Below are 72,089 nucleotides of genomic sequence, written 5' to 3'. Positions count from 1 at the left end.
AAGTAGAATTATACATCTAGTACCAAGAGTTATACATACTGAGTACTAAAGTTATTCAAAATGTAGTAAGAGTTATACAACGACTGACTGCAGATAAATAAAAGTCAAAACTTTTAACCTGGGTATCAAGTCCCTTGTCAATACTTTCTACAACATCCATTTGTAGATGACAAACAATTTGGATTAAAATTATGCATATATTTAATTAAAGTTATACATCATTCTATAAGGGTTATACAAAAAAGACAATATTTTTTACCTTTGATTCGGATTTCTTGGAAGTTTTCTTGGCAAAAACCATTATTAATTATCAAATGAACTCGTATTTGATCTGTAAAACCATAATTAGCAATTGAACAAATCAACAGCAGGAAACCCATAATTGAAAATTGAAAAATCAAATGAACTCGTTTTATGATAGTTTAACAAAAGACAATAATTAACAAAAAACAAAGTACAAATCACTAAATAAGGAATGGAAAAAATACCTTATAAAAAAATGGAGATAGTCGAGTTTGCAGCTGAGTTGGAATTAATTGGTAGAGATGAAAATGGTGAGTGAAGTTATCAGGAATGTGAAGAAAGAAAAAGGAAGATTAAATGACAGGAAATAGAGGCAAAAAAAACCGCAAGTTATTTTGAATTCTATTGGAAATGAGGAGGGAAATGATGACAGACTGATGGACATAACAGTAGCATGCATGGGTTAGTGGGTAAGAGGAGACAGGTAAATATGAAATATAAGTTGAGTGGGGTTTACTGCGCTTTTTTTGTGCAATCTTGGGCATTGGTTTGCTTGATCCAACAGCCCACATTAAGACTTATGGACTTAATATGATACAAGGGACTTAGTTGATCTCTTCTCTCTCTCTCTCTCTCTCTCTCTATATATATATATATATATATATATATATATATATATATATATATATATATATATATATATATATATATATATGTTACATGAGCACTCTTTATGACTGGGCTCAACCACTCTTAGTGCTTGTTTGGTTGCCCCTTAAAAATCATGGGAGTTGAAAAATACCATGAATTAAAAAATAGAGACTTGTTTGGTTGCCCATTATTTGGCAAAATGTAGGAATTTTATTTTCCAAGGAGTATCCAACTCCTCCATAATGAAGGAGTTGAATTACCTAGCTCCCCTAGGTAATTGCAAACTCCTATGGAATTAAATTCCTGTGTAGGCAACCAAATGGGTTTACTAAAATCACATGAATTTCATGTGGGAACTTAATTCCCATGAATTCGGTATTCCGGTGGAGTCAGATTCCAACGGGCAACCAAAGGAGCCCTTAATACTCAACCTACCATTCACATATCATATTGAACCGCCACGACACGTACTAGTGTTACCGACTCATCACGTGGTGTGTACTTACTACTATTATTTACCTTGCCACAACTATTACGGAGTGTCTACGGATTTTCATGCACTTTATGCCATCATATAAACATTTGTAGGTTAACTATGTTTGTAGACCACCCAAGTAAGTGACAAGGTCAAGATTAAACACTTCAAAAAGGTCTATCGTGTGGGGTTTTCTATGGTCAATCGACTCTTAGTAGGTCGACATAGTCCAAAATCAAGGTCAAATGCGTCGTAGATGGTCCAAAACTCCTAGGAAGGGTCAAATTCCACCATACTCGGTCGAATCCAGCAGTTACTCAGCCGATTCAAGGTCACTTGGTCGAGTGGTCTCGCCACTCGGTCGAGTGGGGGTCTTTACAGGAGGTTCTCAGGTCTGTTTTTCGGCCTACTCGATCGAGTGGAGCTGTCACTCGGTCGAGTGGACCACCACTAGGTCGAGTAAGAAGGGTACTCGGCCGAGTGTTACTGGGTAGTTCAAATTTTTGGCCACTAATGGCCTCCAAGTTCCCCTATGATCGAGCATACATGCAATGGAGTCCAAATGGTGTTTGTTACACCATTCAAACACACAAGGTCTACTAGTATTGGCCTTATGGCCGACTTACAACACGAGAATTAAAGTGTTCAAACTTCTAAACGATAACGAAAGTCCTAAAGAGTCCGAATCATAAAACCATCACTACGCGGAGGTCATCCTCTTCTTGCCAATGCTTGACAACCATCTTGCCCACCCGGAATGACTCTTCCTCGTCTTGCTCCCTTCTTGAGCTTGCCCCTCCTCCTTGTCCTCTTCTTCTTCTTCATTCACCTCCTCATCCCCTGGTGCCCTCCGAGCCGCCTCCTCCCATACTTCATCAAGGTCCATGGCCTCGGCTGCCATAGATGTTCCCGCCTCACTTCCACTCCCTTGGTAAACATTGTTAGGATAGATCCCGGCATCACCCATGCATGGGTCATGCAAGTGTCCCACGCTGAAAGGAAAGTTGATCTCCCAATCCGATGGTTGGATACCATAGGCCTTAAAGACTCCGGAGGTGTCTCCGGTCCGGACCAGAAGCTAGGGCGGTGGGCGGGTCGTACTCCTTGATTATAGGCCGCCTCGTGCATATCTCTCAACACAAGGTCGGTGTTCGATTGGTGTATGAGGTACGACATGGGATAGTTGGAGTCAAAGGTGGGTGAGGCTTGGCCAAAGTTCCCGGCATAAGGTGGGGGCATCGTGGTTGTAGGCATGGAGTAGGGAAAAGATGTGGGAGCTTGCTTGACGGGAGCACGAGGTGAGGGAGATAATGAAGGTGCGTCCCGCTGCTCGGTAGCATCATCTAGGTCAAAAGTGAGTCTACTAGGGATGGTATACGTTTGGGCCTCGGGGCGGGGTGATCTCGCTCTCTCTAAAGGGAAAGTTGGGGGTAGGTCCTCACAGGTGGGGAGTTTGATGTAACACTCATCATCAAACATCCAAGAATAAGTGTCGTCCTCCTCTCCATCTACCACCCAAGACTTAGCTCTCAACCAATCAAGATCAAAATAAACCACTTTCTTGGACATGGGTGCATCCACTTTCCCTGGTTCGTAAGCTAATAAGTTCTTGGCCAATCGAGTCACCAAGGCCCCACAATCTAAGGAGCATTGATCCAACTCAACCATCCTCACAAGGGCAAGACACACCAAAGACACGGAATTGAAGTGGAGACGGCTTTCATGGCGGTGGTTAAGGTAGGAGCTCAAGATCAATACCTCCGTGGAGTTGGGCTTGCTCGGGTCCTTCCTCCCATAGAGGAAGTTGGTCAAGGAGTGCAAGAAAATCTTCAGGACAGGGTACTCAATGTCACTAGTTTTCATGTTACTTACACTAACCTTTTCCGTGCTTGTGTAAAGATGATAATACTTTGAAGCTTTCATGTCCTTCTCAATCTTATCATGGTGGCCCGCAACTCGCTTACCCACCCCTAGATGGTCGGCAAAAGCATCACTACCTAGGTTGAAAGGGGTATTCTTGAGCCTAAATCTCACCTTATGGGTCCCCTTGTCATAGGTGAACGAGCTCAAAAACTCAAGGGTGAGGTTGTGGTAACTTATCTCCTCCAAGGTGTACAAACCCTTAAATCCAAGAACCGTGAAGATGTTATGCACCTCCTTCTCAATCCCTAGGGCCTCCAAGGTACTTACCGACATGCACTTGGTCGGGGCCATTCTCCTAGTGGCTAGGACCTCGAACTTGTCCCGATGCTCCTCACTCTCAAAAGCTATAGGCGGGTAGTCCGGGAGGGTGATAGCGGGCGGTGCCTCTTGTTGAGGCTGGCGAGCATTCCTTCCATGACCGGTTCTAGTGTTCCTTGCCATGCTACAAGAGAATTACACACAAGATATGGAATGAGAAAGGTAAGAATTGGAAGCAAATGTTGGATGTGAATGAGGATTTTCTCAACTTTTGAAATCTATGAATATCAAATGAGGAGAATTTCTAAAATAGTTTCTTTGCAAATTTTAACCAACTTCTCAAGTTCACATGTTACAAGTTTTTTTTCCGGAAATTAAAGACTCGTGTGATATGATATGGTTTTTAAACATGTCGTTAACTATATGTATTATCCATAGCCATCCTTCAACTTGTCAATTCAATCATGACACATTACACCTTAAAATTTTACTTAAACAATTTCGTGTTATTATTGTTGTTGACCAAATTTTGTCAAAGTTGGTGGAAGTAATAATTTAACTTGTCTAAATTTAAAAGGAATACGGGTGGGTGAAATGCTTCTTTGTCATGAGAAAATCTTTAAGTTGAACAAATAAGTAGTAGCATAAGTAGTGAGTACAAATTAAAAGTTGATATGGTTAGTGTCGAATTTTCAAGAGTTTGAGATAAAATTTCCTTTAATCCCTCCTATAGGGTGGTAGTAACCACAAACTTTTTAATATTACAACATAGGAAAATCATCATTAAGGCACAAAAGGCATTATTCATGGGATTTTTAGAAGAAGTGAGAAGAATTTTCACCCAAGTTTTAAGACAAGATTTGATTCCATTTTGGCTTACCTACTACATCATTAATCAAGATAATAGTCTTATAAAGTAATTGATACTAAGCCTTGTTCATGAAAAATTCAAAATTTGAGCATGACTTATCTAAAATTCAAAAATTTAAGACAGAGTTTTAAGACGAAATTTTACACATATTATACAAGATTCATTCATGACAACAAAAGTTAGGCCTTTGTTGTCCAACTAAACACAACAACAATCACCAAAACCCAATCATTGACTCAAGAACACCAATTTTTGAGTTCTAAAATGGTGCACGAAAGTTTTCTGCAAAAATTTGATTTTTATCAACAACAATGGTATTAAAAGCTTACTAGTATCATGAATTAAGCAAAATGAACAACTAATTAAAAAAACTCAAAGGTTTGAGAGTAGATCTAAAGAAAAATCGAATTGGGGAAAAAGATGGGAGAAGATGAATATGCTTACCTTGACTAATTAGTGGGATTAGATGAGAAAAGTGAAGAAATAGGATGAATTCCAAGCAAAATAGAGCAACAATGGAGGTTTTTGGGGATTTTTGGTGAATAAAGATATGAATATATGAAGATAAGAATGAGGATTTAGGGGAAATATGAGCTCTTAGCCGAACGGTCCAGCCCGTGTGAACCCACTCGGCCGAGTGCCGAGTGTACTCGGTCGAGTGACGGTTTTTGCCAGAATGAATTACCTCTTGGAACTGGGTCCACTCGGTCGAGTGTTTGCTTACTCGGCCGAGTTGGCACTCGCACTTGGTCAAGTGATTCTGTTGGGGTCTAAATTTTCAATAAGAGCTTATTGACGGATTTCCTGCAAGACAACACAAGGTTCGAGAGTCCACCATCTATCGGCGACTCATCCCAAGTTAGCTCATACATTGCTCTACTCATCATTCATGGTGCACTACCGTAATACTAGTGGCTACTCCACTAACATACAATACTACTCATAGATGATCAAGGGCACTACTAGGCATTCAATTAACACACAATGCGATGCAAAGATTGAAATTACTAACCATACACCAATACACGTTGATCATTTCCAAAACACGCTATTCACACTAACCTAACAATTCAACTTCCACACATGCTAAATTCATAGCATGCAAGAGTTTAATCACAACCACGTCATTCATTCAAGCACACACCATTGTCTATATCATTCACCCTTACTTGTAACCACCCACGCACTAACCAAACGAGGCAATAGGCACTAGTTTTGACATGAGAGTGTCCACTCATCCAAAACCGATCTCCTATTGTACTCGCATCGGGTTCATTTTATTAGACACACCTAGATTCATTTTGGTTCATTGGTTTAGGTTCCAAAATCGAGGCTCTGATACCACTTTGTAACACCCCCTTCTTACCCGACCAAGGTAATGGGGATATGTTACCTTCTCGGTTTCCCGAGGTGGTGAAATCAGAGTCGCAATTGAGAAACGATTAACATAAATAAGTGTTTAGTCGATTACATAGACATAAGTGAAATAAATGAAATGAATAATACAACTCATGACTAATAAACAAATCTAATCAACTATGCTCGACTCGAATGTCATCACGGCTCGTCCCATCTCCCGCAAGCAACTAAAGCTAACCTGTAACAACTTCTCTCCATATGATCGGAAATATCATCTGGATCGACACAGGCCACCCCGGAAATAGATGACATTTACACAGACACAACAAACGTCAGTTTCAATACATAAACATAAGACATGACTCAATAAGGGTAGACTCGACATAATCATGTGAATGGGACTCGACTTTGCAATCACCATACCGGTACCGGGACACGCCCAGACGTACCCACAACCACCGGTGCCAAGGACACGCCCACGACACCACATCTCACACAAAGGTACCGGAACACGCCCAGACGTACCGGGTCCGGAAGCCAACCGGATCCCCTGCCAGACGTTGTGCCTCAACCACACGAGTCCCTCCGTGACTCAAGTCATTAATGTGCACATCTCCCTTGGAGTGGGAAGCTCCAAGGAGCGACCCGAGCGCAAGACGGTTTCCCAACCGTCTTATGTCTCCTCAATAATCAAGTACCACCACCAAAAACCTCCAACACAACACAAACACAACCATACATGACAAATGAAAGAACAACACTTAACATATGACCACATTCATGACTTCAATCTCACATACATACTAACCGACTCATGAATGCAATAGTGAGGAAAGACACCCAATTATGCATACACAATATTAGGATAACCTACCTTTTTGCATAATCCTCAAGCTAATCGAAATCACCAAGTATGTATCTCATAAAACCGTCTCATCCTACATAAATCATGTAATAACTATCACAAACCACTCTATACTATAATACAACATAAAATCTATCATTATTAGTTACTAACTATTCATTTTATATAACTAAATACTAATTAATCTCTCTTAATAAACCCTAATCCGAGATTAACATAAAACAAGGAGGACAAAGGGTTGGATGTCGACTTATAAAGGTAGATCGGGGATTAGGGGGTGTTCCACCATTAATCCAAGCTTGAATGTCAAAGAGAAGGTTTAAGGAGCCATTAGAGAGAGGGGACAATATTTTAGAGCGAGGAAGAAGGAGAAGAAGAATGAGAGGGTTGGTGTTGGGATAAGATGAAATCCCGAAATATCATTTCTCGGGTACAGCTCAACTAACTCGACCGAGTGGCTCTCACTCGGTCTAGTGTACCCTCACTCGACCGAGTGCCGTCTCACTTGGTCAACTTGGGATTCTACTCTGTCCACTAGAAGTGTACTAGGTCTAGTTTAGGTCTTACTTGATCTCGTCCGAGTATATGTGAGTTCTCTCACGTGTCCCTAAGTCTAACTACAAGTCCCACAAATGCCGGGTATTACATTAGGTTTTCTGTTACTTTCAGGTACAAGCCTACAGGAGAGTGTGGCTCCACGGGCCTCGAGTCCACGGAGGAAGGGACCGAGTCAAGCTCGGAGCTACTTAGAACTTATTCATTGTAATTTAGTCCCGATTGTATTTGTATTTACCTTAAGTACATTTACGTCCAGGAACAATAAGTTTTTAATTTTCAATAATTTATTATAGTGCAATAAGGAGTCGTTTAGTATCATGTAGGAATTAGAAAATGATGTGTTTGATCCACTGAATAAAAAATTGTAATTCATGTAGTTATTCTCACTTAACGATGAAGGAGGGCAAGATAAACAACTTTCACCATTATGGAGGAATAGAAATTCTTGTCAAGTTCTAATTCATGCATGTGAATTTGAGTAATCAAATAAGTTACCCATTTTGCAATTCACATTAAGGGTGTTGACGAGCCTAGCCGAGCCTAAGCTTGGCCTCGCCCAGCTTGTTCTCATAAATTAAAACTCGAGCTTGAGTCGATCTCGAGCTTACTCGAGCTTGAAAAATTGGGCTTGTTATCGTGACTATATATAATTGTTGATTTTTCTTTCTTTTTTTTTCTCTCGATATTTTCAATAACAAACCTCGAAGGTTTTATATACAGATATTGAAAAATCAATAAGACATTTATGATGTGTGTGATACAAATATATAATCATGACAAATTTTTTTTATAAAATATGAGTAATATCTTATCTAATTACACAAGTTCGAGCCGCTCACGAGATTTTCGAGGCGAGCCAACATTAGCTCGGCTTCCTCGTTAAGCTCTCGAGGAGCCGAGTCCGAGCCGAGCTTACATGAGCCGAGTTTTGACCGAGCCGAGCTCGAGTTGCTCGCGAGTTGTCTCCTTTCATTAACACCCCTAATTCACGTAAACTGAAATTGGTGGTTTTTTTAGTGGGTATTATTGTATTAAGTTTAAGAGATTAGACTAGTTAAATAAAAAAATATTTTTTTAATATAAATATGAAAAGGATATATTTTTTGGTTGTATAGTACATACTCCCTCCTATTTCAAGCAAACCTCCTCATTTCTTTTTCGGATAATTCACGCGGTATCCCTAAGGTTTGCCATTTTGCACCAAATACCCAAATTTTTTATCCGGAAATCTTAAAGAGGTCATAACTTGTGTTTACGAGTTCCAAAAGTGACGAATTTTTTTTCCAAATCGCTCATCTTTTCGAGAACTACTATTTGAAAAAAAAAATTGTCGCATTTGGATTCTGCTACTAGGAGTTATTGTGCATCAAAGTATTTTCGACCGAACAAACTTTGAGTGAGCATATCTCCTAGTCACGAGTTCCAAACTCGTCAAACTTGTTTTTCAAATCGTAGTATTTGGAAACATTGTGTAGTCCAAATTTAATTATGAGTTCGTAAACACGAGTTATGGCCTCTTTAAGTTCGTAAACACGAGTTATGGCCTCTTTAAGTTTTGCGGATAAAAAATTTGGGTATTTTGTGCAAAGTGGTCAACTTCAGGGGTACCGCGTGAATTATCCGTTTCCTTTTTTTGGCAAATTCAGGTTATCTTCCTTATTTTCCTATTTGGTAAGTATTGTATAGTCCAAATTTAATTATGTGGAGCAAGCAAATGTGTTTATGTGGTCAATATTCACTTAATCCTTGTGTCAATATGAATGGGGAGATTTACTAAAAATAGAAAGGAGTAAATGAAAGGAATAAAGACATTGCGAATTAGGTCATACCTCGTGGACCGTGCAAGAGATGATAATATAGGACAATAAATTTTTCTTCACTAACTTTAACATGTTCATTCACATCCAACTAAAAAGGTCTTTGTTAAACCTTCAAAAAAAAAAGGTCTTTGTTAAGGTGACGAGTGTCATACCAACTCGACTAAGTACAAAATAATGTTAATCCATTCTATAAATGAGCTTGCGATTCAAGAGAACGCGGAAGGAAAACGAAATCGGAAATGTGGTTTCAGCCACAAGTATTAAGTGATTAGTTGAGTTGTTCAATTATTGATTGATTTAATAACTTGTGAGTTAAGGGAAATAAGGTAATTTTAATGGCTGAGAGGAAATGGATTAAGGTCGAAGTTTACTATATTAGGAAATTGGATGGACATGAAATAAAAATGGAAATTAGTTCGGTAGCACACCTTTGTTTTAGTATGAGAAGTTCAAAAAAGAGGAAAGATATGGCACAAATTTAAGATTGTGCATATGTGATGCCAATATGCCATGTGTTTAGTTTTCACCGGCTAAACTTGAATGGTTTACGAACCGGGAATTCTGGGGGCTGATTTATATCGACGACGTTTTAGTAAATATCGACGACGTTTTAAAAAAAAAAAGACGATAACTGCCCTTCCACTCATCCAATACTTTCTCTCTAAAAAATTTCCTCTCAAATTCAACTAAAAATCAACTAAATTAAAAAAAAAAAATCAGCAATAACAATTAACAAGATTAATTAACATGACGGATCCAGAATCACCGGTACTTAAACAACTTAATCGCTTCATTATTTGCTTAATTTTCATTTTTTTGCGCATCGTTAATTATATTCGATAGTTAATTTACGTCACGTATTAACTTAGTTGGAAACCAACGTTTACCATGGTCCAAACGTTGGAAACCAACGTTTACCATGGTCCAAACGCTGGATTTCCACGTTTGGCCATGGTGAACAATTTCTTTTTTTTAAAAAAAAAAAAAGTTAAAACCCCTACGTTCACCATGGTAGAAACGTAGGAAATGGACGTTTCTCCATGGATGAAACGTTGAGATCCCACATTTCACCATGGTTGAACGTTGGTTTCCTACATTTCACCATGGTTGAACATTGGTTTCTTTCGTTTCTCCATGGATTCCCCCTTTCCCAATTTTTTCGACTCAAATTCGACACAAACAACAACATTAATCGACATATAATTCAACCTATTTTGCAAACAACAATACAATTACAACTAATTAGCAACAAATTAACACAAAACAACTAACCAACTCAATAATAATTCAACTAATTGGATACATTCTAAAACATAAACTAATTTCACCTAATTCAATTATTAGTACCAAATCCAATCAATTTAATCGATTAGAAATAACAATAAGGGAAAGAAACAATTATAAACTATTTAATTTCATAGTTTAACTCAATTAAATTCAATTTCTAAACTAAATTAATAAAAACAAAAAAGAAAGGAAAAGTCACTTACCTTGTATGTGTTGGACGACGGTTGTGTCAGTGGTGGTGGCGGCGTGGTGGCAGCAGCGGCAGCGGTGTCGTAGTGGTGGTGACCGAGATGATTAAGTGTTGGTGGAAGTTGATGGGTTAATTTTTGAGTTTTTTGAATTAGAGAGGACTGTGTTTGCATAGTGAGATACTAGGGGCAATTTTCGTCTTTTTTTTGAAAAACGTCGTCGATGTTTACTAAAGCGTCGTCAATATTTACGAACCGGGAATTCTTTGCAAGAAAAAAAGTGTTGCCCTTGTTCTAAACACAAATTCTCACTTGTGACGGACACTATCAGTCACAAGTGAGTGACGGGTCACTTCCCTCTCACACAAATGCAAGTGGGAGAGCAAGTGGGGCGAAAATGGAGCGCCCCACTTGCCTCCCACTTGCATTTGTGTGAGAGGGAAGTGACCCATCACTCATTTGTGACGGATAGTGTCCGTCACAAGTGAGACTAGCTGTGTTCTAAATTGGTTATTGCTTTTTACTCTTTTTCTCCCCATTTGCCTACTTTCACCCTGATTTGCGATCATATTTGGGAATTTTGCATTTTTAATCAAACTTTTGGTTGCGATAAACGGTAAAAACAACTCCACTCATCCGTTCAGTTTATCCGACATTTCAACAACTAATTAATAATTATCATAGTCCTTTATATGAAAATAATCGATTCACCACAATAAATTTTTACTATAAGTATATCTTATACTCCCTCTATTTCAGTGAATATTTTACATTTACTTTATTTTGTCAGGTTGAAATAAAGTAAATGTAAACTATTGACTAGGATGCAGTATAACATACTTTTACTACAAGTATATCTTTTTTTTGCCAAAAGGAACGATAAATTAATTAAAGACTATCAAGTTCGATGAGTACATTAGGGGGAGGGTTAATAAGGGATAAAGCTACAGTAGCTGAATCAAATCAATCAATTTTACAAAGAGAATCAACAAGGTTCGGTGCATTATGCCAAGAAAAGTTTCCATCACAAGAGGACCGATCCTGGAGCGAGAAATAAACGAGAGAATCAATGACCAAGTTGGTTAATATTCCTTTGAATAAGATCGTCAAATATGGAGAGACTCTTAATTAGGCTCTTCAAATATGGGGGCACCCTTCCCGTCGCCTGTAAACATCCCCGACCATCAGTCGTGTTCATTGTTGTTCTAGGGTTGCGGTGTTCCGAGTTTTTCGTTTGCGGTTCCCTTTTACTGCTTGTCTGCCGTCTGTTTACAGCCTGCCGCATTCGTGTTGCCATGCACCTTTCACGTTGGTCTGCCTGCCTTATCGTCGCCGGTGACACTTCGGTTCATGCTTGTTTGGTGCTGCTTGTGTTTTTCTGGTTTCTGTTTCTATGTTTTCGTTGTTGTTTGAGGTACCACTGCCGTTGCCGCCTGTCCACGACTGGTATTTGCGGATCCCCTGCCCTCTGCAATTTTCGCTTAGTTGTGGCTGTGTTTGTGCCTGTGCTCGGGCAAAGGTTTCTGCGTGATCTCTCATGCACGCAGGCTCTAGGTTGTGTTTTTTACGTACTCGGTTGGAATGTATTGTTTTCTTCGCGCCACCTCTTTGTCAGGCCTAGAGTTGTCCGGTTCCACTGTTCTTTTGTGGGTCTTTACGGGTGTCGGGATGGTAGTGGTAATGGTCTCACTAAATCTTCGATGATCACACACCTTCGTGATCGGCTTTGTAACGGGGATGTGTGGACATGGGCCACCCGCACCGTGCGCACCCGCGCGTTGGTTTCGAGGCAGCAGAACTTCTCCCACGGAACCTTGGTTTGCCAAAGCACGTCATGGGCCGTTACCGATTGGTGAGGCATTGAAATCGGTGAAAGGTTGAATAAGCCTGCATTTGTGGAGTCGCCACCAATTTATTGTGGAAACATTGGAAACCGTTCGAATACCTCAGGCCATGTCAAGACACAAAGTAATGACATGAACACTAAGAAATTCGTTACCCTTAGCATTCTATGTCTAGAATGACTCTCGAAGATGCCAATGGACACGGATGTCCAGAGATAATTGGAGTAAAGAGTGAGGGTACGTATTAGGAAGCTCTTTAATTCGAACACATAATCCCGCCCGCCTCGATAGCGGCCTCTACTAATGATTAAGGAAATTGTTCATATTTGATATGTCGTCGATGTAATGCATGCATTGCAACAGACATAGATTAATCCTATCATGTGAAATTAGACTATGTCTGTTAACAAACAATTTAGTAAGCGATTTGGGTCGAAGTTGGAAGTTAGATTAAATTACATGTGAATGCCATACAATTAAATCATACATAAAAATAATTACGATAAATGAATTACAATAATTAAAATTACAAACTTTACAAGGTTTATTTGATCTACGTCAAAAGCACGTTGAATTTCCTCTATCCCTTAAAAAATCCAAACATATCCCCATTTACATTGAGGTAATAACTAGCGATGGTAACACATTGCATTATCCATGTTCTGAATTGGCCTGGAAAATTAAGAGTCACCAACATTAGGTCAAGCTAAGGAAGTCCCACTCAATAGTGTAAGTTTTCTTTAAATCCATCTTGGGGAAACAACATGCTTGTCATATAATCGAATGATATATTCTCCATAATGCTCTCTCTTGAATAAAACTACCCTGATTTTGAGAAACCAGATGGAGAACACACGTGCCATCGTATTGCATATAGTAGGCCTTTATTGCAAGATAGTAGTTGGCCTTTCCACCTTAGGAATGAGGGTAACGAGAGTAGAATTAATCTATTTAAGCATTTATCCTGGGTTAAAAAAGTCAAAAATAGCATTGCTTATATCCTCCCCTACAATATACCAAGTAACTTTAAAAAATTTGATAAAGTAACTATTAGGCCCAAGAGCTTTATCACTAGGAATATGAAACATAATTAACCTGCTTGATTTCATCATGTGAGATAGGAGCCACCATCTGTTGGACATGTTGTTAAGTGCGGATATTCTCTCCATTTTGAACAATAGGTATCTTGACCTTACTTGTAGTCTTTTTGGATCCCAGAAGCATATGATAACACTCCAAAAAGGCAATTTGAATCCCCTCTTCCCTAGTGTGCAACTGATCCTTGTGATCCCTAATTTGCTGAATATGATTTTTATTTCTCCTTGCCTTTATCACACCATGAAAATAAGATGTGTTGGCATCTCCCTCATGCATCATCCAATTTTAGCCTTTTGTTTTAAGAATTCCATTTTTGCCGAGTGAAGATGCATGAAATGTTTATTAGCTTCATACTTCTATCTAACCAACTCACAATCATGGAACCCTGGGACATTGCTCCAAATATTGAAGTACTTGAAAGGTCTATTCTTAATCTGGCCTTTTTGTGCCCTACTCACCACACAAGGATCCCAGGTATATTAACCTGCAGTTTTTGAATCTGGTACAGTTCAGTTTGAGCGTAGTCTGCGTTATGTTCCACGTCAGAAAAATAAGTCCTATTTATCTTATTAAGAGCTGGCTATAACATCTTTAATTTTTTGACTACTCCATAAATTTGAGTCCCATTTATTGTCCGTTGGAAAATATTTTGATTTAAGAATTTGTTTATGAGTTTTAGTATTCGACGAATTATTCAATATGGTTTAATCAGCCTCTAATCCAATTTTAATTTAGGGGTTATGAGAAAGATTATGGTATTGATCAATATTACTCCATATTGACTTTTACGATTTAATTGGCTTATGGCTATATTATTAACGACTCTTTGATTTTGTGGTTTTTACCACTTGTGAATTGTCATCATGTTTGACATTTATTTGGTGTAATTGTATAACGTATAAACTTTGATATTATAGTCTTATTAAATGCTCTTTAATATGGATGAGGATGGTTTGTATAAATTGGAGCACGACTACCTTTTCGTGGTGACTTTTTTTTTTTTTTGTGTAAAACGGGGTGTCCACCGTCGACAACAGTGTATAATCCCCTCGCCGCGGGTGCTCTCACGAAGAGGTAAACGGCTGGTCAAAGAGTTTGCTCCATTCTCATGGGCAGGGATCGAACCCCTGACCTCATGGTTAAGGGATGAAGTGAGCAACCACTACACCAAACCCATTTGGTTTTTTCGTGAGGAAAATTCTTTAATCTCAATTTCATATTACAGTAGCTATATAAAATTATGTTGTCGTATTTGTACAAAGACTTGTATATGTTATTGTTATTTTCCAATATTAAAACTATTATTGAGCATCGGGTGGTCGTCGGTTCGAGGGCTCCTCTTGCTGCGATCGAAGAAGTCCTAAAAGTTGCCGTATCTTGGGAGAGGAACCCACTATGTGGTAATCACTGCACCAGAGACGTTATCTCTCTTAGGAAAGCGCCTAGCACGATTCGACCCAGGCTACATCTTTCTACTCTACTCTCTTTTATATTATTCTTATTTTATTTACGCCTTTATATTATTATATTTATGTTGTAATATTATTTACGGTAATATATTGCTCCACTTTTTGTAACATTGTCCGATTCCAAAGAGTGTTAACTTACCCTCTGGAAGGAAATTGGCATAGTAATCTGGAAAAATAATAGACAATTCTTGATTCACATTCTGTCAAGTTTGCTGTATACTCTTGTCTCATGGGGTTGTTTATTATTCCAAGTATAGAACGCCCTAATAGCTTTCATATCACTAAGGTTACAATCATCTATACATTGTTGAAAAGGGTACTGATTCAGAGTCTGTAACAATGCACCATAATAATCTCTCATGAGCTAAAGTAACACTGTTGAAATCACACTCAACTGACCAAGCTCCATGGATCTGACTAGAAATCCTCTTGAGATTGGACCACAATTCCCCCCTCTCTCTCTCTCTCTCTCTCTCTCTCTCTTAAAAGTATAGACCATTAGACAGTGCCCCATAAGTGCAGGGTGATCTAGCTCTTTTTAGGTTGCCTGAACGAGTTGCGCTACTAGCAGTATGAATGAAATAAAGTTAATACAATGATTTATACGTGGAAAAATCCTTGAAATGGAAAAAAATCACGGGCATCAAGACAGGAGGGGATTTTACTATATTTTGGCATTGTTTGCAATTGATTTATGTATACTATTGATGGATAAGTAATGATAGAGTATGGATAAAGAGTGTAATGTTTCCTTGTTGTTAGTTTTTCTCCTTTTTTTATAGCCTTCATTCCTCTTCAACGGGCTCTTTCTTGGTTTATGCTAGCCGTTCCTAGAATATAGGCAACGTGCATGGATTGTTGCCGACTTAATCTACAACTTTGTATCTAATCTTCCAAGGCTATTATTCATGCTCCGTCTTTTGCAGCTAGTTGTGGACCAAGCCTTCCGCGCCGCGCGCACCTGCGTGTTGGAATATTTGAGGCGGCGACACTTCTCCCACGGAACCTTGGTGAACCAAAGCATGTCATGTGTCGTTACCGATTTGAAAGGCATTGAAACTCCGTGAATGGTTTGAACTAGCCTGCATTTGTGGAGTGGCCACCAAGTTTTGTGGATAACTGGAAACCATTCGAATACTTCATGCTTATGTCGACATGAATCCCGACATAGGCACTAAATATACTCGTTTACCCTTAGCATTCTATGTCTAGAATGACTCTCGCGGTACAAATGAACAAGGATGTCCAAAGAGACCTTGAGTAAGGGTGAGGGTATGTATTAGGAAGCACTTTAGTCGAACACTTAATTCTGCTCGCCTCGATAGCGGCCTCTACTAATGATAAGGGAAATCATTTATATTCGATGTGTTGTTGATATAATGCATGCAATGTAACATCCAATAGATTAAACCTAGCATGTGAATATAGACTAAGTCAGTTTGAAATACAATTTAAAATTAATGGGTCCAATTAGAAATTAGATTCATTACATGTGAAGAGCATACAAGAATAAAATATAATTTACAACTGATTATGACAAACGTACATCATACAAATGCCAAAGACGGGATTAGGAAAGAAATAAAATAAAAGGAATAAAAGAAATAAGGTAAATTTGAAAATATGGAAATTGGGAAATAAGGAAATAAAAGAAAGGAAATAAAATAAATAGAAAATAAAGAAAAGGAAATTTAAAAAATAGGAAATAACTTTAAGGATTAAAAATAGGGCTACATAGGTGATAATACGAATAATTATCGATTAATATATACTCTACGTCAAAACAGGAAAGAGATCAGAGGCAGAAACCGACTAGGAGTAGGCGAGCAGAAGGTGCGTCCTTGTAGATACCCAGTATCTGCTGAGACTCCAACAAACACTCGATGATTATCTGACTATAACATGCTTTGGAATCGTGGTGTTTGATCGACAATTTGTGTACAACTTTACGTTGGAAAACTTAAAACGATTTCGAAAATAAAATATTTCAAAACATTTCAAAAATACCTGGAGTGTTTAATGCACAACGACGGGGTCGCAATGACACTAACTAGAGTCAAAACCGACACGGGCCAAAAACCGACTCAAACATTCAAATTCCAACTCCAACAACGAATCAAACCGAGTCAACCACAAAAAACAAACCATTTCAAACCTTCTATGCTAAGATTTCCCGGATTTATGAATGGTCAAGTACCAAACATATGACTACAAATCCTAGGATAGAACAAATCATGATTGCTCTTGTGTGAAAGCGACAAGACAACTCGAAGACCCGCGACGTGGCTCGCGTCTCTTTGAGCAGCGCAGGTGGCCACGTCGCTCAAAACTCAAACAACCACTCATTTTCCTATAAATACCCCTCAAATGCCCCCATTTGAGAACTTAAGCGAGTGTCCGGCCCCTCTTTTCTCCCTTAAAATTCTCGACTCGACTTCTTAAGTCATAATCCGACGCGTATTTACGACCTACCGATCGTAAATACAAGCCTTACACATTGTTTGGTACCGTTATCGTGCATTAAATCACTTGACCGACCATTTCGACCACTACATCGTCACTAATCTTAAAACACTCTTTTTTACTTACCAAAACGTTTTTAAACCGAGATTTTTCCGACCAAACGAGTTGTTATACTTACGTCGGTCACTCGGCATAACCAAGCATGTAAGTATGAGGGTGCAAAAACTCTTCTTTTATCATGTTTATATTTGTTTCATGACTATAACATGCTAAAACATGCATAACATGAACCAAAACATGGAATAAACGAGCCAAAACTGATTTTTGGCCTGAGACAGAAGCCCCTTGGTTCGCCGGCTTACCCGCGCCTCAATGAGGTGTCCAGGTCAGAACTCAACCGTATTTGTTCTCGTCATTTCCCTTTAATTCATTTTCATATTTGTAATCGGTTTTTACCATTTCAAATATTTTCAAACCTTTTTCATTTTATTTCATTTGTTTTAACCATAAAACATTTTTCACCCTTGGTTCCTCATACCATGACGGTCAAGTCCGTGTTTCGGTGATAATATTTGGTTAATAACATTTAAAAGGTATTTTAAAGCCTTTTATTTCATTTTTGGGAGGTATTTTAAAGTCTTTCATTATTTCTTTACATTTTCAAAACAAGAATATTAGTCACCAACACAAAGTCATCATTGGTTCTACATACCATGCCGGATTTTATTGATACGTGCATATTGTATAGTCTTTTTAGCCTATTTTAGCACGTATTTCCATGCATTTTTGTACTGTTTATATAGTATTATGCCCCGAATTGGCTACTTTGGTTCGTTTTGTCCGTTTTGTAGAAATGAACACGAAAGTAGTGGAATCGTACCATTTTTCGTCCTTTTTGCATGCATTTTGAGGAGACGGGATTTTCCAGAGTGAGATACTGCATTGAAATGCGTAAAGGCACGGTTTACGAAGCAGTCGGGTACGAGATTGGGCTTATTTGAAGGAAGAAGACTCGATCGAGTTGTTTTATTACTCGATCGAATGGTTTTTATAGCCTGGGTTGATCGATCGAGTAGTTGTTTACTCGATCAAGAAGTGCTGAAAAGAGAGGTTACTCGATCGAGTAACTATTCTACTCGATCGAGTAGATTTTCTGGAGTTTTGCTCGATCGAGTGGATTTATTCTACTCGATCGAGTGGTTTTGGCTTTCGTGGGCTTTAATTAGCCCGTGAACGTGTTTTAGTTGTTGGACTTAGTTTATTTTCTATTTAAACTTGTGTTAACTAGGTCATTAGGAATCTTTTATCTTAGGATCTATCATTTTAGCTTTCACAGTAAACACATTACGTTTCTTTTCCCTTTTCTCTGTAACTTTGTCTTCGGGATTATTTCGCTCGGATTTTGTCGTTCTTTACGCCGGATTCTCACGATTGTAATCTCTTTCTCTTTTCTTAATAATAATCTTTATTTCATTTGCTTTAGTTCCTTGTTCTGCTTTATTTACTTTCTGCCCTAATTCTCTCTTATGCACTTTGTTTATTATTTCATTATGTCTATTGTTAGTTCATTATTTGTTGTTAGTTTTGATAATATTAATAGCGACATGAGTAGCTAAATCTAATTCATGTTGGGATTAGGGGATCTACGGTAGAAATGTGACGATGTAGTGAATATTTTAGATGAATTAATTGTGAGATTCTGTCACCATAGCAATTTAACTGTATTTTACCGACTTAGTTGAGTGCACGCTTCTGAGTCACCCTTTAATCTGGCTAAATTTAATCCTGGATCGGAAGATTGGACTAAATAGGCCTGCTATGAACAGTAGACTACCCTGACGAGGACGGAAGTTAAGTTAGTGGAAGTTTAGGGTAGAAAGTGGACCGGAAGGACCTTTCCATATCCGTCTCGCATTAATTTGTCTAAGTTGTTTACAGTTGAGTCATTGGACTACCGTAGTGAACCGAAATCCTAACATGACCCTTCTCTATTTGATAGTTTAATTCTATTTTCCTGCCTTTACTGCTCTTGTCTCTGCTTCTCTTTCCTTTAACCCTTTTAGTTTCGAAAACCAATTTAAACAACCCCCCATTTGTGACCAAATAGACGGACTTCTACAGATATCTCGCCTCCCTGAGGAGATCGACCTGACTTCCATAGCCATATAGTTAGTTTAGTTAGTTTATTTTTGATAGGTATACGACAGCCCTGTCAAATTTTGGCGCCGTTGCCGGGGAGGCAATTGCTCTATCTTTCTTTGTTTCGTTTATTTTATCCGTCTCAGGGAATTTTTATTCCTTGAGGCAGTTCTTATTATTCTTTTTCAGTGTTGTGTATGCCCAGGTCAGACAGGTTTGAGTTAGTTGCAGCTGATTCTTAGCCAGAGAGACTGTTCAGGCATAGACTCCGTCTGCAAAGAGAATCACGAAAGGAAGACTTGAGTACTTTCGAGCCAGAGCTACATCATTTTCTTTTCGCAGAAGACCAGTCTTTAGAAGAAGACATTCCTATTTCTGCCGATCAACCAGTAAAGATGCCGAACATTGCTAGTCACTCGGAGCCTAAAGCATCGTATATTCCTAAAGGTTTCAATCTCCAGACTGAGGATGGGAATACATTTGACATCCGTCCTTCCTATATCAATCTAGTAGAGAGAAATCTCTATAGAGGTGTGGCAGGTGAAGACCCGAGGAAGCATATGGAGGTCTTTACGGACTACTGTTCTACTATCCCCGCCACAAAGGGGGTAACTCAAGACAAGATTAAGGAAGTTCTGTTTCCTTTTTCTTTGACTGATGCAGCCAGGGAGTGGTTGACTAATTTGGACCATACGACCGCATGGGTTACAAACTGAGAGATCCTTGCTCTTGCTTTTTATAAGAGATATTTCCCTCCACAGCGCACCAATCAGCTGAGGGCAAAGATTCCGATTTCAAGCAGGCACCTGATGAGACTCTCTATGAAGCATGGTCCCGTTTCAAGAAGTTGGTGAGGTCTCTTCCTCACCACGGTTTTGACCCGTGGTTTCTGTCTAACCAGTTCTACAATGGGCTGTATGATGATCACAAAGCCATACTTGATGCGTCATCTAATGGGAGATTCCAAGAGAATACCGACGATGATAAGGGATGGGCCCTTATTGAAGAGACGGCGAACCACAGTGCTGAATATGGAAACCCGAGGGATGGTATTAGAACAGTTCATGCAGTCCATAAGCAAGTTGTGGCTCAGCTGGAAGCCATGAATGATAGATTTGATAAGTTGGAGTTATATTCTGCTGAGGAGCCTCAGACGGTCCATATGCTTACTAGAGGGGAGACCGTTACATGTGAGAGGTGTGGTAGCAACGACGGTCACACTGCTATTGGCTGTCTTACAGAGAAGGAACAGGTCCTTGCCTTTCAACAATACATGCAAGGAGGGGGTTCCTATTATAATAACCAAGGGGCAGTCCATCCCAATTTGAGGTGGACAAGTCAAAATGTGCTCAATTATACCCCTCCTCCGCACCAGCAGCAGTCATATCTCCCTCCACATAAGACTCAACAAGGCTTTCAGAAGCCTCCTTCCTTTCCTAAACCTAATCAAGGTGCGTCGTCTTCTGCTGGGGTAAGTGAGATAGGTGAGTTGAAGACGATGTTGCAGTCTTTGACAAAGCAGTGGAAGTTAAGCGACCAACAAAAAGATGCTTCTATCAAGGCACTTGAAACTCAAGTTGCCCAGTTAGCCGTGAACCAGTCCACAAGGAAACCGGGTCATTTACCGTCACAAGCTGACAAAAATCCACATGAGAAGGTAAATTTAATTAATTTGAGAAGCGGTCGTTCATATGAGGGACCGGAAGTGTTGAAATCAGACCCGAGGAAGGAAAATAATAGCTGATGAACAGTGTTCTGTCAAAGGAAATGAGCTGACGGCTAAGAAAGTACTCGATCGACTAGTTTCTGGAGGTCGATCGAGTAAAAATGTTGAAGAAAGTACTCGATCGAGTGGAATTTCTACTCGATCGAGTGAACAGGAAAAAGAAGCTGTTCGATCGAGTGAAATTTCTGCTCGATCGAGTGACTATGTTGAAGAAACTACTCGATCGAATGGGATTTTTGGTCGATCGAGTAGTATGGATAAAGGACAGCTTGATCGAGAGTCTGCTAGTGCTCGATCGAGTGAGAAATCACCTGAAAGACCTCGTTCGAGAGGAAAGAAGCGTCCAAAGGATACAGAGCTTGATCCGGCTGACACGTTGGAAGAGAGAAACAAGGGACTCGAGATACCCATCACGGTTCCCTTCCCGAGGCGTCTGCAGAGTACTAAACCTAATCAACAATTCGGCAAATTTGCCGAAATCTTGAGAAGCTTGCAGGTCACTGTGCCATTCGCCGAACTGCTGACACAGGTACCCTCTTACCTTAAATTTTATGAAAGAAATTTTAACACGTAAGAGGCACATTAATGATCATGAGACGATAGCTTTGACCGAGGTAGGGACGGCCCTAGTTCAAAATAAGTTACCTCCAAAACTGTCAGACCCGGGTAGTTTCTCAATTCCGTGTCATATTGGTACCCATTTGATTGATAACGCGTTATGCGATCTTGGCGCTAGCGTGAGTGTCTTACCATTGTCTCTGGCTAAGAGACTTGGTTTGACAAAGTTTAATTGCACCAACATGACTGTTCAGATGGCCGACCGTAGCATATCATGGCCACTAGGTGTAATAGAAGACATACCTGTTAAGATCGGGAGGTTCTTTATTCCCGTTGACTTTGTTGTACTTGACATCCCCGAAGATGCCCATACCCCTATTATTTTAGGGAGACCATTCTTGTTTACTGCCCGTGCAGTAATAGACGTCGGGGGTAAGACATTGACTTTTCAGGTTGGGGACGAGGAGCTGATATTCCATCAGTCTAGGTTCCGGAGGGCTCCCATGCAAGCTCAGCCTTGCAATGCTCTATCTTCTATTGACCCTATTATTGGCACTCCAAATGAAAATTTGAAGCATTGTGCTGTTATTGTTTCCCCTCCGCCTCAGGTTGAGAGCAAAAAGGAGGAAAGTTCGTCTGTTTTCCCTGCTGCAGGTACAGATGAAAACAATGAAGGAGCTGTCAAAGGGCATTGTGCAATTAATGTCAGTCAAAGTGGGAGTGACAGTGTTAAAGCCGGTGAGAAAGGAGCAAGGATGAGAAAAGTTCGCGCATATGTGGATGTGAACTATTCTCCTCCGAATGATTCAAGTTCAAGCTCATGGAAGCTGAAGAGGACGATCAATGTTGCTGAGGTGACGTCCTCCAGTCAGGAGCCCTCCGAGGGGCTACTAAATTGCTTTGGGAAGTGAGCGGGGAAATGCCCCGTGTACCATCTTGTATAAACAATTTTTAATTTTCCGTTGAATTTCTTTTATTGCTTTTAATTAGGACAATTAGAATTTAGACAATTTTTTAGCGTAGATAGAGACTATAGACTGTTCCTTTGCGTATTTGGTATTTTGGGATACTTTTGCGAGTGTTTCTATGCAGGTTTGGGGAATTTTACGCAAATTCAAAGGAAGAATGACGAATTCAAGAGCTAACACGAGGAAAAGAGCTCGATCGAGTACTTTTTGTAATCCATCGAGTGAAATGTGGTCGATCGAGTGATTCCATTCTAGTCGATCGAGTAAAGCAGAAATGGGGAGTTCTCGATCGAGTAAATTTCTACTCGATCGAGTAGATGGATCGATAAAATCCTCGATCGAGCAATTCTAAACCACTCGATCGAGTGAAATCGCAAGAGACACGCAGGGAGTTTTCCTTAACTTCCTTCTTTTTGGTTCTCATTTCATTCTACCCCTAATATTTCGACCTCCTTTATTATTTGCGATCAAAAACATCCCAAATCCCCCATATTTCTTGCCCATTTGCCAAATTCGTCACCTACATTGTGCTTATTGTTGATTAATCGTCATTTGCCCTATGTTTTCCCTTTGATTTACGCCCATTTACACGGTCTATTGAGGGAATTAGGGTTCAGCAGTTTTCGATCAAAAAAATCGCCTAATTTGCCTATTTCTTGTCAATTAATTGTTTTTTGTAGGATCTCTAGCATCAAGTAAGTAATTCCTACACCTCATTACATTTTAATTTCATTAACTATGCCTTTTATGAAGTGTATTAGGAATTAGGGTTTCGATTTCAGTTTTGGGTCGAAATTTTCGACTAAAATTTCGTTTCCATGTTTAATTTACACTACTTGATGCTTAATTCCCATGCCTCATTGATTCCTACATGTTTAAATTCGATTTTAGCGAGACATTTGCGATACGGGTTCAGTACAGTCGAAATTTTCGACTGTAAAATTGGCTTTTGCTGCTGTCACATGCTTAATTGCTTCGATTGTTACTTAATTTCATGCCATTGATGCCTGCTACCCCGCCCCTATCGCTGTTTACATGCCTTTATTCGATTTTTTTGAGGAAAGTTGGGAATTTATGTGCTGAAAGTTAAAATTTTCGAATGGTTAGAGGAATTTTCATGCCGAATTCATGCTGTTTCACGCTGTTTCATGTCTTTTTCTTATCAATTCCCCTGCCCTATTTATTCAGGATGGATTCTAGCTCGATGCCTTCATCGAGCTCTTCTGCCAGTCCGTCTTTGTCTCTCTCTGAGACGGTAGTCCCTACTGTTACTACCGTCTCCGCACCGGCCAAAGACTGTGTTCTTTGTTTCACCACGCATCTTGTTTTTACGCCAGCTAGCACTGCTACTAGCTATGTTTCAGCTGCTACCCTAGTCACAACCACCACTGCTAGCACTGCTGCTAGTCTTTCTTCTTCAGTGGTGGTCACAGCAGCCACAACTTCTACTTCCACCACGACGGACTCACCTGCAGTTGCAGCTGCTTTACGAGCGACCCTAGTTCCTCGCACCGTCACTAGATGGGCTTCTACTTCGGGTTCTAGAGGCCGAGGCCGAGGTCGTGGACGTTCCCGTTCTACGCCAGCTCCTAGCACTTCTACTTCTGCCAAAATTTGATACCGTCGTTTCAGTACCAAAAATAAATACCTAAGTACAACTAACAGAAGTCAGCGGTAAGTAGGGTCGATCTCCACAGGGAGGCGGTCACTATCTACTTGTCAATTTAGTCCGTCTGAGGTAACAAGATGGGGTTTTTAATTGATTTAATTAAACTACTGAAATAAAGGCAAGATGAAATAAAAAGAGAGATTAATAATAAGAAAAGGGGACTAGGATGTCGGGTCATCAATGATTATCAGTCAATTGCAGCTAAGGTCACAGATCAGTCAGTTTTATCGGTCTAAGGGGCAACGAATATCTACTTCCTGTCTCAATTGTCCTAAAACACTAATAGCTTAGCTTCCGCCCTCACTAAAGTGCCCTAATGCTCACCGCAGTCTCACCCCTTCCAACCTTCCTGGTCTAGGTCAAGGCTTACCAATATTAAATAAGCTAATTGTGTCGACTCAACTAGCAGGATACAATTAAAGCAGCGATAAACAACAGAGACATAATAACAACAACAGATCTGCAAACTAATTAACAATTAACGACAATCATCGACTCCCCTAATCCTAGCAGAGAGAATTAGCTAAACATAATAAAGGGAGGAACAGAAATGAAAAGAGAAATAAACAAAAACATAAATAAAGGAGAAAAGGGAAAGAGAGAAAGTTACAGTGAAAAGAATCCGGGAAAAGAGCAAATGAAAAGAATGTTTTCTGAGAAAGAGTAAGGAGTGGCGTCCTAAGAAGAGTTTAACCCCCCATTAACCTAATTATCAAAGCTTAAATAGGAAAACCAAAGTCTATCACGAAATTAAGCCCAACACGGGTTACTTAATCCCGCGTAACATCAAAACCACTCGAACGAGTAACTTTATATCACTCGATCGAGTAAAATTAAGCTGAAACCACTCGATCGATTAGAAAATATACTCGATCGAGTAAACCTTAAAATGCAACTACTCGATCGAGTAGAAAAAGGACTCGATCGAGCATAATTGTACTCGATCGAGTACTTTCCAGCGCACAATTCCTGCTTCGCGCACTGAACTTCAAACGGCTCCCATTTCTTTGTTACTTGGGCAAACATGGCAATTCCGATGGCGTTGGAAAGCTAAGAGGACAAAATTTCATCTCCAATTAGAATCACCTGAATATCAGTTGTAGAACTAGATATATAGCTCTTCAAATTAGGCACTAACAATTTGAAGTTCTTCCTTTACTCGCCTAGCTATCTTACTTCTTTGCGGATCATAATTAGTAGTTTCCAAGCTCCGACTCAACTTATCTCCTAAATGAATGCATAGAGACATGTATTAAGCTTGATTATGCTCCTTTGCGGTTAATACCTGCAAATAATACAAGACAAACCAAAGTAGACAATTCGGGGGACATTTGTAGCTAAACACTACACAAAATATATAGAAATGCGTGGAAATGAAGTACAAAATACTTATATAAAATACACGGATCACTGTCCGAGGGGACAACTCCCTCGACTCTCACCCAGACTACCCGCAGGTAATTTTCGTTAATGGTGTACATCGTAAGAGGTTTTATAACCTCCTTGGCTTTGAGTTTGTACCTTCCCGGTTTTTAGATAAACCTGCACTTGAGAGACTCGGCATCTACGAGTCAGTTTGTGAGCTTTTACGGGGCACGAGGATGGCCGGACTCATTACTATGAGTGGCCGTACCTTTCTGGAGCTGAGTCTTGAGTTCCTCAGCTCCTTCACCTTCTCCTCCGGGGCACACGACGCTGCCCCCACGAGTTCTTCCGTGTCTTTCAGGTTGTTCAATCGGAATTTTTCGATGACTTTGGAGGAGTTTGGTAGCAGACTTGAACTTTTCTCTACGGGCGACGCTACCGCCCCTAGGAGGGTCATTTGTCAGCTTTGGCGGACCTTGGCCCATACCACCTTTCCCGAGCGAAAGCTCGCATAGGTCCACCTTCCCCCTGCCCGTTACTTTCTTAGATTGATGGGGAGCACCATTTTTGGCCGAAAGGAGCCAAACAACATCAACAACAACGAGCTCTCCATCTTAGGCGGTTACCTGAACATTGACTGCGAGGGTCCTTTTACCCTCAACATTGCCTATCTGACTGCCCAGTACTTCCAGGCCCAAGGGGCGAAGGTCACGGGATCTATTGCATTCGGTGGCATAGCCACCATTCTTGCCCGCTCCCTTTTCCCTGTCTGGCCTCGCGACTTATAGTACCTCGAGGGAGAGAGGTCTCTGAGTCTAGATGCCATGCATTCTCAGCATTGGCTGACAACAGACTACCAGACATGAAAGATAGACGGTTCCCTGTCTGTGGACCTACCTTGTGACACTCTCCCCCGTCTAGCCCCTTTGCCTACTGTCGCTAGGGGGGACCGACTTCCACCACTGCCTGATTACCACCTCCAGCTTCGATCACCTCCCACTTTACCCGCCGCCAAGAAGCGGCGTAGACTTGATAATGGAGAGGGGTCCACACCTTCTCGGAGTGTCCAGCCTTCCACGGCTACTCCCATCCCGACTCATACTCCTACTTCTACTTCTGCACCCACCGACCAGACACAGGCACAGCCGGTCCTACCGGCTAATTTTGTACCTCCACCACCCTCTGAGACGTCCTCGGTCATGGACCAAGGGCGCCGTGACGGTTTTTTAGTTGAGATTGCAGAGAGACAGGCTCGTATGGAGCGGGACTTAGCTTTGACTTTGTTCCCTCTATACGAGTACCACTTGAGTCGACACCGTCCGATCCCAAAGGGTTGGTCACACCCTTCCTTTTACCGGTACCCAGTTGAGGGGTACCCGAAGCCTGCTGAGGAGGAGGAGGACGACGAGGATCCGGAGGTGGCAGCGAAGAGAGCTCAAGCTGAGCAGAGGAGGAGGAGAGAGCAGGAGGTGGACCCGGACTACACAGTGAGGGTGGAGGACGTGCGTGACAGAGACGAGGAGGCTGATGAGTAGCTACTGGTCTACTCACTTCCCCAGTTTTCTGGCTGGTTTGGCGAAGTTCGTGTTTTGTATGTACATCTCACTCTTTTATTTTTGTCCCCTTTTATTTTATTTTTCATTCTTTATTGGTTGTATATTCCCGTTCCCCTATATATATCTACTGGTGTATGCTGGAGGATAACGAGGGCGTTGTCCATTTTGGTTTGGGGAGGGTATCGCATCCTTTTGAGCCTGCATTTGCATTTGTTTTGCATTTACGTTTATTTATTTCAGCTTGCATTGTTTATTTATTTCATTAAAAAAATCAAAAAACCAAAAAAATTAGAAAATTTCAAATCCAAAAATTTTCACGTTTTTTTCTGCATATAGGTTGAGTCGGAACGGTAGATTTCCGTGATGAAACTGCACTATAACTTGTCATTTTTACTTGAGCCTTGCACTTCTGTTGATAGTTATTAGCTTTGTCATACGCATAGTCTACGAGTCTCTGTTCAAATATAGCTGACTATTTAGACTTGACCTGATAAATTGGCAAACTACTCCATAAATTCTGAGTTTTAGAGCCCATAACTGGTGACATTCATGACCAGTTCATTAGGAATTGAGAGTAGTACTCCTTGCATAGCATGTTCATCGTTTTTGCACTTTTAGGTCATTCAATTTTTTGTCAAATGCACACATTCGGGTTTGTGGTTGGTGTCACATGCAGGGAGGTGCTTGAAAATTTTCCCCTTTTTCTTATATTTTTCACCCATTTAGCTCCACTTAAGCCAAAACTTGCCTTTTTGTCCCATTAGCTACATCCCAAATTGAGCCTGCCTAGTCAAGCTAGTTTAGTATGTCTTTTGTGGTATGATTTTCCGTCTGCAGTTTGGCCCGTATCTTTTTGTATGGAGTTGGTGTAAAAAGAAGGAAGGAGAAAAAGAAAAAAAAATTGAAAAAGAAAAAAAAAGAGAAGAAAACGTGAAGAGAAGAAAGAAAAAAAATGAAAAAAAAAGAGTTGTGAATCACGTTGTGCAGTGACAAAAAAGAAGAAGAAAAAAAAAGTTTGAAAAAGTTTTATTTACATCATTTGATTCATTTAGACGGTGTTAAAAAGGAAAGTTTATGACCGTCTAACTCCTCCATTCTTATTCCATATTTTTGAGGAGATTGTGTATGAGTTTAGTGAGCTGTGTGCCAAATGAAGGGCACTTGTACTCTATTTTTCAGTCAGTTGAGATTAGGATGGTTTATTATGGTCCTGTTAAGAACTAGCTTGATGCTTTTACCTCCATATTACCATAACTTGTTTTGCCTTTTCTCACCTGAACCTCACTATTCCCATGTTATTTGTAAGCCCTCGGCTGTGATGGACATTATTGGTTGGAGTGTGTGCATTAGTATTTGAATTGTCTTTCATTTTTGTTGCATGCATGCTATGTAGGTCGCAGTTAGCTGAGTGACTGTCTTTCCTTCTCTCTTTTACATTTAACATTCACCCTTTGCTTCATGAGAGAAGAGTGACCACGAGACATTCCGATTTTGTTGGTCTTGCAAGGTCGATAGGTTGGCTATATTTCTGAACAGCTTATAACTCGTTTGCGTATTGACTGCTTAGCTATAATTGTTAGTTTTTGTTGCATTAAATTGGTTCAAGTATACAAGTTAAGCTAGCTCTGAGTTTTTATTTCCGTTCCATTAGTTGTATTTTAGTTTACTCGAGGACGAGTAAAGGTTCGGTTTGGGGAGATTTGATACGTGCATATTGTATAGTCTTTTTAGCCTATTTTAGCCCGTATTTCCATGCATTTTTGTACTGTTTATATAGTATTATGCCCCAAATTGGCTACTTTGGTTCGTTTTGTCCGTTTTGTAGAAATGAACGCGAAAGTAGTGGAATCGTACCATTTTTCGTCCTTTTTGCATGCATTTTGAGGAGACGGGATTTTTCAGAGTGAGATACTACATTGTAATGCGTAAAGGCACGGTTTACGAAGCAGTCGGGTACGAGATTGGGCTGATTTGAAGGAAGAAGACTCGATCGAGTGGTTTTATTACTCGATCGAATGGTTTTTATAGCCTGGGTTGATCGATCGAGTAGTTGTTTTCTCGATCAAAAAGTGCTGAAAAGAGAGGTTACTCGATCGAGTAATTATTCTACTCGATCGAGTAGATTTTCTGGAGTTTTGCTCGATCGAGTGGATTTATTCTACTCGATCGAGTGGTTTAGGCTTTCGTGGGCTTTAATTAGCCCGTGAACGTGTTTTAGTTGTTGGACTTAGTTTATTTTCTATTTAAACTTGTGTTAACTAGGTCATTAGGAATCTTTTATCTTAGGATCTATCATTTTAGCTTTCACAGTAAACACAGTACGTTGCTTTTCCCTTTTCTCTGTAACTTTGTCTTCGGGATTATTTCGCTCGGATTTTGTCGTTCTTTACGCAGGATTCTTACGATTGTAATCTCTTTCTCCTTTCTTAATAATAATCTTTATTTTATTTGCTTTAATTCCTTGTTCTGCTTTATTTACTTTCTGCCCTAATTCTCTCTTATGCACTTTATTTATTATTTCATTATGTCTATTGTTAGTTCATTATTTGTTGTTAGTTTTGATAATATTAATAGCGACATGAGTAGCTAAATCTAATTCATGTTGGGATTAGGGGATATACGGTATAAATGTGACGATGTAGTGAATAGTTTAGATGAATTAATTGTGAGATTCTGTCACCATAGCAATTTAACTGTATTTTACCGACTTAGTTGAGTGCACGCTTCTGAGTCACCCTTTAATCTGGCTAAATTTAATCCTGGATCGGAAGATTGGACTAAATAGGCCTGCTATGAACAGTAGACTACCCTGACGAGGACGGAAGTTAAGTTAGTGGAAGTTTAGGGTAGAAAGTGGACCGGAAGGACCTTTCCATATCCGTCTCGCATTAATTTGTCTAAGTTGTTTACAGTTGAGTCATTGTACTACCGTAGTGAACCGAAATCCTAACATGACCCTTCTCTATTTGATAGTTTAATTCTATTTTCCTGCCTTTACTGCTCTTGTCTCTGCTTCTCTTTTCTTTAAACCTTTTAGTTTAGAAAACCAATTTAAACAACCCCCCATTTGTGACCAAATTGACGGACTTCTACAAATGTCTTGCCTCCCTGAGGAGATCGACCTGACTTTCCTAGCTATATAGTTAGTTTAGTTAGTTTATTCTTTATAGGTATATGACAACCTTGTCATTTAACCCGGGTACGATGACGAGTATCGACTAATTATATTCAAATGAACTTAAAACAATTAGTTCTTAATCATTTTCAAAACTATTCATGTCAAGTTTGTCAAATTCGAACCCGACACCGAATATTATCAAAATAATGATGATTATTCGAGTCTCGTTCTTCAAATCAACAAATCGGGTCAAATACCCACTTTTCAATGCGTTTTATAAACGTTTTTCAAAAGGTCAGGATACGGCATATCTTCGTAGGTTGACACACGCCTAAAACAGGCCTTTCAATTCTCATTTTCAAAACCAGGGGAGACCCCCTTGCATCGACAAACAAAGCTCTCGCGCCTCATATGCCTGCCGTGCGAGTGGTTCCCCTTCCAAAGATTAGTCCAGGACGATCCTGACTCCGGTTAGCCCGGATATAGGACGGATCAGATGACTATTTGCTCATTCAAAATCATATTTGCAAAATGCTTTACTAAGACAAATGGATCACGTTATGTACCATAAACCTAATACGGTAATTGGATGTTTAGTTTCCGTCTTGCATGCAAATCAACCATAAATCCAACTCGACATCTTATACTTGATACTTGGATTAAATCAACCGACTTAGAAAGCTCTCACAAGTTAGGTTTAAATTATTGGATGCGCATTCATGTATTTAAACCATTTTATCAACTTCTGCATTCAACCAACCAAGATCGATCAGTAGAGTCCGCTACCGCGGGTGGGATTGGGTGTCTGATTAAAGGACTTCCCAATACGTACCTTCACCTTTTACTCAGAAACTTTGGATAGTGGACGACCTTATCCAGGGCGTACGAGAGTCATTTTAGAGATAGGATGCTAAAGTGGGACGATTTTCTTATCTTTAGTACCTATGTCAAACGCTGCTTTGTGCTTCGATTTGACCGAGGTATAAAGTGGATTTCGAACGGGTTCCAAGCATCCCACAAATGCTTGGTGGCGACTCCGAACATCTCTAATCGTTTCGAGACCCTTACCGAGACGAAACCGACCGATCTAAAACGATCCGGTCGAAAGCATTTTTTACGCCGCCGAGCGTGGCTTTCAAAAGACCGCTGCACGCCCACAGATCGAACCGAGCCTGCAGGTGGGCCATGTCCACAGATTGGCGACTCCACTGGGGATAACTAGGACACTTACGTCTTTTTGATCCCTAGATGGCGAGAGTCGAACGAGGTCTTGGTTGGAATGCATTAATTGATATTACGGTCACAGTCGGGTTCCTTGTCCGGGCCCACAACCTAACTCTTTATCGACCAATTGGCTCTTCTCGTCGGCGTGAGTTTTCTCATCCCCGCGTTTCGAATCCCGATTGAGTCAAGCATACCATTGACGTAACACATTTCTGTTTCGTCAAAGAGCTTTCATCACTTTCGAGCACGAGGCTAGGGCACCCTCCTTACACATTTTGTTTGGATTGGTATCCCTCTCGCAAATCGGGGTTTGATTGCTTGGTGTGTAACCCACCCTTCTAAGCCAAAACCCGTGTCAGCATAATGCATAATATAATGAACTGTGAGTGCTTATGTGCTACTTGATCATAAGTCCTTCCGTGTCATTTTTAAACTTTCAAAAAAACACCTTTTGCACCGTTATAATGGCCGTTTCAAACTTCGGTCTTTCTCCGACCGTTGCATTTCAAATAACATGCCTTCCTAGGCCGTCGTAATGACGATTTTCCACAACCATTTCAACATGCCTTCCTAGGCCATCGTAATGACGATTTTCAAACTCGGTTTTCTACAACCATTTCAAACCACCTTTTCATGACGTTATATTCGCCGCGTCTAGACACGGATTTTAACCCGTCTCGCGCCGACAATGGCTCTTTCAAAACCCGAGAAAAGCACACACCCTTTTCTCGAGACACTTTCGAAATCCCGAGGACCATGCACCATCCCCGAGACCTTTACAAACATTTCAAACTCGATTTTCAAAACATACAATTTTGAATTTCAAAACCGTCTTGGGAAACAATACACTGTTTTCCGAGCCGATTCAAACTCAAAACCGTCTTTTGCAAGTAAACTTAAGACAACCCTTTCAACTGACCGACTTACAGAGATCTCTATCTTTGGAAGCCGCCCACAAAGTGACAAATGAACCCTTTTGAAAATTTCTATTTTCGAAAACTTCGGTCCACCATTCCAATTCCGCCTCGTGTCTATCGAGTCGAAGCAAACGTACTTATGGGTCTTTACTTATGAGTCGTCTCACCATGAGACCCGTCCAATGGCGTCGCGCCGTTAGGCTGGACACGTGTTAAAAGTTCGGTCAACACCGTCACGTCATAAATGGAGTCAGCACCGAGGGACTACACACGATCACCCTCGTCTTTTTGAGTCCAATCTTTGTCTAATCCTTGTGTTGTCTGCATTCAGTCTTTGAACCGTGTCGGATTGAGTTGTAATGTGAGCCGTTTTTCTTCCTCAGAGCCATGGCCCCGTCTTCAACTTCGTCTGTCAACAACAACAACAATGATAACAACAGAGATGTCAAGACTGATTAGCTAGCCAGCCTGCTCACCGCTCTTAAGGTCACCCTGGATCGCGTCGAGGCCCATATCGACGCCCTGGAAAACAAGGAAACTGGAGAACATAATACTCCACCTCTGACTGAAACTGAGAAAAGGCTAAAGCTCTTGGAAGAACAACTCCTAGCCCGGGGTAACAATATCCATCTTGAGAACAACCGAAGGTTCGAAGCTGTTGGGGATCAATTACCTGACAACTTTACCCTAACTGACGTACCTAAGTTCAAAGGAGTGGAGGAGCCGCTCAGTCATATACGTGCCTTCAAAGACTACATGGCCATTAAAGGGGTCAAACAGGAACTTTTCACCCGGATCTTTCCGTCCTCTTTGGAACCGATCCCTCGTCAGTGGTACTACTCCCTTGACCCAAAAAACCTTACTACCTGGGATGAGGTCGCAGTTGAATTTGCTAAGCAATACGCTGACAATGTTGAAATCCAAGCCAATACCCGTACCCTTGAGGTCCTAACCCAGAACGACAAGGAGGGATTCACCGAGTTCTTAACCCGTTGGAGGAGGGTAAGTACTCAGTTGGTCAGCAAGCCGAGTGAATCAACTTTGGTGGAAAAGTCCGTCAACAATCTCCGCTCAGTGTATGCCAACTTGCTGAGGTACCAAAATATTAAGACCTTCCAGGATCTGCAAATTCTGAGGACACACATTGAAGATGACCTCCGAAAGGGTGTCTTGGCCAAGACTACTGGCAGAGGCTACCAGGGATCCACATCAACCGGGTCTCGCCCTTACGGCCAAACAAACAAGATCGATGAGGTCAACCTTGTTTAACCATCGCTAAGAGAGTTGAGCGCCCCTAGAGAGTGTTCACTAATATAGGGTCAACTTACGCAAGTGCTCTGAAGAGGCTCATCGACCAGGGAAAGTTTCAACCAATCGGACCCACCCCGGATCTGACCGATGCTAAGAAATCCCGCTTCTGGAACCCCAATGCCTATTGTCAGTACCATCAAGGGAAAGGGCATGATACAGAAACCTACTTCAAACTCAAACACATCATCCAAGACATGATTGAGAAAGGGGAATTGCCTTTACCCCCGCCGACTAAGCCAAACAACAAAACGAATCCTCTGGGAATCCACGCTATCTCCAACGATGAGCCAACTCTGGACTGCTCACACCTCATCCTGCTAATTGATGACGAGTTGAACACCTTGGAGAAAGATCCCTCGGATGGGGTATTTGTATTTAGTGCAGCCACTATGCTCACCATGTTCCAACATGTTGAGGAAGCCATAGCCAGCCTCTCCGAGAGGATTACTCGACTTGACGATGCCTACCGCTGGCTTATCTTCAATCCTCCACCCCCACGCCCGAGGGAGAGTCCCCCGAGCGCCCAAAACTACCCTCACCAGGACGGATTGCTCCTGCGACCATTCTGGCATGCACCTCACAATAATCATCCTCACAATAATCACCCTCACAATAATCAAACCCACAAAAACTACCCTCACAAAAATTACCCTCACAAAAATATCCCCCACAAAAACTGCCCACCAAGGAATACCCCTCCAAGGTGCCTTCGAGATTCTGAAATCAACGGCATCTCGAGAGATGACGTTGAAGATGTCTACCTTGTCCCAGAGAAATAGAAACAGGCGAAAGAGATCGGTCACCTTACCCGGTCCGGACGCCGCTATCAGAACCCGAACAATCCAACGGTCGTTCCAACAACAAACGACCAAGTTGTCTCGGAAGTAGACACTCAACCGAGAGCTCTTGAGAATTCGATCCTCAGGCAGCTTCAGAAGGCAAAAGCCGATATCTCGATCTGGCAACTGATCGCGACATCCTTTGAACATCGACAGGCTTTGCTATACGCCTTGGGAAAACTAACTGTGCCCTCAACCTCTTCCCCTGAAGAAATAGTGGCACATATGACAAGGGACGCCCCTGACCTGAACAACCCAGTCGTCTTCTCTGACGAAGATATCCCTCCCTTCGGAGCCAATCATAACCTTGCCCTGTACATTACCGTACAATGTCTCAAGAAGAATGTACCCATGGTCCTTGTAGATGACGGATCCGTGGTAAATGTCATTCCTCTCAAGACTGCTCACAAGCTGGGTATTAAGGAAACTGATTTGGTCCCGACAAACCAAGGAGTACGCGCCTACGACGACACTCGTCGCAAGGTCGCGGGGCTCATCACTCTGACTGTCGCAACCGGACCACTAGAAAGGCAAACCAGTTTTCAGGTGGTCGACATCGACATCTCCTTCAATATGCTCTTGGGACGTCCCTGGATTCACGCCGTCAAGGCGGTTACCTCGACTCTCCACCAGAAAATCAGGGTCCCCTTCAACGGGAAAACAATCACAATTCCTGCTTCCCCGATCAAAGCTGTCATGGGAAAAGGAATAGCCTCCCAGACCATTGAGGAAGATGATAATGAAATGTGGGGATTCCAAGCTGTGAATGCCATAATTGATGAATCAACACCCTTTGATTGTGACCCGTTTGCCAACCTCATAGTCAACCGCATCATGATGCGCCAGGGTTACTTCCCGGGTTTGCCCCTCAATCCAGTGAAGAGCACCTTACCTCCCTTGAAACAGGCTAAGGTCCCCAACATTCCCTTCGGACTGGGATATGAGCCTACCGATGAAGATATCCAGGAGATGAACCTCTTAGTTCGAAAACGCAAGAAGCACGGAGTTATCCTCCGTCCCTATCATCTGACCCTCAATGGATACTTTATTCCCGAGGGAGAATCAGAGCTCTACCATGGCTTTCTGGAGCCGATCTATGACTCTGTGGCCAAGGCCAGGTACCCGGGTGTGGAAGTCTTCCAGGACTGCTACTTCATCCCCACCAACACCGAAACTGCATCAACCGAGTCTAAGCCGTCGTCATGCCTTGATGGACAAGCTGTCACTCTCCTCTTTGGAGAGGATAACATCAAGCACCTCGACTATGAGGACATCATCAACATCACCCTAAAGGACAACCAATTCGACCCAGCTGCCTTGATCTCCGACACTGACCCGGAGAAAGCTACACAAGGCTGGAGGAAAACCGTCAAGTGGACAGATCGCCAAGGCCGCATTATCAAGATCACAACTGGAGAACGCCCTATGTTCAAAGAGGGAAGCAAAGAAGAATCTGAATTTGAGTCTGACTCGGAGTCAGAGTCTATCGTAGCTCCTAACGCTCCTGATGTCCCAGTTAAAGTCCCCTTCCCACTATTTTATCACAAGGTTGGGCTGATTCAGAGGCTGAGTCTACAAAGGTCACCCCCACTCCCATGAAAGGTGACAACATGGAGCCTGATCTAGGGGCCACCTCCTCTGCTGCGTCGCCTCTGACTGACCACGAGATGTATGTCCTCTCCGAGCTTTTCGCTCGTGTCAAGTTCATGAACGCTAAGTTTGCTTACAACTCGTCTCAATTTAACTGCAATGCAATTCTGAATGACTATGAGGAATTTGACTTGAGTGACTACCCACCTCACCTGGCCAAAGAACTTGACAAACGGGAAACCAGAACCCCCATCATTGAGGAGACCGAACCTATTAACGTAGGAACCGATAACACACCTCAAGAACTTAGGTTAGGGACAACCCCGATCCCTCGGAAAGACAACAGTTCATTGACCTCCTCCACGAATACAAGGACATATTCGCCTGGTCCTACAGAGACATGCCTGGGATTGACAGAGAAATTGCAGAGCACCGGATACCCATTAAGCCTGGAGCTAAACCTGTGACGCAGAAACTACGCCGGATGCGTCCTGAATGGGCCTTAAAAATCAAGGAAGAAGTGGATAAACAGTTCAAGGCTGGTTTCATCAAAGTGTCTGAATACTCTGATTGGGTGGCCAACATTGTGCCCGTACCAAAGAAAGACGGAAGAATTCGGGTTTGCGTCGACTTCAGGGATTTTAACAAGGCGAGTCCAAAGGACGACTTCCCTTTGCCACATGTTGACATTCTGGTGGACAACACCGCTGAATATGTCCTTCTAACATTCATGGACGGGTATGCTGGGTACAACCAGATTAAAATGGCTGAGGAAGACATGCACAAGACGACTGCGTTCACTACACAGTGGGGTACATATTGCTACATGGTCATGCCCTTCGGTCTCATCAACGCCGGGGCTACTTATCAAAGAACCGCTACCACTCTCCTACATGATATGATGCACAAGGAGGTAGAGGTGTATGTCGATGACATGATTGTCAAATCAAAAGAGTGGGACGGCCACATCAATGCCTTTCGAAAATTCTTCGCTCGTCTGCGGAAGTATAACATGAGACTAAATCATCAGAAGTGTACATTCGGGGTCACCTCCGGAAAACTCTTGGGACATGTCGTCAGCAAAAGGGGCATTGAGATTGATCCAACCAAAATCAAAGCCCTTCAACAAATGCCTCGGCCTAGGAACGAGAAGGAGATTCGGGTATTTCTCGGTCAGGTTCAATACATCAGCCGCTTCATTGCTAAGCTCACCATGATTTGTGAACCAATATTCAAGAAACTTCGCGCCTCCGATCACACCGATTGGGACGACGATTGTCAAAAGGCCTTCGACAAGATAAAGGAAATCCTATCCAAACCTCCTGCCTTCATGCCACCTCAACCGGGGATTCCTCTATCCCTATACCTGACTGTTACCAACACAGCCATGGGAGCTATGCTGGCACAAATAGTCGACGGCGAAGAACGAGCCATCTACTACATCAGCAAAATGTTCTTTGAGTACGAGACAAGGTACACCCAACTGGAAAAGACATGCCTTGCCCTAGTATGGTCAACAAAGAAGCTGCGGCATTACATGCTCAGCTACACGGTCCACATCTACTCCAAGATGGACCCGGTCAAATACATCTTCGAAAAACCCGTACTAAACGAAAGGCTGTCTAGGTGGACACTCACGCTATCCGAGTTTGATCTCAAGTTTGTACCGCTCAAGGTTAATAAGGGAAGAGCAGTTGCCGATTTCCTAGCAGAGAATCCTGTCAACGAGGATCCAACGACCGACATATGGTCACTTTCTGACGAAGACATCCTTTATGCCGATTACGACGCATGGGACCTATATTTCGATGGTGCATCTAATATGAGAGGCTTTCGGGTAGGAATCCTCCTAATATCGCCAGAGGGAGAACATTTTCCGATCTCGGTCAAACTGGACTTCGCCGTCACCAACAATGCCACCGAATATGAAGCATGTCTTATCATCCTGCAAGCAGCCATCACACTTGGCATCAAGAGATTGAGGGTTCATGCTGATTCCTCGCTCATCATCAATCAGGTGTCCGGGTCATGGAAAATCCGAAGTGACAGTTTAGCTCCCTACCGAGCAAAGATCAATCAAGAGGCTGATTCGACCAAATCGACTATTTCCACTTGCCACGAGAGGAAAATCAATTTGATGATGCCCTGGCAAAACTTGCCGTGCTCGTCAACATACCTGACGACATGACATCGATGCCCCTATGTGTCGAGAGAAGGAGTGAGCCAGCTCACATTTGCGCCATCATTGACGACTAGGAAAGCCATGATGAACCTTGGTACCAAGCCATCCTCAACAACAAAACCAAAACCGAATTCCCTCCCAACTCTGACCCAAGAGGACAAAGAGCCATCCGTTTACTTGCATCACAATTCGTGATAAACCAAAATCAACTCTACAAAAGAACACCTCAAGGAATTCTCCTCCTTTGCATTGACCATCACAAAGCCAAAAAAGTCATGGGAGTTCCACGATGGAGAATGTGGCTCTGACATGAGCGCAATGATGCTTACCCGAAAAATCATGCGGCAAGGTTACTACTGGACCACCATGGAAGCTGATTGACGTAAATACGTCAAGCATTGCCACAATTGCCAAATCTTCGGCAACATACAACATATACCACCATCCCTTTTTTACACCATGACATCACCCTGGCCTTTCTCGACCTGGGGCGTCGACATCATTAGGAAAGTTAACCCGGTAGGCACCAAGGGGCATTGTTTCGTCCTCGTTGCCATCGACTACTTCACCAGATGGGTGGAAGCGCAGTCGTATGCAGTCTTGACCGTCAAACAAGTGGCCAAGTTTATCCAAAACAACATCATCTGCCGATATAGAGTACCCCATGAAATCATCAGCGATCAAGGCTCTCACTTCCGGGCGGAAACTCAGGCCTTGCCGGACAAATACAAGATGAAACGACATCGATCTTCCCCCTACCGTTCCCAAACCAACGGAGCAGTGGAGTCAGCTAACAAAATTCTTGTCACCATTATCAAGAAAATGCAAGACAACTACCGCGATTGGCCGAGCAAACTCCTATTCGCACTCTGGGGATACCGAACCTCCATTCGAACACCGTCAGGCGCCACACCCTTTTACCTAGCATACGGCATGGAGGCCGTTCAACCGGTAGAGTTAGAGGTCCCTTCTCTACGCATCCTACTGGAGAGTCAAGTCCCTGAGGCGGAATGGACCCGCCGAAGGTACAAACAACTCACTCTTCTAGACGAACGGCGACTCAACGCCTTGCACAACGTCCAGCTATACCAACGACGTATACAACGGGCATTAAACAAGAAGGTCAAACCCAGAAACATCCAAGAAGGCGACTTGGTCCTCAAGTCGGTCCGAGCGCCGCTACCCGTCGATCTGAGGGGAAAATTCAAACCCAACCGGGCCGGGCCATACCTGGTCAAGAAAATACTTTCGGGGGGCGCAGTGAGACTGAGTGACCTAGATGGGGAGGATTTTACAAACCCGACCAACCTAGACCAAATCAAGAAATACTACCCTTGAACCATAGCAACCAACGATCCAAGCCTAGTTTTATAACTAGCAACCACCTCAACCCTTTTCAAGTCAAGTTCCTCAACGCATTCTGATTTGATATTGCATGTTTTATCGAGTCTAAGTTGCGGTACCTTGCCCGTTTCAAAGGTTCTTTGATCTGTCAAAGCCAACATCCATTTGCATTAAAAAAAAAAACCCTGAACTACGAGCATGGTTTGATTTCACCTCTTCAGGTGGATACGTAGGCAGTCCCTCATATACATGAGGGATACAACCACAAAACCCAATCAAAATTTACAAAACATTTCGAACTACGATCATGGTTTGATTTCACCTCTTCAGGTGAATACGTAGGCAGTCCTTTCTTACACAAGAAGGATACAACCATCCCCATAATAAAAAAAAAAACAAAAACCCACATACAAAAAACATCACCCCCCATTAAAAAATAAAGAAAGGGAAAACCATTCCCTTTCCCACAAAATACAACAATAAGCCTTTCTCCCTTCCTACGAAAATCCCACTTTCCCGAGTGCAAATGTTTAGGACGATTCATGCTGAATTGCCTTTACAAAATGGATGGAAGAAACAAGCGTTCACAATTTTCGACACGTGCAATCCCCTTATTTAATTAATAATGGGAGGGATTACAATTTCAACAACAAATAAAGCTCGATGAGTCTACAACTTGTCAAAGCTAAGGTGTCGACTAAAACACCTCACATCATAAAACTAGCACAAAACACACAATAACTAGCTAGTACAACATAATAAAAACTCACAACAATAATACAACATATAATAAAGTGGGTAATGGAGGTCTTCATTCTTCCATTCTACCCTTGCCTTTTCCCTCGGGGTACATCTTCCCCTTGTTCTTCTTGTTGGCCCGCCTAGCATGGATTTCCTCCTCGGAACGGATCCTCAACGGATCTACAACGACAACAGCCTCCGGTCTAGAACAAGACCCCATGTTCGACCCGAAACGAGCCCATGCACGGCCCACCATATTCTTGGGACCCGAGCTTCTCCTCTTTGGTGGCCTCATAACATCGGGGCTAACCCCATCAACGTACTCCTCGAAGAAGGCACGGTTGGCCTTTCCAACCTCTCGATACTTCAGGTCGACAACCTCGTCCTTACGGAATTTTGACCTCTCTTCCAAGGACGGAGCTCGTGACCACTTGACATAAGCGGGAGTCACCCATGACGTGGCAACGGGGTTTGGTACCTCCCAAAGCGGCCGAGTGGCCCACCATCTTTCGAAGACCTCCACAAGCTCGGAGTTCTGAAAAACATTCTCTTGGACCAGGGTATCTTGAGCGGGCACCTTTTGTTGACGCCTCATTTGCCTCATGAGCCTTTCGGGATAAATGAAGGAAGCAACCTTCAAACCCACCACCATCAAAGAACGAGGACTAGCATCCGAAGCGGGTAACCCCGTGAAGGACCTCAAGTGCCACCATGGCACCACCCAACGGATGTGAGGACCACCCTCCTCCGCAAATCTTGCGGCCCAATAAGCCTCGGTAGAAGCAAAACTATCCGAGTACAACTTCTTCCTCATGGTAAGGTGACGGAAGGAATAAGAAGAAGAATCAACCGGAGGCTCTACATATCTTAGCCTCTCCAATAGCCACACTTGGAGGATCCTTGGGGACCCAAATGAAGGAGCTTCTCCACAAGAGCCTTCCTTGTCCAAAGCTTGGATGATCTCTCCAAGCACCAACAATGATGGATCTATACCATGCTCCATTTGCTCAACCACATGAATAAGGGTCATGCTACCATAACATTTCGGCCCCTCCTTCTTCAAAACATCAACAAAGAGGTACACATTGATAAGGCAAAAGGCAAGAGCCCTTCTCCTAGCCACCTCCGAAACATTGACATCTAATCGGTTGGAAAAGATGTTGATAAGAGCCAACATATCCACACCATGAGGAGCGAGAAGGAAGTTGATTTGACTTGTCGACAAACCCAACATTGAACGGAATTTCTCCTTATAGCATAACCGATTCGGAGGAAGCACCGGAACACAACCCGACCACCCACTAATGGCTCCAACTTCTTCGGCTAGTGAACAAATTTCACCTTTCGGGAAAACGAAAACATGGTGTTTCGAATCCCAAAACCGAGAACATGCTTCGAGAAATGAGGGTTGCACCCTGACTTGACGGAGCACCAACAATTGACCAACTCCCATGCAAACGAGTTGATACTTTTCGGGAGGCGAGAAATCCCTGCATCATTGTCGCAACCCATTCTTAAAAGCATCCATGAAATATTTTGTGGAAGAAGAACAAGAAGAGGTTTTGTAGAGATGTTTTTGTGTTTCAGATGATGAAACAATGAAGCGCAAACATCACTATTTATACAAAATGATCAGCGCGTTTTTCAGAAAAAGGGGAGAGCTGGCTTCCATCGCCAGGCTGCTCGCGCCTCTTTAGGCCTTCCCCAGGATTCCCGCTTTTGACTTGTCTCTTTCAAGTTGTGTTTTCTCCTGACACCTCAAACCTCCCGCCAGGACGCTCGTGCCTCTTTGGGATGATCCAGGACATTTTGTGTTTCCTCGCACTCACATTTCCTTATTTTCGCGTTTTATGAAATCCGACACGGTTTCCATGACGCAGCTTTAAACATACGGATTTTCTTTCTTTTTTTAAAAGGGGAAGGGCTAGTCGGCCCAATCCGCGACGGATCGTTTTCATGTCAATCAAAATTCCGAAATTTTTTTCGCTTTTCACAATTTTCCATCAAAATAAAAATCGAGAATTGATAACACGACATCAATTTTCCTCAAAATTCAAGCGCTCACAAATTCGAGTCTTGACCTCAGAAATCAAATATGCTCGTAAAAATATTTTCTAAAAATTTATCCCTAACGGTTTGAGTTTGAACTTTTCGAGTCACAAATCAATTTCAACAATTTCGATGCAATTTAATTCACGACACGAGTTAATTGCTCAATTTTCAAATTAATTCCTTTTATCTAAAGTGACGACTTGTCGCGGAATTTTCAAATTTCAAATTTTAACTTCAAGTCATCTTGGTTAATTTTTGTTTTTCAATCAAATGCTTTTACGTGTTTGCATTTATGTATATGTGCCATCTGTTGCCTGTTTTCTACGCTAACGATGCAGGAACTGGTGCAAAGCAAAAGGAGAATCGACAGCCGACAGCGCTCCTCCGAAACACAACACAAAAAAGCCAAAAATCACAAAATGAGCTACAATCCAAAAACACATACATACAAACCGCCTCACGCAAAATACATCGACACATGTTTGATACAGACAACTGACCGTACAAACAGGATCCAAAAGATCTGATCATCTATCATACGGACATCGGCCTAAAACAACCATCTATCATACGTACACGGCCTAAGACAACGAACTGGGGTCTATCCGCCACCTACCGAACTAAGCACTCTCTATCCTCTCAAACAGAAAAGAAAGGGAGCAACATAAGAGACAGAGGAGCAACAACGGAAGCAGAGGTGGTTACCATGACGGTAATACCTCGCTCCTGCTCCACGACAAAAATGAAGACAGTGTCTGGAAGACTTCGGATGATAAGGAGGCCAAGGACCATGAGACGACGCACCACCCCGGTGCTGACCCCCAATCATCAGCCATCATGTCTATGAGCCACAACGAAAAGGACAAGTCGGCCACGTCAGCCGCCTCTGCTCCTCTACGGAAATGTCCTCCACCACCGCCTCGGCTCCGGCAGCCTTCCCGGTCACTGCAGCCCCTCCAGGATCATCTTCCTCCTCCAAGGCCTCCACGATGGACCCCGTAGGTCTCAAATGGTACCCTGCGATCAAAAGAATAAACAAAAAACGTCAGCCGAAATTTCGGCATTATGACGGCGTAAATCGGACAAACCCAGAACAAACAAACAACCTGCAAAGCAAAGCGAGGGCAACCCCGCCCAAATCCAACCAAACAAAACAAAAAACAATTAAAAAAAACGCACAAAAACGACTCGGCCTTCTTTTCAAGCAAAAGACGAGTCAAAATAACAAACAAAAATGGCACCCAAGACCCACACGAGGTCCGCCAACAACCCAAAATACATTCCCAATGCAATGAGGAATTTTTCTACGACTCAAAAAGGCAATTTATACGCCAATTTGAGCACAAACCGGTCGAAAATTCAAAAACGGCCGCAAAGAGGCAAACGTGATTTTATCACCCCTCAAGGTGGCCTAAACTACCAATAAGGTCCATTTCAAGGCAAACTGACTCAAGTCAAGCCCAAACAAGCACTTATTTTGTTAGACATAAGACCGTCACAAAAGGCAAAAATTCCAATTTTGCCCACAATACCTAACAAAGGTCCACAATGGCAAACACGGTCTTTCCCGACTACAATGCAACCTAGTGGGACCCACTATCCAAGCAAACAAACTTGGCATTGTGAGATGAGACAGTTTCTCACCTCACTCACGTTTTTCGAGCATAGGGAGCGGGAACGGGGACCAAAATGCAAACTAAAAGCACCCCTACACTCCTAAACAGGTTTCTAACCTAATGCAATCATCAATTTTACTCGAAATGGGCTCAATCAAAAACGCCGAAATCAATTTTCTAGGGTAAATTTTTTTTACCCTAATTTAATCTATCAAATGATCAACAAACTTAAAAGGATTCAAGAGGAAACACATACCTTGAGATGACATTGATGATATCGGCGCAAATGAAAGCAAGCTAAAGGACCAACAATGGCGTTTTTTTGTGTTTTCTTGTGTCGAAAGGTTGAAGATGAGTGAGGATGATATGCAGCCAAACCTTGCTTCTTTTACAGAAAAATAGGGAAGCCCCTTTGGTTAGCCAGCTGGCTCGCGCCTAAACCAAGCCTCCCCTTTCCCTATTCAGTGAATTTTGGGCTTTGGCCCAATTTCCACATAAAAAACTTCAATTTTTCATCGACGACCTTAAGGACCGGAAAATATAAATTCACTATTTCCTCAAAATTCAAACGACGACAATCAAAATCGTCAATTTCAAAATAATAGTGAAAATTCAAATTCGCTATTTCTCCAAATTTCAAACGGCGATAATTAAAACCGTCATTTTCAAAAATAATAGTTGGAAATTAAATTCAGCTATTTCCCACACATATCAACGGCGGCACATAAACCGTGACTTCAAACATAATCGTGAAGATTCCAAATTCACTATTTTCCACACATGTCAAACGGCGGCACATAAACCGTCACTTCAAACATAATAGTGAAGATTGCAAATTCACTATTTCCCACACACGTCAATAGTGGCACATAAACCGTCACTTCAAAAATAATAGTGAAGATTCCAAATTCACTATTTCCTTCAGATGTCAACGGCGCCACATAAACCGTCACTCCAAACGTGATAGCAAAATTCAAAATTTGCTATTTTCTTCAAAATTCAGACAGACGGCGGCACATAAACCGTCACTTCAAAAGCAATGAATAGTGAATATTCCAAATTCACTATTCCTTCAAATGTCAACAGGGGGCTTCCTCGCGAAACCCGCCCTTGTCAAAAATAGTAATAATGAAAATTCAAATTCACTATTTCCACGGCGGCATCATGAGTCCGCTACTTTCAAAACAAGCCCATCCTGTTAGTAATTTAGACCAAATTAATACTCATCTTATGATATTAAAGTTACAAATTAATATATTGTGGTCTAAATCTACATGCATGCAAACAAAATGTATAAAAAATGGTTTTAAACCATCTTAAGACAAAAGTTCCTTACATTGATATAAGGCAAAAATGGGCACTACAAAGGTCTCCTACCTTTATAGTTCTTGAGCTATTCAACTTTAGATAATCCTCCAAAAACACCTAACCACCAAAAAGATGGTCTCCTAAGGATACACCCAAGAATCAATCCAAAAACTACTATATTACTAACTAGGTAAAATTAGTAGTAATCCTTGTTTGTAATGTATTTGATGTACTAATAAATATTATTACTATGATAATATTATTAGTTGGTATTTATATGTGTTTTAAGATGAAAATGATGAACAAAATAAGAAAAAAATTTGGTCTCTAGGTGATCAAGAGAAACCAGCCAAAGGGTGCTTAAAGACCAAAATTTTCTTCAAATTTTTTCAACTAATAAAATGAGGTGAATAGTTGGGTATTTATAGCCTATTATGGGGAACAAAAGTAAGTGGAATTTGCCACTTCATGGACACATGTAGTCCTCTAAAAAACCGGAACAATTGGACTGTATTTGGTCCATTTCGGTTTTTGTCATTTGCCCCACAAATGCTTATAAATCTTATATTTAATTATCTTACATAATTAAATATTAATTTAATTATTTAACACTTAAATAATACAAATTAACTACCAATAACTACTTAACCATTAAGTAATTATAAGACTATTTTATCAACATACAATGTGTCAATATTAACCCATTTAGCTAATTTTACAACCTCTTGTAAAATATAAATGCTAATTGATTCTTCCTCAAAACATATACGCATATCGTATAAAATTAATTAATTAACAATTAATTAATAAATTCTAATCATTTATTATTTAAACATCTCATAATTAAATAATAAATCTCTTTGTCCTGAGTTCGTAACCCGTCATCAAATAATACATTTATGTGACTAACTAAGAGTCAAATAATACAAGGAATTAATTATCTCGTATCTCATACAAACAATTAATATTCTATTTGGGCGTCATCCTATAGGTGTGACCTAAAGGGATCAGCTGATCACCGCCGTCACACGACAGTAATGTCAAACTCTAGTCAGCCAATCATTACCGATTAACGATGACCAGCTGACGAATAAATAAATAAATCCATGATATTCCTTTTACGAGATTTATTATGTAAACGCACTCATTGTGGAGGACACTACTCCAACAATCTCCCACTTGTCTGACACAAGTGTGCGTTACCAATTCTCTTGTCCAATAATATCTCCCACTCAATGCAAGATGTCTTTCAGGTCGTTCTTGCACGTGATCATATCATAAAGTGGTTTTCTCGATCAGAAGAATGACTGTCTGACAGGATAATCTACTATAGATCTCATCCAAGCGTGGCCACGCATTCACAGTCATCTCTCCTCGAGTGGCCTTGAGATAAAATATGACTTAAAAGGACAATCCTGTTGACCTATTTTCTTCATTCGATACAGATCACAATGACCCAGTAAATGCTCATCGGCCTCCTTTTACGGTGCGACCTAGAACAAAAACCAAAGCCACCGGAAAACCGTACGAACTCAGACAAACAGTCACCAGTCTAAAGAATTGACTCGAAGGAATAAATAGAAGTCCTCGCCACGACCTAGCAACAAAAGGACTCTATAAACGGTCACTGTCCGACAAATTGTCTCACAATATGCCTATGTAATCGACCAGTCATCACTATGACCATATGACAGTCGAACCTGTCATCTATCGCCTTACAATCTAGTCACTCCGAGACGTCACCTCATTAGGTAACTAGGGACAAAATACAATGTTAATCCAGTTCACTTAATAGGGTTCGACGTTGTCTTTACAATCTATTTGGAGAAAACAAAGTATATAAATTCAGACATAAAACTGAATATAACGATAAATGCAACTTATCATATATGAAATAATAAATACAATATTTTGATTATTACATATCATATAATTTACAACAGTTCTGGCACTCGTCTCAACCCCATCGAAACTAAATGACTATCATGTTTAGCTTGAGACAATGGCTTGGTTAAAGGATCAGCGATGTTGTCAGCTGTCCCAACCTTACAAACTGTAATTTCTTTCCTTTCAATTTAATCTCTAATTACATGAAATTTCCTAAGTACATGTCTAGACTTTTTACTAGACTTGGGCTCTTTTGCTTGAAAAATAGCCCCACTGTTATCACAAGACAAAGTGATAGGATCCTCGGCGGTCGGAACTACTTTCAGTCCCTCTAAAAATTGCCTAATCCAAACGACTTCTTTTGCACCTTCGTAGGCTGCAATGTACTCAAACTTCCGTTGTAGAATCGCGATCACAGATTCTTTGAAACTTCTCCAAGAAACCGCCCCTCCGTTCAACAAAAAGACAAAACCAGACTGGGATTTCAAATCATCCCTATCGGTTTGAAACCGCATCCGTATAACCTCTTATACGTAATTCCGATTCTCCTCCAAACACTAAGAATGAATCTTTAGTCCTTCTCAAGTACTTGAATATTCTTGAAGGCTATCCAGTGACTCTCACCGAGTTTTCGAAAACGACTCGTCATACTCAAAGCATACGAGACGTCCGGACGAGAACACATCATAGCATACATGATCGATCCAACAGCGGAAGCATAGGGAATCGATTTCATGCGTTCAATATCCTTAGGCTCAGTAGGACACTGTGACTTACTCAAAGTGATCCCACTGCCCATAGGTAGAAAACCTCTCTTGGAGTTTCTCATATTGAATCGGTCAAGAATCTTATCGATATAGGCTTCTTGACTCAATGCTAATATCCTTTTGGATCTATCCCTATAGATTCGGATACCCAAGATGCGCTGAGCTTCTCCCAAATCTTTCATGTGGAAGTGATTTCCCAACCACTTCTTAACAGAAGCGAGCATATCAACATCATTCCCAATGAGTAATATGTCGTCCACATAAAGAAGTAAGAAAAAAACTTTACTCCCACTAAACTTCATGTATAAACATGGTTCCTCAACACTTCGAGAAAAACCATTCTGTTTAATAACATGCTCAAAACGATGATTCCAACTCCTTGACGCTTGCTTAAGACCATAAATGGATCTCTTAAGTTTGCATACTTTGTTAGGATTCTTAGGATCCACAAAATCCTCAGGTTGTGTCATGAACACTTCCTCTTCCAGAAACCCGTTCAGGAAAGCGGTTTTGACATCCATTTGCCATATCTCATAATCATGAAATGCAGCAATCGCTAACATTATCCGAACAGATCTAAGCATAGCAACTGGTGCAAAAGTTTCATCATAGTGTAAACCATGAACCTGAGTGAAACCTTTTGCAACCAATCTAGCTTTGTAGACATCTTTATGTCCATCCATGCCGATTTTAATCTTGAATATCCACTTACACCAAGAGGTCGAACATCTTTAGGTAAGTCAACCAGTCCCATACCGATTATCGTACATGGAATCCATTTCGGATTGCATGGCCTCGAGCCATAGCTTAGAGTCAGAACTCATAATTGCTGCTTTATAGGTCTTGGGTTCATCACTTTCTAAAAGTAAAACCTCATAGTCACCATCTTCCTCGATAATACCAAGGTATCTATCAGGCTGGCGACTAACCCTTTCTGACCTCCTAGGTTCAGAAGGAACAATAACCGATTCAGACGTAGAAGGAACATCTTCCTGTATTGTCATATCAGTTTGTGGCTCTCGAACTTCGTCAAGTTCAAATTTTCTCCCACTCTGTCTTCTAGAAATAAACTATTTTTCTAGAAAGACAGCTTCACGAGCCATAAACACTTTGTTCTCGTTACTATTGTAGAAGTAATATCCACAAGTTTCCTTAGGGTAGCCTACAAAAATACACTTTTCAGAACGCGGTGCAAGCTTATCGTCAGACTTGCTCTTTACATAAGCATCACAACCCCATACTTTCATGTATCGCAGATTCGGGACTTTCCCTTTCCATATCTCATATGGACTTTTGTCAGTTGCTTTAGTGGGACTTTTATTAAGTGATTGTACAGCAGATAAAATGGCAAAACCCCGGAATGACTTAGGTAACTCTGTTTGACTCATCATCGATCGAACCATATCTAATAAAGTTCGATTCCTCCTTTCAGCCACACCATTTAATTGTGGTGTGCCAGGAGGAGTTAACTGAGATACAATACCGCAGTTTATAAGGTGATCTTTAAAGTCATTGCTTAAATATTCCCCACCACGATCTGATCGTAATGCTTTAATCTTCTTATTTAATTGGTTTTCTACTTTATTCTGAAACTCTTTGAACTTATCAAAAGCTTCAATTTTATACCTCATAAGTAGATATACCCATATCTACTCATGTCATCGGTAAAAGTAATGAAATAGTCATAATTACCTCTAGCAGTGACTGTCATTGAACCACACACATCGGTGTGTATTAAACCCAATAACTGACTAGCTCGAGATCCTTTTCCTAGAAAAGGTGAACGAGTCATCTTGCCAAGAAGACAAGATTCGTATGTACCAAATGATTCGAAATCAAAAGGTTTAATTACACCAGTCGGCACTAGTCTTTTAATGCGCTTCTCGTTGATATGTCCTAATCGACAATGCCATAAATAAGATAGATCAGGATCACCTGTTTTGAGTCTTTTACTATCTAAATGATAAACATCGTTGCAAGTATCTAGAATATAAATACCATTGATTGAAATAGCTTGACTATATACAATCCCATTAAGGGAAAAAGTACAACACTTGTCTTTAATTACAAAAGAAAACCCTTCTGTGTCTAACACAGATACGGATATTATATTTCTAGATAATGTTAGTACAAAATAACAATTATTAAGATGCAACTCCAACCCCGAAGCTAAACTAAGTACATAAGTTCCTACTGAGACGGCAGCTACTTTAGACCCGTTTCCCATTCGGAGATCGACATCACCCTTGTTTAGCTTTCTTATGCTTTTTAGGCCCTGCAAATGATTGCACAAGTGAGAACCACAACCAGTATCTATTACCCAAGTTGTATTTGAAGCATAATTTATGTCTATCATAAAAGATTCAGTTGAGAAATTACATGTCGGCTTCACAATGCCAGCTTTTATGTCATCCAGGTACTTTGTGCAATTACGTCTCCAATGTCCCTTGTTATTACAATAATTACAAGTGTCTTTAAGAGGATTACCCTTTATAGGTTTTGGCTTGGTAGAGCAATTCGCAATTGCTTTACCTTTGCCCTCCACCTGAACGGGCTTCTTACCTGCATACCTCTTAAACTGCTTCTTCCCCTTCACATTAATCGCAAGCACATCTTTCCTCGTACTCCCACTCAATCCCATGTCCTTCTCTGCTTGCACAAGCAGAGAATGGAGCTCATGTAAACTCTTTCTCATGTTTGTCATGTTGTAATTTACCCTAAATTGGGTAAATCCCTTGACGTGCGAGAGAGAGTGGAGCACTCGGTCCACCACTAGTTCGTCGGGGATCTTGCATCCCAACCCCTCTAAAGTTTCCACGTACTCAATAATTTTAAGTACGTGTGAACTTACAAGTTGACCATCTTTGAGGTTAGCCTCAAAGAAACGAACAGCGGTGTCATACTGAATTATTCTCGGGGCTTGAGAAAACATAGTTGAAAGCCTCGAGAATACTTCATGTGCATCGCGAAACTTGACACATTGCCTTTGTAAAGCAGGATCCATTGAAAAAATCAAAACATTTTTAACAGCAGCGGATTCCTTGTGATAATTTGTAAAAGCCTTCCCCAAGAAAGCGCGTAGATGTGGAGCTTGCGTCATAAAAAAGCTACTCTAGAGAAGAGGTGCAGCAAGTGCTGCGCTCCGCAAAAGAGGCCTGTCGTATTTTGAGCTTAACTTTCTCTACAAGACTCAGATTAAGATGATTTCTATGGCGTTAGAAAATTAAGACAAATATATAGAACTTTATTTGAAATAGGCCAGACCCAAAAGAGTTGTTTTCACCTCGTAAAATGGACCTAAAGGTCGGGTTGTCGTATTTAGCTAAAATGAAATGCGCTTTTTGCAATGTAAGCATATTTTAGCCTAGGGGAGTGACATGGGACTCAAAATGATACATAACCCCGACATATTAGGGAATCCTAACCTTAGGTGGACAAGCACATTGCTTTGACTCAGGATTTACGGTTTCGGGACATTAAAGGATCGTTTTGCCCCCGGACTCCGATTTGATTCTAATTACTGCCAAAACGACTGTAATGACATCTAGATGACAACCATGAGGTAGACACAAGTGTATGAGTTACGTTTTACTAACCGATTTACGAAACATCATAAAATCGCGACATATGCTAAACATGCGGCCCAATCATCACTGGGTGTTTGGCGGGAGGTGCAGAAATGAGGTATCTACAGAGCCCCCACTTTGACTGAGGCTTGGACAAGGCAAAAGTCAAAGTATAACCATCAGTTCAATCGAAGATAACAACCTGAAGACTATGGTGACACAAGGCGATTTAAGGGGTCTGAGCCAAGGACCTGTCGTCAGGAACAGTTTAGAATCTGTCGACTTCCGGGGAGGGTCGTTTAAAGTCCCTTAGACTACGTAAGGAAGCTCGCCAGCCATAAGAAGAAATCATACCTGAGACATAGGTGAACTGGAACTTCAATAGGGAACAATATGAGGGTTATCATGACGTTGGAAGAAACTGCTGGCAGAACAAGGCAGAACTTTCTGAGAACCACCGGGGAAAACAGGCTTGCAAGTAGCAGAAAGTTGGTGGAAACTGCTGGGAGACAATAATCTTGTAGGTAGCAGAACGTTGGTATAAATTGCTCGGAAACAATAATCTTGCAAGTAGCAGAACGTTGGTACAAACTGCTGGGAAACAATAGGGCATGTCATTCTTAGAACCGCTGAGAGGAGATAAAGGTAGGCAGCAGAACGTTGGTAAAAACTGCTGGGAAATAATAATCTTGCTGGTAACAACATGTTGGTAGAAACTGTTGGGAAACAATAGGGCAGGTCTTTTTGAGAACCGCTGAGAGGAGATGAGGCAGGTCTTTCTGAGAACTACTGAAGAAAGTATTAGCTTGCGTTGTTCTCAAGCAAAAACTCTGCTTGTCGAGAAACGCATGGGCTGTGGAGCGGCAATGAACTCTTGCTGGGGAAGAATATCGATGTGGACCATGGAAAAACGCTCCACTCAAATGCTTTTTCAAAACATTTTTAATTTTAAAAGAGTCGCCACTAAATTTTTAAATGGAATTTAGAAACCAATTTTAGAGATTTGAATTCGTGTGACTTTACGTGTTAGGAAGTTAATTTAATTTCATTAAAACAACACCCAACCCCGCCCGTTGCAATAACGGTCTCTACTAGGTGAAAGATGGCTATTTCGGAAAGATATCACATGCGTATGCAACCATTGAATTTAAATCCTATCATGCGAATTTCATTCTAAGTCGTTTAAAATGCATTTAACTTCGTCGAAGTGGTTTAGCATGTGAGGTTCATTGATTAAACTAGAAAAACACATCCAAAGAGAGGGATAGGAAGGCTTACGCTTAGCATAAGATGTATTAACAAACATTAGTGGTTAGCTCATACATACAATATAAATTATAAATAAAGTAAATTAAAATCTAAAACATAAACTAATTAAACTAAGGATTAATCAAACAAAGTCAAACAAGGAAGCAAATTAAAACACAAAACCTGGACAAACCCGTGCACTGCACGGATCTGAAATTTTCAAATATGTCGAATTGACCCGTGCAGACTTTGTGCGGGTTTTGAATTAATACATTGCTAATTACAAAATAAATACTAAATCAATGCAATAAATTACAAAAATCTACCTAAATTAAAATTACAAATTATAGGTCTGGAAAATCATTAAAAAATCAATTTTTATATGGTTAAAAATAAATAGACGTAAATTAAATAAACTCGATTTATTAAATTGCCCTATTCCAACACGAGGATATGTAAATGAGACGGGGTGTACGACCGACCGATATGGCGGATTTCTTTCCCATCTCAAGTCAACGCGGGTGCCTGAATGGTACTTTAACTCATACTCAAACTATTCTAGTTTCGATATTAGTTAGACGATGTTAGACAATGGTTAGTAAATAAACAATAAAAAAACGAAATAAAAAGGAGAGAAGGGAGTTTTAATGCACCCTCAACCTACATGTATCGTTGACACCGTCTTGGGTCGTAATCGATCGTAGATTTTATCTCGAGGGGCCGTCGTCGACGAAGACAATTGAAATTGAATTTTGAAATCACGAAACAAACACGTTCAAAAGGCAGACTTGAGCAGTGATTTTCAATCGCTCACCACGACTTCGTTTCTCAACGATTTTTCAAACCGAAAGATGTTTTGGAAACTAGAAAGACTGAATTTTGTGAATATGGAAACAAACCAGAAGTTTTAATGGGATTTGTGCACGAGAATCAAGGCCAAAGACCACGACAGAACTCGAAAACAAGATTTGTGTCCCCTTTTTTTTGAGCGGCCGTCACGGCTTTAGTTTAGGGTTTTTTGGACGATTGATGGTTGTTATTTGCAGTATGTTGTGGGGAGAACTTAGAGGAATGAATGTATGGTGAAGGGGGGGGGGGGGGTATTTATAAGGAGTTTCGAAAGGTAGAAGTAGGGCAACAAGCAGTCGGGCCTGTTTCGCATAGCTGCTGTCCATCAGCTAATTCGTGAGGTTTTTAGGGTTTGTATGGGGGTTTTCTTGGTGGTTAAGCTAGGGTAATATGGGTAGGATACTAGGGTATGATGTAGGGTTAATGGGAACGGGTTTGGTAGCTGTTGGAGCGGGTTTTGGGCTCGGGTTGGAGCACGCAAAACAGGGGGGGCTGCTTTTGTTGCGGGTTGTTTGTGGAGTATTTGGGATGGGAATTGGATTGCTTTTATGGTGTTCTAGGTGCTGGGTTGTTGTGGGTAGTGTGGAGCGCGGGTTGGTGGTGATGGGTTGCGGGTTTGGACCAAGTTTGAGTCGGTTTAGAAGGGCTTCGATGGGCTATACAAACACGGGTAAAGGAAGGAATTGGGCTGTGTTGGGGAGTGTTTAGGACGAGATTTGGGTGTGGATATGGGGGTTCGAACTGGGGTTGAATGGGTAGAGGCCTAGGTTGGTTAGTGTACTCGAGATTCGTGCCAACTTGTAAAGAAAACGGGCTAAAAAACCGAGCTATAATCGAGCTCCAAAACGCGTGGTTGAAAGGAGTTTTAAATTTTCAAATTCGATTTTTCAAATCAAATAGCACATTTAAAATGAATGATTTTTCAAATCAAAAAAATATATTTTATTTTCAATAAACTAAATTTAAGGAAATAAATTCAAATTAAAACAATAAAATGAATTCACTTAAAAAAGCTTTAATTTAAATATCATTTAGATTGATAAAATACTCCGTCGACAACGCTCATTCCACATCGTAAAACGAGCCCAAATAAAGACAATGACAACTAAAGAATACATGTGTCCTATCATCCTCGGGTGTTTGTCGGGTTCTCTATAAATTCCAATATCGACGAATACGGGTGTCTACAGAGCCCCCACTTTGACTGAGGCTTGGACAAGGCGAAAGTCAAAGTATACCCCAGGTCCCTCTCGACTTGAGGATTCTGCGGGTCGTTTAGAGTCCATTAGGCTTGCGTATGTAAGCTCGCCAGCCATAAGAAGAGATCATACCTGAAACTTCGTCAGGGATTGACTCTTGCTTCTGTTGTGTAAAATTATCATCGTTAGTCATTGACCCATAAATTGCATATATGGTGGGTTGAGCCTTATCCTCGGGCGCCTACGTATCTGTTTCTGACGGAATCAAACCCGCGTCGTAGTTCGGCTCGATGGCCCAGTAGCTTTCTCGCCGGCTCGGATGCCAATATCCCATTGTTCATGTGAGTAAAGACAAAACTTGCGCTTTGCTTATCAATTTCATTTGTTCGCTAGGGAGAACGATTCACTGAAACTGACGTTTCTGTTGGGGAAATGTCATTTCCGTAGCATTCTGCTGTCGATCTTTGTTGGGAGGATGCCATCCTGTCTGGTTTGTGGTGGTCTCTGGAGCCGACGGCGACAGAGCCCCCAGTTGGAGCATATTCTGCAAATTTAATCATAATATATAGCACGCGATTCACGTAGCGACATTTCGATACTTGAAATGGCCGTCGACCGAATTTCGATGGGTCTCTGGAGCCGACGGCGACAGAGCCCCCAGATGAAAGAAAAGGAAAATGGGTTATCGACCCGCAGACATGAACATTGCTTAGAAAAGGTGGGTCATTGACCCGAACTTTGAATATCTCGAAAATGATTGGCCTCTTCGAGGCGAGAATTTATTTCAGTTTTCTGGATCCAAATGATTTTTCGAATCAACACATAATTTTATTTTCAATTAATTGCGAAAAAATATTTCAAATTAATGGAGTTAAATGATTTTTCAAATCAAAACATAATTTTATTTTCAAAAAAATAATCGCAGAAGTTTATTTCAAATTTCCGGAGTGAAAGCGACGGGTAGACACGACCTTTTGACGAAAAGACTCGGACTTTCTGACCCGTAACCAATGTGGGCGTAAACCAATAAAATCCGTAAGTGTGTACGGGATGTTAATTCAACACGGGACGCGCAGGGTATGAGATTGTAAATTAGTCACTTCGGTGCACGAACTATGACAAATTCCGCAAGAGAAATGAGCGAACAAAACACGGCCGAAATAGAGGAGGTATGGGACTTGCTTTCTTATTTCAAAAAGCTACCAAACTTCCTAAAGCTAGTAGGCTTCCAAGTTTCCAAATTTCCTAGAAGATTTAGGTTTCCAAAACCTAAAGGATTTATACATCCAAAATTCCTCATCTCTTTTCATATATAAGGAAGGGCTAAGGGTTGAGATTTCCCACAATTTCTCAAACAGAAATCTCTCTGCTTAAAAGAATATCTTTCTTAGAAAAAAACTAGTCATGAATTCCCTGTTTGGGACCATGAAGGGATGGGCGACAGAATTCAGGGGTTTAGAAATCCAAAATCTGAATGCGGCGGGAATTCAACAAATTATTTTCCTGAGGCAAGTCATTATTCAACCCGCATTTCTTAAAGAGTGCCTGAGAGTGTGGGATCCCGAGCATCATGTCTTTGCTTTTACGGAGGAAGAAATCTGTCCCCTTCCTGAAGAATTTACCGTCTTGGGAGGATGGAGGACCACGCAAGAGCCTGTGGTTCCCGACTTTGTGTCCAACTGGACCCAAAAATACCGCGAATATCTAAACTTGTCGCGTGATGAATCCCGTACCATCGTCGATGGTGGAAAGGTGGACCTGCTTGCGCTAGTGCATAAATTCCGGCGTGCGAATGACCCAGATATACCGATCATTTATCGACGCCGCGCCTTTGGCCTCATTCTATTGCATCTTTATTGTTTCGAGGGGGCGATAGAAATTCCATCTTATCGCGGCCAAGCTAGACTAATCCGAGTCGTGGAGCAAATGGAGAATGGTGCTAATCCTGCATGGATTATACTAGCTGAGACTATTAAAAGCTTGGATGCACAAAAAGCCAATCCGGATGCTGTATTCATGGGATCAACCCGCCTACTTCAAGTTTGTCTTTCTTCTCTTTTTTCCTCTTTTTCTCTTTTTTCGTCACTTTTTTTTTTCTTTTTTTTTTCGTCTTTTTTCGTCTTTTTTCTTTTTTTTTTCTTTTTTTTTTCTTTTTTTTTTGACCTGCCTTTTTCTGACTGTCTAACAGGTATGGCTCAGCGAGCGTCTTGGTTTGATTGATCCGCCGTTGAAACCAGAAGATTATCATGTCAGAAGTCTCACTAATCGGCGACGGCGCTACGATTCGAGCAAGGATCCGATTCATCGGCGAAATATCTTGATTAGCGGAACAGGGTCTCACATTCGCTGGTCCTTACCATGGCTTCATTTGAGCTCACTTACCGGGCTCGCAGAGATCACGATCATACACGGTATGTCACTTTGTTGGGCTTGATCACCTGTCTATTTTTATCCGGACCGAGTGCTTCGCCAATTCGGTCGTCAACAAATTGTCCCTGCGACGGAGGCTTTGCGAGGTCCTGCTTTTGTTATTTCTCAGGGTAGATGTCATACTTGGCTCCATGCGTGGCGCCGAAGGACCGTGTGGCGCATTCCCGAGCCACGCGAGTCTACTTGGGTTTCTCCTTCATATCTCAAATGGACTACAGAACCGGGCCTTAAAGCAAGGAAGAAACTACAGAAAGATGATGCCATTGATCGGGAGAAGCATGACAGGGGGTTAAAAAATCGACAATTCTTTACTGGGCCGATTCCGGGCCCGACTGAGACCGAGACTAGGCCTGACGAGAACCCTAGGGCTAAACCTGGTGCTCCTAGCGTGTGGGACCGACTGGGTACTACAAGTGGTGACGTTCCGACACTTGCAGAGAGACTTGGCCCTCGACCAAGCGTAAAAGAGAGATTGGGCCCGCGAGAAGACAGCGTGGTCCCCCCGAAGAAACGGGCAAGAATGATGATGGGTGAGACATCGTCTCGTAGTGACGGGACACGCGACCCAACTCAAGATAGGAGGTAGTTATGGCTCTATTATTTAGTATTACTATTATGCTTTTATTTGCTTTCCTGTTAGTTTGATTTGTAATGGGCGTCGCCCGGATTTATCAAAATAAAAGACACGTATTATTTATTAGAAATCCTCAGTTTCTGCATTGAATATTTCATTTTTATTGTGGTTGTACCCTTTTCAAGGGTTGCCTACGTATCTGCTTTTCAACAGAATCAAACCGAGGTCGTAGTTCTCTCATAAAACATTTCAGGCAGTGGCAACGAATGCCAAACTTAAAACTTATTCAAATACATCACAATTCAAGTGTTATTTCATAACTTTGAGAGTGAGGTCTTAAGGATAGTACTTCTTCAACTGATCCAGATTCGTTGGATTCGAGAAATCATTTCCATCCAAATCATCAAACGTCCGCGCCTCCTGTGAGTATCTTCTTCACGAGATAAGGACCGGCCCAATTAGGCTTAAACTTCCCTCTTGGATCGACTGGTAATAGAGTCCTTACTGATTTGAGAACTAAATCGCCTTCATTAATTCCCCTGGGCTTCACCTTCTTGTTAAAAGCCCGCTCTATCCTTTTCTGATAGAGCTGAACATGATACAACGCATTCAAACGACGCTCATCAAGTAACACCAACGAATCATATCTGGCTTTGACCCAATCCGCTTCCGGGACCTGGCTTTCGAGCAAGATACGCAGGGAGGGTACTTCCAGTTCGACTGGTTGTACTGCTTCCATCCCGTAAACTAGATAGTACGGGGTTGCCCCTGTGGCTGTTCTGATGGATGTTCTATATCCCCACAACGCGAAGGGTATCTTCTCCGGCCACTCCTTGTAATTGTCAGACATCTTTCTCAATATAGTAGCCACCGTTTTGTTAGCGGCCTCTACTGCTCCATTTGTCTGAGGTCGATATGGAGATGACTTATAATCCTTGATTCTATACTTTTCAAGTATAATGGCTGTCTCAGCTTGAAAGTGAGTTCCATGATCACTGATGAACTCGTGCGGCACTCCGTACCGACAGATGATGTCATTCTGAAAAAACTTGGCTACTTGCTTCACATTTAGCACTTTGTAAGACTTGGCCTCTACCCACTTGGTAAAGTAATCAATAGCGACTAGGATATAACAATGCCCTCCTGTTCCAGAAGGGTTTACTTTTCCGATGATGTCGATTCCCCAGGTTGAGAAAGGCCAAGGTGACGTCATGGTGTATAGCATAGAAGGTGGTACATGTTGAATATTCGTAAATATTTGGCAATTGTGACAATGCCGGACATATCTGCGACAATCTGTTTCCATTGTTGTCCAATAGTATCCTAACCTCATGATCTTCCGAACTAGCATGTGAGAGTTCATATGAGGCCCACATTCCCCGTCGTGGACTTCTTCCATGACCTTTTCTGACGTTGTCTTGTCGACGCATCGCAACAGGACACCCTGTGCTGTCTTCTTATACAATTGTCCATCGTTAGTTTTAACGAATTCGGCGGATAACATTTGCAATGCACGCTTTCCACGTGTATCGAGGTCTGCAGGGTATTCTCCTGCTTCTTTGAATCTCACAATGGATGCATACCAAGGTTCGGCTTCGCTTTCCTCTCCATCATTGACAACATTTATATAAGTTGGTGAAGACCTTCGTTCGACACATAATGGCATGCTATCCATATGATCAGGGATGTTTATCAACGCCGCCGCTTTTGACATGCGTCGTGAACGATTTTCCTCCCTTGGGAGGTACACGTATCGCACCTCTTCGAAGAGTTTTTCTAGCTCTTCTATCTTAGCCTGGTAGGGTGACAGGCTGCTACTTTTGATCTTCCATGACCCCGTCACTTGATTGATGACCAAGGAGGAATCCCCGTGTACTGTCAACTTCATGACTCCTAACTTGTTAGCGCTCTGCAAACCAAGTAGGCATGCTTCGTATTCCGCGGCGTTATTTGTGACGGCGAAGTCCAATTTGATCAAAACTGGCACGTGCTCTCCTCTCGGTGAAATGATAAGGACACCTATTCCGCATCCCATGGTATTCGAAGCCCCATCGAAATATAGATCCCATACATCATCTTCGACATGGACAATATCCTTATCTGGGAACGACCAAGTGTTAACAATGTCAGTTTCTTCGATGGATTATCGGCCAGAAATCGGCAACGACCTTTCCTTTTATCGCTTTCGCGCACATATTTGAGATCGAATTCCAATAGCATGAGGGTCCATCTTGATATTCTGCCGTTTAGCACCGGCTTTTCAAACAAGTACTTGATGGGGTCCATTCTGGAATATATACTCACACTGTAGTTGAGCATATAGTGACGTAGCTTCTTCGTTGCCCAGACTAAATCTAGGCATGTCTTTTCTAATGCTGTATACTTTGATTCATACTCCAAGAACTTTTTACTAAGGTAGTAAATTGCTCTTTCTTCTTTGTCAACGGTTTGTGCCAAAGATTGCTCCCATCGCGGTATCTCGTAAATTCAAATACGGTGATAGAGGCAAGCCGGCTACAAAGCGGATCGAGAACTCGGAGAGAAGATAACACTTCCTTTATCTTATCAAACGCGGCTTGGCATTGGTCATCCCACATAATATGCTCCCCAACTTTCAATTTCTTAAAAATTGGTTCGCAGATCATAGTTAATTTTGAGACGAAACGGCTTATGTATTGCACTCGGCCTAAGAAACCTCGAATTTCTTTCTCGGTTTTAGGATGGGGCATTTCCATAATGGCTTTAATCTTTGATGGGTCGATTTCGATGCCACGGTGGCTGACGATATGACCCAAAAGCTTGCCAGAGGTGACCCCGAACGCGCACTTCTGTGGGTTTAATCTCATATTATACTTTCTCAACCTCTCGAAGAATTTTCGTAATGCCATCAAATGGTTATTACGTTCCTTCGATTTTACAATCATGTCATCGACGTAGACCTCTACTTCCTTATGAATCATATCATGCAACAACGTCGTTGTTGTTGTTCTCTCGTAAGTCGCGCCGCATTTATTAATCCAAACGGCATCACCGTGTAGCAATAAGTGCCCCATGGTGTTGTGAAAGCGATCTTGTGCATATCTTCCTCGGCCATTTTTATCTGGTTGTAACCGGCGTACCCATCCATAAAGGATAATAATGCATGGTTAGCGGTATTGTTAACCAAGATGTCAATGTGAGGTAACGGAAAGTCGTCCTTTGGACTAGCCTTATTTAGATCACGAAAATCAACACAGACCCGAACCTTTCCGTCTTTCTTTGGCACTGGCACCACATTAGCTATCCAATCTGAGTATTCCGATACTTTGATGAACCCGCCTTGAATCTGTTTATCAATCTCTTCTTTGACTTTCAAAGACCACTCGCTACGCATTCTACGTGGCTTCTGCTTTACTGGTTTGAACCCTGGCTTGATGGAAATCTTGTGCTCTGCAATTTCCTTATCAATACCCGGCATATCTTTGTAGGACCAAGCAAATACATCTTTGAATTCATTCAACAATTCAACAAACCCCTTCCTTTCATGGGATCTAAGGTTGTTCCTATCTTAAGCTCCTGAGGCTCTAAGGTAGTCCCCACATTAACAACTTCGGTATCTTCGATTACCGAGCTTCTTTGGTCGTATTCTTCCAACCCTTTTACTAACTGGGGAGGCGGTTTCACCTCCTCCTCTTCTTCTTGCACCTGTCTATCCTCGACCTCATTCTCAACGTTATTAAAACAATCAATTGAATCGCAATATAAATGAGACAAGTCGTAAGCAAACTGATTCATCTTATTATTGATTTGAAACGCACAAATTGCGTTAACATTTGGGCCAACCGATCGAGGTCGGTGGCGAGATAGGAGCAAAGTTTTGGGACAGCCCCGAAATACCGGACTAGGGAAGGTACGGGAAAAGGAAAGATCAGGGAAGGGGTATCTTCGACACCTAAAACCCTAGACTTAGCCTTAGGACTTATGTCAGACTCAGACTCGGACTCAGACTCAGACTCAGAATCGTCATCAGGCTTGAACATTTGCCCTTCTCCAATGGTCATCTTGAAAAGCGAACCCTTGTTGTCGGTCCATTTCATGGTTTTCCGCCATCCGGATGTATTCCTCGAGGATCTACATCGATGTGAGGGTAGATGGATCGAAACGATCACTCCTTACGATCATGTTTACCAAGACTTCGTTTGGTATTTCCGGCTTCTTTTCCTCTCCAAAGAGGAGACCCATAGCTTTCCCATCTTCGATCGGAACAGACTCCTTCTTTATTGTAGCTACTGCCATAATGTCTCCGGGAATATAGAAACAATCACGGAATACTTCGATTCCGGGGACCAGCTTGTTGGCCTTTGAGTTGAACAGTGGTTCGGGGAAGTCTAAACTCGGCATTTCCTCCCCGGCTTTCACTAAGTGGCCGTTTTGAGTTAGTGAGTACGGCCCTATGTTGATGTCTCGGTCTTCGGTCGAGACTCTCTTTCTCAGGGAGTCTTCTTCAGTTGGCTCATACCCAAGCCCGTATCTTGTCCCCTTAGGCACTGGCGACTTCAATTGAAATGCGTTTTCCCTTCGGGGGTACATGGAGTACCCGAAGTACTTTCCGGTCTTGAAGATTGTTTTACAAACACGGCTTCCCGTATATAAGTCCATATTCGGTGCCTCAAAAGTGGACTCAATTGCGTTTACTACCTCGAAACCACAAGACTCCAAGGCGGTTGTGACACCCTTATATATAGCGTTAATTAAACACGTAAATTCTACAGAAAAACTGACAGGATATGTTTGTAATTGGTTCAACTAGACAAAACCTGTAATTTTTAAAACTTTTCTAAACCATTCACAAACATTTCCAATTGAAGAGTGCCAAAACCTGCAAATACTATCAAACTAATTTACATAACTATGCTAAAGACACGAGAATATAGATACAAACCAAAATAGAAGAGGGAGACATATGTCCCTTCAAAATATAAACACAACAAATATATAAAGGTTTACTACAAAGTATAGCCAAACTAAGTCCAAGGTTCTTTTGCTCACTAGCTCGTCCGTGTACCCCAACTAAGCATCATCAACCTGTCAATCGCATTTTATACAAACATGAAAGCCACAATTCAGTGGGGAGTAACTTCGAGTCCTCCCAGCCACGAAATGTCATTTTTAATGTAACATGTAGTGTAACATGTAAACAACATGATAAATCAATTAACTATCGAGTATTCTAACATATGATCACTAAACTGACCAAATTAAACTATCATGTGAATCATATAACAAATAGTAATCCAAACTTTATCAATTGTAACCGGCTTACATCTCACCTATTACAATTCATAAAATCACCATACAAGAAAGGGCAATATATCAAAGACATGCATAAGTTCTTAGTACGGTCAATAGTCACTCTGTAACTCGAGTCTATACAACGAGGTAGGGAAGGTAATCGAACCGGTATCTTGGCTCAGAGGTTCTATCAAAACATGGCCAAGACACAACACAACCCTAGCCTAAAATCTGCGCAGACCTAGACATGCGGATACACACCACCGCACCCAAGACCCACAATTTTTCTAAAACAAAGTGAGTACCCTAAGGAGTCCACCAAAGGGTTGGCTAGTACTTAAGCTGACCACTTACCCTCAAAATAAGTAACGAGGTCATGCCCCAACTTGGATATAAAACCACCAAGTCAGGAACACAAAGGCTATTAAGCAGTGAACATATACTCGTCAAAGACTATAAAGACCTATCTATGACAAACACAACAACCTGCAAAAAGTATTTAATACCAATACCATTTCTAGCAATATTAACAATATTAAAGGTTTCAGGGAATCTAGGGCCGTTTCTACAATATAAGAAACTATTAAATTCAACCAACAACACATGTGAACTAAAACTTAATAAATGGCCTAAAACAAGAAAAAGGCCGATTATCCAATTCATATAAAATTTCATCCAACCGAATTTTTACCCGTAACCCCAGTCCTGCGACAGGTACGGGTTAAATTGCGGCTGACCAATCACACAATTGACTGACATCGATTCAGTCAAAGGGACCAAGGCTCAGTTTTCGGCATAATCATCCAAACATTACAATTATCGCTATAAAATTCATTTTGAGCTTATTCATTACAATTTCATTTTATAACCTATTCTAACATGTGTCAACTACCAAAATAAACATAATTTTTACCATCAACATAATTTTTACTACTAATATGATTCATTTCAAAAGATTACCCATTTGTTATTTATACTAATTATAACATTAATAAACCCGAAATGACAAATAATGCATGAAAAACCGCGAAACAAGCAACGGGCTGACCCGGGCCAGCCGTGGGCCTGCCGTGGGCCTGCACGGGCCTGCCAGGCCTGCTGGGCCTGCTGGCCGCCACTCCCAATCCTCCATTTCTCCATTTTTGTTCAGTTTAACATCGTCTGAATCATCAATTAATCATTCCTATACTAATATGTTAACTTAAACTAACAAAAGACATAAATTAGACATGCATTTAACCCATATTATCATGTGAAATAAACTACTCAAATAAAAATCACAAAATCATACAAAAAGCAAAGAATGTGACGATTATTCGTCGAGTAACTCGAAATATGTTACCTTTAGCAACAAAATGAGCAATTAGCACCTTGAACCCAAACCCTAATCTGCCAACTAACCACTATCTTCAACTATATACGAGTCTCCAAACTCGTCTTCTAAATCTTCACCTAAATAAACAATAAAAACACAATAATAAGCACAAAAATCGAAATATGCCCAAAATCGTCTTCAATCAACATCAAGAAAACTGAAATTAAAACATACTAGGATGTAGATCTTGAAGAGAGGATTCCGAAAATATAAATTTTGCGAAAATCGGACTAGAAATGAGGAAGGGAGGTGTGCCGCGGAAAAGGGAGAGGAGGAGCGGGATTGAGAAGGAATTTTATGAGTCGGTTTTGGCTCGTTTCGACAATAATTAAAACCGTTTGTCAAATGCAAATTCCGACAAGTCCAAAGTTCTTAAACACGAGATTACAAGAAAATTGAGTACTCATATGACCCATTTCCAAAATCATTTGCCCAATTTTCAATAGAGTTGTCATTTTTCTCCCGATATGCCCTTATTTCGAAATAAAAAGTTTTTACACGGTTTAAACTATTTTTAAACATTTCGAAACTACCAAAATAAATACTTTACTTCAAAATATAATAAAATTATATTTCTTTGAATTATTATTACTTCCAATACATTAATATCAAATTTTACTTGATTAATAAATTACTTCCGCAATATATTAACGGTCCGAAATTACGGGGTGTTACAGGTATTATCAGTTTGCACTTCGGAAGTAACATCTCCTCCCGTCACAATTATAGGAGTAGCATCGATGGTCACTACCTCTCCCTTGAGAGGGATTTTAATCTTACGATGGAGGGTAGAAGACACGGCTCCAGCTGTGTGAATCCATGGTCTCCCGAGCAAAATGTTGAAAGATGAGGCAACATCTATCACTTGGAAATTGACCTTGCGCTCCACCTTTCCCATATTCACGCATAAAGTGACGAGTCCGGACACTCGACGCACTGTGCCATCGAAAGCCCGAACCGTTTGCGTAGTGGGTGCGAAGTCGCTTTTCTCGAGTCCCAAAATGAAAGCGGTCCGTAGTGGGAGAACATTAACTGCAGACCCGTCGTCGACCAGGGTCATTGGGAGTCGCTTATGACGGCATTCTACCGTGATGTACATAGCGAGACAATGTTGTGGCCTAAATGAGGGCAGGTCTTCATCAGAAAAAGTTACGGCATTAGTGAGCCGAGGTTGGTTTTGAGCAACAAATGAGACCACGTCATCTGGAGTAGTGTGCGGTGACACGGTCATATTCATTAAGGCTTGAAGCAGAGCTTGTCGGTGTTCAAACGAGCTCAACATTAACTCCCAGATGGAGACATCTACCTTAGTCTTTTGTAACTGCTTGATGAGGAAGGCCTCTGAGGTCGACCCTTCACCAAGAGCCCGGACTGAGGTGGCCTCCTTGGTGGGTGTCTTACTTGGACTGTCTCCAAAGATAGAGACATGGTTTGCCTTCTCGACACGATAGGGACGTCCCGATCGAGTCAAATGATTAGATTCGAGGAAATCTTTCCTTAATTTAGAAATTTCTTCTTGAGTTCGAGGAATAATCACACCTTCGGTGAGATAGATATCGTCTTCATCGTCAGCCCAGACCCCATTAATTTCATTCTCGCTTCGGAGGATGTATGGTGTGCAATCGATAGCAAAATCCCCAATTCGAACTTCGTTCTTAGCTTGAGGGATATACTCAGAGCAGCTTACATAGACCTTCCCCACGAAAAACCCAGTGAGACGGCAGATGGGTTGGATTAAGTGAGATACATCGGTATTGTCTTCAACGAATACTGCATTGGCATGGTCGCCAAAAGGATTGTTCAGGTTGTTAGGTCGGACGGTGGGGATGGGGAGCGACCCATTCTCGATCATGTCTTGGATTTCATGTTTAAGACGGTAACAATTTTCGGTATCATGACCTTTTCCTTGATGATAAGCATAGTAGGCGTTGGGCTTATACCATTTACCCTGTCGATCCGCAGGCGGGTCCGGAGTTGGACCAATTGGGTTCAGTTTCCCTTGGGCCAAGAGCCTTTGGAGGGCGTATGCATAGGTACACCCGATGTCAGTGAATGCTCTTGGCCCATGGCGTTGCGATCCCTTAGGAGCTCCTCCCAAAAGACCGATGGATTGGATATGATTGGCAGAACTGGATGCCTTAGCTTTGGAAGAGGAGGCACCCTGATACCCTTTTGGCTTTTCACCTCGGCGAGAACGAACGTCGTCCTCAATTTTTCTTCCGACTCGAATAAGGTCCTTGAATGAGCCGAAATGTTGATATATGATAGCGTCACGGTAGAGCAATGTCGAAGATTTTTGATGAACTTATCTACCATTTCAGTCTCCTCGGCCTTTTGGCCAACTTCACGCTTTCAAGGGCGCGCCCGGTTGAGGAATTCAAGAAATCCTCCTTATCCTTCTGTGTCATCACCTCGAGTGTGCGCACAGTAGTTTGAATCTCGGCATTATCAGCAAAGTGTTTGCAGAACTCCACCGCTATATCTTCGAAAGTGGGGAAATTCTTAAGCTCAAGGCTGTAGAACCACGCCTTCGGGTGTTCTCCTAGGGATTGAGCAAAAATATGGGGCAACATCTCAGCAGGTACCCCTTTCAACGCAAGGTACTCCTTGTAGGAACGGATATGTTGCAATGGATCTTCCGTCCCTTTGAACTTTGGGATATCAGTTAGGACAAAATTGGTTGGTAGCTTGTCCTGGACCGGCATGTACCCTCTGGCATTCTCATAATGCACATTTTCCCTTCGGGATAGCTTCAACTGTTCCTCTATTAGTCGGAACCTCTTTTCGAATTCAGTTTCCGGGGGCGGTGGTATGGGAGCTTCCACCGCAATTTTGGCTTCCACAGCCGTCAAGCGTTCCATCATTGCGACCAAAGTGTCGTTAATCTGCTTCAGCGCCTCTGCGGTAGTCATACTTCTTGTTTGTAGTGGCCTTTCTACAATAAAATCCCGAGCGAGTATCAGTTATCGAATAAAAATCCCCTGCACAAACAGGACTCGACTCATAAAAACATGACGGACTCTATGCGACTCGATATTGGGCTTAGACCCGGAGAATGAGCAATTGGGCCCCCTCGGTTTGGGTCATACACGACTAGGGACGGTTTTTCAAACCTAAAAACTGGCTATAACTTGACATGGATCCTACGAACGAACTATTCTGGCTCGTTGGAACGGGTCCTAACCGTGATACAAACGTGGCTTGGGTTTTAGACTCAACGTGATCATAAATCTGACATGACAAACCCGTGTTCAAACCAGACATGGCTCTTGGGCTTTGTGACAAACGCCCTAGGTGGCCTAGTGGGGACGTTTTGGTGGACTGACTTGGACCAAATGGTCGACTTTCATGACTCAGACCCAAAGATCGGTTTAGGTGACTCACTTGACAAGTGTTCTAACCAAACAAAGGCTCACTCGAGCCTAAGGGTGGACTAGCTCGCCTATATCGAGCAAGCAAAAGCCCAACTCGACTAACCCGACCCCACTGACTCAAACTCTATTCTAGGTTTGGGTTGGACCTGGGATACAGTTCATCGAAATTTGAAATCGAGAAGGATTGAATTGATTTTTAAAATGGGCAGCACCTCGGCTTGAAAGAAGGTTCAAAATTTCGAAATAGAGGGCCGAAATTTTCGAAAAGAAATGGACTTGAAAAAGAATCAAATTTTCGAAAGAAAAAGAAGATGGATTTGAAAATTCTATTTTGAAAATATGACCCGGGATTCACATAGCATGTAATCATTCGCATTTTAGGGATGCAATGCATGAACTAGACTCTTCTAAGTCTCGGTCAGTCCTCTAAAATGGGTCTATGCTAGTGAAACCGCTTTGTCGGGGAGTCCACATACCGTCATATGCCCGTAGCAATATGCCTCGTATGCAGCTGCCTACCTCCACGGAATCACCTTGATACTTAAATCGGACATAGTGGACATCAATATCCTCCCTTGGAATTAACCCAAGAGATTCTTTGGCCCGCCTAAAGTCTCGGGGGTTTATGCATGATTAACATAAAAAAAAATGTGACAACAATCCTAATAGCCATCTTACACTTTTCAAGTTTCACTATCCCTAGCAGAGTCGCCAAATTGTGGACCATGGAAAAACGCTCCACTCAAATGCTTTTTCAAAACATTTTTAATTTTAAAAGAGTCGCCACTAAATTTTTAAATGGAATTTAGAAACCAATTTTAGAGATTTGAATTCGTGTGACTTTACGTGTTAGGAAGTTAATTTAATTTCATTAAAACAACACCCAACCCCGCCCGTTGCAATAACGGTCTCTACTAGGTGAAAGATGGCTATTTCGGAAAGATATCACATGCGTATGCAACCATTGAATTTAAATCCTATCATGCGAATTTCATTCTAAGTCGTTTAAAATGCATTTAACTTCGTCGAAGTAGTTTAGCATGTGAGGTTCATTGATTAAACTAGAAAAACACATCCAAAGAGAGGGATAGGAAGGCTTACGCTTAGCATAAGATGTATTAACAAACATTAGTGGTTAGCTCATACATACAATATAAATTATAAATAAAGTAAATTAAAATCTAAAACATAAACTAATTAAACTAAGGATTAATCAAACAAAGTCAAACAAGGAAGCAAATTAAAACACAAAACCTGGACAAACCCGTGCACTGCACGGATCTGAAATTTTCGAAATATGTCGAAATTGACCCGTGCATTTGCGCGGTTTTGAATTAATACATTGCTAATTACAAAATAAATACTAAATCAATGCAATAAATTACGAAAATCTACCTAAATTAAAATTACAAATTATAGGTCTGGAAAATCATTAAAAAATCAATTTTTATATGGTTAAAAATAAATACACGTAAATTAAATAAACTCGATTTATTAAATTGCCCTATTCCAACACGAGGATATGTAAATGAGACGGGGTGTACGACCGACCGATATGGCGGATTTCTTTCCCATCTCAAGTCAACGCGGGTGCCTGAATGGTACTTTAACTCATACTCAAACTATTCTAGTTTCGATATTAGTTAGACGATGTTAGACAATGGTTAGTAAATAAACAATAAAAAAACGAAATAAAAAGGAGAGAAGGGAGTTTTAATGCACCCTCAACCTACATGTATCGTTGACACCGTCTTGGGTCGTAATCGATCGTAGATTTTATCTCGAGGGGCCGTCGTCGACGAAGACAATTGAAATTGAATTTTGAAATCACGAAACAAACACGTTCAAAAGGCGGACTTGAGCAAATGATTTTCAATCGCTCACCGCGACTTCGTTTCTCAACGATTTTTCAAACCGAAAGATGTTTTGGAAACTAGAAAGACTGAATTTTGTGAATATGGAAACAAACCAGAAGTTTTAATGGGATTTGTGCACGAGAATCAAGGCCAAAGACCACGATAGGAACTCGAAAACAAGATTTGTGTCCTGTTTTTTTAGCGCGGTGTCACGGCTTTAGTTTAGGGTTTTTTTGGACGATTGATGGTTGTTATTTGCAGTATGTTGTGGGGAGAACTTAGAGGAATGAATATATGGTGAAGGGGGGGGGGGGTATTTATAAGGAGTTTCGAAGGGTAGAAGTAGGGCAACAAGCGATCGGGCTGTTTCGCATAGTTGCTGTCCATCAGCTAATTCGTGAGGTTTTTAGGGTTTGTATGGGGGTTTTCTTGGTGGTTAAGCTAAGGTAATATGGGTAGGATACTAGGGTATGGTGTAGGGTTAATGGGCACGGGTTTGGTAGCTGTTTGGGGCGGGTTTTGGGCTTGGGTTGGAGCACGCAAAACAGGGGGGCTGCTTGTGTTGCGGGTTGTTTGTGGAGTATTTGGGACGGGAATTGGATGGGTTTTGTGGTGTTCTAGGTGATGGGTTGTTGTGGGTAATGTGGAGCGCGGGTTGGTGGTGATGGGTTGCGGGTTTGGACCAAGTTTGAGTCGGTTTAGAAGGGCTTTCGATGGGCTATACAAACACGGGTAAAGGAAGGAATTGGGCTGTGTTGGGGAGTGTTTAGGACGAGATTTGGGTGTGGATATGGGGGTTCGAACTGGGGTTGAATGGGTAGAGGCCTAGGTTGGTTAGTGTACTCGAGATTCGTGCCAACGCGTAAAGAAAACGGGCTCAAAAACCGAGCTATAATCGAGCTCCAAAACGCGTGGTTGAAACGAGTTTTAAATTTTCAAATTCGATTTTTCAAATCAAATAGCACATTTAAAATGAATGATTTTTCAAATCAAAAAAATATATTTTATTTTCAATAAACTAAATTTAAGGAAATAAATTCAAATTAAAACAATAAAATGAATTCACTTAAAAAAAGCTTTAATTTAAATATCATTTAGATTAATAAAATACTCCGTCGACAACGCTCATTCCACATCGTAAAACGAGCCCAAATAAAGACAATGACAACTAAAGAATACATGTGTCCTATCATCCTCGGGTGTTTGTCGGGTTCTCTATAAATTCCAATATCGACGAATACGGGTGTCTACAATCGACGATTGGGAACATCTTGATTTAAGGGGAAGAAACCTTGAGTATTACCGCGAACACTGTTAGAGAATATCTGATGATAGGACTTGGCTGCCGCTGGGAGCGTAGGTTGATAATCTTTAGATGATGCTAGGGAGAATGAGGGCTTGGCCGAAGCTTTCCAGTTGGAGCGAGCCTCAAGTGGTTACCTATATGGTTAATGGCCACACAAATTTGCAATTTCACAAACAAATAGCACATATAAACGAATACGCAAGCGATTAGCACGTAACCTCTTGTGAGGGAAAATACAAGTTTTGAAAACACTCCTTTAGAAATATGTTTTAAAAAAAGTTTAAAGGTGAAATTTATTGTTTGTAATGTGTATTCAATGGGCTCTAGATGCATGACTTGACACGACATAGACTTAATACCAATGCAGACTGACAGACTGACGCAATACCTACTTAATTTTGACAGGATTTGGGGATGACTTTGACAGGATTTGCCTAAGTATGCGCAATCCCTAGCCAAATATGGGAGACAACGCGTATCAACTCCCAAGGTAGAGGATCTGCTAGTGGTGGGGACACATAAAGGTAAGGCGTGGATGAACTGTCTTTTTTTAACATCCTTTGCCGTGGTTTGATGTAGTGAAATGCTTTCTTAAGGCATGATATCTCGGAGCATTGATCTAATATCTTGCCATCGCCTGGACCGAGCACTAGCTTGACTCAATTGAGACTTGAAGAATAAGAGAGGAATAAAGGAAGGGTGGCATCTCGGAAGTGAAACCCCCAGAACATGACTAAGGAATTTGGTAAAAAGGAGAGTGGGCAACAAGAAGGCACGTCACATGGTGCGTCC

At 41.5% G+C, this 72,089-nt stretch overlaps 2 protein-coding genes across 2 annotated transcripts; both read right to left on the bottom strand.

Moving 5' to 3' along the window:
• Positions 1-58,518: 58,518 nt before the first annotated feature.
• Positions 58,519-61,572, bottom strand: LOC141602038 (uncharacterized). The gene is made up of 4 exons (XM_074422347.1): positions 61,235-61,572; positions 60,284-60,402; positions 59,353-60,215; positions 58,519-59,214 (listed from the first exon to the last, which is right to left on the bottom strand). The coding sequence occupies exons 1-4, from the start codon at positions 61,570-61,572 to the stop codon at positions 58,519-58,521; spliced, it is 2,016 nt and encodes a 671-aa protein (XP_074278448.1).
• A 3,850-nt stretch (positions 61,573-65,422) lies between these two features.
• LOC141602037 (uncharacterized) lies at positions 65,423-67,673 on the bottom strand. The gene is made up of 2 exons (XM_074422346.1): positions 67,110-67,673; positions 65,423-66,997 (listed from the first exon to the last, which is right to left on the bottom strand). The coding sequence occupies exons 1-2, from the start codon at positions 67,671-67,673 to the stop codon at positions 65,423-65,425; spliced, it is 2,139 nt and encodes a 712-aa protein (XP_074278447.1).
• Between the last annotated feature and the right edge of the window lie 4,416 nt (positions 67,674-72,089).

This window comes from Silene latifolia, chromosome 9 (genome assembly GCF_048544455.1).
Source record: "Silene latifolia isolate original U9 population chromosome 9, ASM4854445v1, whole genome shotgun sequence".
Classification (NCBI taxonomy): Eukaryota; Viridiplantae; Streptophyta; class Magnoliopsida; order Caryophyllales; family Caryophyllaceae; genus Silene; species Silene latifolia.
The sequence above is the reverse complement of the archived record's forward strand: the minus strand, read 5'-3'. Positions and strand labels throughout refer to the sequence as shown.

Bases quoted from the DNA above. Each gene is read 5' to 3' on its own strand.
- LOC141602037 (XM_074422346.1), bottom strand. From the start codon at position 67,673: ATGACTACCGCAGAGGCGCTGAAGCAGATTAACGACACTTTGGTCGCA. The intron at 66,998-67,109 runs GTGAAGTTGGCC...GGCTCATTCAAG, and splicing joins CCGGGCGCGCCCTTGAAAGC to GACCTTATTCGAGTCGGAAG.
- LOC141602038 (XM_074422347.1), bottom strand. From the start codon at position 61,572: ATGCCGGGTATTGATAAGGAAATTGCAGAGCACAAGATTTCCATCAAG. The intron at 60,403-61,234 runs GTACGCCGGTTA...TATATATTCCAG, and splicing joins TTATTATCCTTTATGGATGG to AATGGACCCCATCAAGTACT. The intron at 60,216-60,283 runs GTCGTTGCCGAT...GGTCGTTCCCAG, and splicing joins CGAAAGCGATAAAAGGAAAG to ATAAGGATATTGTCCATGTC.